The 72,089-nt window shown below is 38.9% G+C and overlaps 1 long non-coding RNA gene across 1 annotated transcript; it reads left to right on the top strand.

The window, feature by feature from the left end:
* The first annotated feature begins 18,120 nt into the window (after positions 1–18,120).
* LOC104095409 (uncharacterized) lies at positions 18,121–22,003 on the top strand. The gene is made up of 4 exons (XR_686123.4): positions 18,121–18,307; positions 18,385–20,058; positions 20,158–20,652; positions 21,754–22,003. It is a non-coding gene; the product is annotated as an uncharacterized lncRNA (long non-coding RNA).
* The last annotated feature ends 50,086 nt before the right edge of the window (positions 22,004–72,089 follow it).

Here is a 72,089-nt window from a genome sequence, read left to right as displayed (position 1 = left end):
ACAGTTTCATAAATCCAGCAAGTACAGAACATTAATATGATCAAGTATAATGCACAGAAAGAACCATCTATGTGTGTGTACAATTACTCAAATACTCTGCTCAGTCAATGTTTCAGCATATAAAGATGATATGCAATTAAATCAGGTAATTAACCACAGAAATTGCAAGTAAAGATGAAGTGCAAAATCCAAAACAAACACTGGCCAAATTTTCCTCAATCTTTCCATATCCTTACCAAACCACTAATCAGTTTTCCTCAATATCGGCGTGGACGCCATCAATGGAGAAACATGAGAGGGTGTCCATAGTGGGTGGATCCATATCCACACACTGCACGGACAACTCACGTGTTGCATGGACAACTCACATTCTAATAATATCAAATGCACAGATAACTCATGTGCTGCACGGACAACTCATGTGCTAATAATATCAATATCTGGATCCGCACGAACAACCCACATGCCCATAATATCAACCACATGGACAACTCACGTGCCAATAATAACAATCCACCCGATGTGATCACTTGCTACCAGTCCAGCTCATAACAAACAAAAAGCAAATATACGAGATTACATGCACATGATCAAATATTATTAAGTTTCATACTCCTCGACTCATATAAATAACATGCTATAGTGTAGGCATGTGCAATGTGTGCTATCACAAATAGAACAGACACTTTCATCATGAAATAGCAGTTTATCAGGTTCAGTCGGAATAATAACCTCAACAAAATCTCAAATCTGGTACAATTACCTCACCGAGGGGTAGAAATAGGAGAAACATCACAGCTTGAAGCTTAATAATCAATCAAGGCATGTCATAGCCTAAGAACTACCATGAGCATGAAAATAGTACCCCTCTGTACGCATATGGGCTCAACCCCCCACATATGCACCACTCATAGCCTCTAGCTATCACAAATAATTGAGGCAACTAGTGCCTCAACAAAGTTTAGGGAAGATACTTACCTCAAAAAAGTCAAATCACTCCTATGACAAGCCCTTCCCGCACGTACCAATCTCTGGAAGGCTCGAATCTAGCCGAAATAACTTAATACCATCAATAATAGCCATAGGAAATAATTCCAAATGATAAAGCCAAAATCATTAATCAAATATGCAAAGTCAACCCGAAAAGGAAACCCTGGTACTGCACCCCAGACCCTGACAAAATTAATAAATTGTGAATACCCATTCAATTACGAGTCCAACCATACTAATTTCATCCAATTCCATCCACTAATCAACCTATCAAACCAATAAATCTCACTCTCCAATACCATGGTCTAAAATCCTCAAATTTCAGTTTAAATGCACATAATCTAGGTGTAATAATCAATGGGTAATCAATATTTATCAACAAAAGTGATTAAACTTCACATACCCTTCAATTGTAGCAAAAACCCTCTCAAAAATCGCCCTTAACCGAGTCTAAAAACTCTCTAAATGAGAAAAAACTTGAAACCCTTCGAATATAAGGTCTGTCAGTGAATCCGCACATGCGGTCCTGCTTCTGCAGAATAGTGGCCGCATCTGTGGCCCCCTCCAAAATCCAGCTTTCCGTATTTGCAGACTAAAACTCAAATCTGCGCACATTCATATTCTTCTGCGGACACCTTTGCCCAGTTCTATTTTCGCACCTGCACAGGCCTTGCCGTACCGGGGCTCCGTACCTGCGGTGCAAGGTCCACATCTGCGGACATTCCCCTAGAGCTCCCCTCTTAACTTCTACGACCCTTTAGCCGCACCAGCGGCTCTGCATTTGCGGCCAAACCCACAACAGTTGCGATTACACCAGAAACCATTAGCCTTCAGCAATAATCATCAAGTTCAAAATGATCCGTTAGCCATTCGAAACACCCCTGGGGCCCCCGGAACCCAGTCCAAACATACCAACAAGTCCTAAAATACAATACGAACTCGCTATAAGCCTCAAAGTACATCAAAACAACACTAAAACCATGAACTGCACGTCAATTCACACCTAATGAACTAATGAACTTCTAACTTCTAAAACTGATGCCGAATCATATCAAACAAATCCCGAATGAGCTCAAATTTTGCACACAAGTCATAAATGACTCGACGGACCTACTCCAACTCTCAGAATCGAAATATGAACTTGATATCGACAAAGTCAACTATCGATCAAGCCTCTCAACCTTCCAAACATTCAACTTTTCAACTTTCGCCAAAAAGCCTCAAACCAACTACGGACTTCCAAATCATTGTCAGGACATACACCTAGGTTTAAAATCACCATACGAAGCTATCAGAACCATCAAAACTCCATTCTGGAGTCGTCTACACAAATGTCAAACTCTGGTAAAGTCTTACAACTTAAGCCTCCAACCTTGGGACTAAGTGTCCCAATTCACTCTGAGACCTTCCCGAAACCAATCCCAAACACCCTGACAAGTCACATAACTACAAATGAACACAATAGAAGCAATAAATATTTGAATAGGGCTACAATACACAAAATGATCGGTCGGGTCATTACAGGATTATAGAGGTGAAAAGATATATCGAGGCAATAGACGAGATCAAGGCCATGGCGATTATGATAGAGGAAGTAGTAATGGTAACAACTTTTACAATGAACTTAAAACATACCAAATATTCAGAGGTTATGGCCGTGGAGAAAGAGGAGGAAGAGGATGTTGCTACTATCAAGAAAATAAAGGTATGACGAGTAAAAAATTGAGTGTTATAGTTGTCATTAATTTGGCCATTATTCTTGGGAATATCAAAGTAATATTGAAGAGAAAGCTAACCTTGTTGACGACAAGAAAGAAGAAGATGAGTCGACATGTTGTTGGCACTCAAGAAAGAAGATAGAGATAATTGTAGCTCGTAGTATTTAGACGATAGAATAAGCAATCATATGTGTGGATGCAAAGAAAAGTTTGTGAAAATAAATAAAAGTAAGCGATAATGTGTCCTTCGTAGATACTTCAAAGAATCAAATCAAACGGATAGGTTCGATTCTGATCTCATGTAAAGATGGTGGCCACAAGTTAATTCAAGATGTTTATTATCTTCAAAAACTGAAAAGTAATATTTAGAGTTTGGGGCAACTTTTTGAAAGGGGATATGATATTCACATGAGAAATATGCATCTTTGGCTTAGAGATTAAATCAGAATTCTAATTGCTAAAGTGCATATTTAAAGAATAGATTATTTCTCTGAATCTTAAGACAATTGATGCAACATATTTGAAGGCTAATGTACAAGATGAATCATGGTGTTGGCACATACAATTTGGGCACTTGAATTTTGAAGCACTCAAATTAATGAGAGAAAAGAATATGGTACATGGAATGCCATCAAACAACCATTCCAATCAATTGTTTGAAGCTTGTCTTCTTCAAAAACATACAAGGAGGAATTTTTCAAAGGGGGCCACGTCAAGAGCAACCAAACCACTCCAACTTGTTCATACTTATGTGTGTGGACCAATCAATATATCTTCCTTTGGAAAAAGTAAATATTTTTTGCTCTTCATTGATCACTTTGGCAGAAACACTTGAGTTTATTTCTTGAACCAAAAATCTGAAGCATTTGTTGCTTTTAAAATTTTTAAAGCGCTTGTGAATAAAGAAAATGGTTGTAAAATAAAAGTTTGAATGTCTGATAGAGGAAGCGAATTCACTTCAAAAGAATTTAATGACTTTTGGCAGTCTTAAGAAATTTGCTACCCTCTAACGAAACCTTATTCACCTCAACAAAATGGAGTTACAGGGAGAAGGCAATCGAATGATTCTGTCACGACCCCAAATTTTCACCTTAGGAATTATGATAGCACCTAGTCAGTAGGACTAGGTAAACCTAACGCATGCTGAGAATTAATGGAATTTAACCAACTTAACTGCAAAACATTAGTTAATAACTTAAATAACATGTCTGAACCAATATCAGTCATACAACCCCAAAATCAGTAGTACAAATCATAAGCTTTTCTAAGAGTAACTAAGAATATCAAGTACATCATTGACCCGAATTATAGTAAATAGTGGGAATGAAAGACAACAGAAGGTGACTCCAGGGCCTGCGAATGTCAAGCAGGTTTACCCAGTATGTATAGCATGAGTAAACCACATTGGTACCCAGTATGTATCAAGACTAATCTCAGTGGAGTAGTGACGAGGTAAGTCAATACAATCACTAGTAATCAAACTTGTGCATGATATTAACATAAAGCTAGCAATGGAAAGAACATCACTATAAGGTTAACAACAAAAAAATTATTAATGTAAGACCAACAAAGGAATAATCGAACCACAATTGGCAACAAGAAGTAAACGGGTAATAAAGCACCAAGACAATCAGAACACAGATGAGATATGAAAGAACTTAAAGAGAGAAAATAGATGACAATTCAAGTAATCAACTCGTTCCCACTACATGAATTACAACAAGAGTTTCCCTGAGGCACCATTTCTCGTAACCACAAATCATAAGCCACAATTTTGAATCTTACATGCATGGCATCTCGTGCCCACATTATCAATCACCTCCGCACGGCAAAGTCCATGTGCTACCATGTACATTGTATCTGTTTCAAATGCCAAATAAAATATTCGAGAGATTTATTTAAATACAATATGGCATAATAACAAATCTTGAATAAGGTAAGGCATCAAATGAGATAATGACTTTATTTTAGAAATCAAATAAAGTAAAATAAAGTACAATTTATATAAAAATAGGGTATCAAATGAGTTTAGTTAGTAATCAATAAGGTATGTGAAAATAACGTTTTTAAACAAAGTAAAACATCAAATAAATTAATGAATTAAATATATATTTTGTTAAAGTAAAACATGGTAACAATTTTAAGTAAAGTAAAACATCAAATGGGTAATGAGTTTAATTTGAGAACCATTTAAAGTAGGCATGATAACAATAAAATGTAGTAAAGTACCGAGTGAGATGACGAGTTTTATCTTAAGAGTCACATAAAGTAAAGCATGTTGATAATTTCTTTATTTAAAACCATTATGTTACCAATATTAAAATAACAACAGTCAACCTAGTACGATAAAAAAAATACAAGTGAAATGATTAAAGGAAAAACAATAAATATTCAACCGACAAACCGTTCCAACATAGAATGTACCATGATAATCACAACCGAGGATAACTTTACTGTCACAACCAATTACATCATATCAATTCGTTGCGGCGTACAACCCGATCCTATGCAATAAAAACTATATTCGTTGCGGCGTGTAACCCGATCCGACCTATATCATATCATCTGTCATTATCGCTCCATATCATATCTTTCCATATTTCGTTGCGGCGTGCAACCCGATCCCAATAATATCAAATTATTAACATAAACACTCAACACCAATATTTACTAAGTATCAACATAAAAGAAGACGAAACATACGGAATATTAAAGAACATTAAAGGATCACCAATACAACGGAGAATATCCAACACCTCGATCCCAAACAATATGAATTAAATGAACAAATTACAACCACCTACGGCGTATCAAGAAAATTAAATGCAATAAAGAAGCTAAACAAATAAAGTTACAAGCGAATAAAATATTTACATGATAATTCAAAAAATCAAATAGCAAGTAATGACAGTTCGTAAATAAAGGCACGGTTACAAAGAATCATCTAACAATTAAGGCACATAAAGGATAAGGCATGAATTCAACAAATAATTTCAATTAACAATTAAAGCATATAAGAGTAAACTTGATAATAAAAGATAGATTATGTACTAACAACTTCAAGTAAAGCACGTAAGGGCAAGCTTAAAAATGAGAGATATGACATGAAATGACAACTTCAATTAAATGCATGAAAGAAGCCTAATAGCCTAAACCGGTCAAATACCATATATAAGATCGTGTACACACTCGTCACCTCGTGTACACGTCTTTCACATAAGTCATATAGTACAATCAACCCAAAACTTAAAGGGTATATTTTCCCCACACAAATTAGGCAATATACATACCTCAATTAGGCCAAATCAATACTCAAAATAGCTTTTTCCTTTAAAATTCGCCTCCACTCGGCTTAAATCTAGCCAAAATGACTTAGTAATATCAAACAATGCAAGAGAAACCAATCTCAATTAATAAATTTATGATCTTTATAAAATTTCTCAAAAGTCAACCCCGGGCCCGCCCGATCAAACCCTTAGTCGAAGGGTAGGTCTCGACTACTCATAGCCCCAAGAGATCGTATATGTATTTTATTTTCAAATTCGAGTCCAATTCGACTCTCAAATCTCAAATTTTTATTTTTTAAAACATAGACAAAAATCACTAAATTTCCCTTCAAATCTCATAAATAATCATGTAATGTAATTGAAAATTGGATCAAAATTATTTTTCCAATAGTTTGGTATGAAAATCTCTACACAAAATCGCTTCCTACCGAGTCTAGGGTTAAAAATATGATAGAATAAAGCTAAGTTCCGAAATGCTCAGCTATAAACAAGCTGCAAGTGTCACATTTGCGACCTGGGGTCACATATACGACCCTCACAATTGTGGAAAAAGGATCACAAAAGCGACTCCAGCCAAGCCTGCTATTGTCGCATTTGTGACACCAAACTTTGCAAATGGGAAGTTTGTCCCCCCAACATCTCGTGGCAAAAGCGACCATAATCTCGCAAAAGAGAGTCCCCAATATTAGCAAATGTGAAACAATCCTCACAAATGCGAGATCCCTTCCCCACCAGCGCAGATTCGCAAAAGCGAGAATGATCGCGCAAATGCGGGGGTCACATTTGTTACCTACACATCGCAAATGTGATGGAACCAGCACCAACTCTCACAATTTATCAAAAACAATCCGAAACCAATTCGAAACTCACGCGAGTGATCCACGTCCAATCTGCACTCAATAGTGAGTGGAAATGGTCGTTGGAAGAATAGTACCCAACAAGAGTCGGGGTCGATTTTCACAGGGAATTACGATGGGTGTTAAGAGTATACACTTAAAGAAAGTGAATGGAATAACTAAATTGCACTTCCAAATAAAAGGTTTTGATTTCTAATTCTACTTTTACTCTAGCAATTATAAGCTAAGAGAGGAGACTAAAAAGCGAATGATTGCTTTTGGTGTTTTTCCAAATAGTTAAAGAGCCTAGGGATGTGACCTTAACCTTGGTGTTCGCCTAAGGTTAAATACGTTAACACTTATTTTGCTGATTGGGGTATATTATAGCTCTCAACTCTACGTTACCCACTAAATACCTCTCGGTTATGGAGTGATTTTGCCCAATTTGGCGTTCTCAAGCCCAAATTGGCATCAAACTAAATAGTTGATATGAGCTCAAGTCAGGTTTTCATTATCTCTAGTTTGAACCCTTTAATTAATCTAATCAAACCCTTAATTATCCCAATTCTTTGTTAGCCAAGTTATCCTAGACTAGGTCCCTATTTCTCTAGTAAAGACCAAGACAAAAAGGCATGAATCAATGTTTGCAACCATCAATTCTAAAATTAAAGCATAAACTAGGCTAAATAATCAACACCTAATCATAAACAAACATTAAAGTAAATACCCATAAGGTTTACACACTAGGGTTGGGTCACAACCCTAGTAAAAATCTAGCAACTCATAGTGAAAAATGAAGAAAAACAAGAAGAAATGCTAATTAAACTCATAATCTAAGATTAAAATGATAAAATATGATGTTTAAATCCTAAACTAGTCACAAACTTCCTAAAATGGCAAAATATAACGGCTACAGCAGCTCAAACTTCGAAACTTGACCTAAAAATGTGAATCTCGTCAATTTATAGTGGCCCAAAATTCTCTGATACAAATGCCCCTTGGAAGGTTCTGCGGCCGCACAATTCCATGTGCGGTTCCCAGATGTCTTCAGCTAGCAGGGTCTTGAATTCTGCAGCCACACAATTCTGGTCTGCGGCTGCACATTTCTTGTGCAGTCGACACTTCAGGCAAGGCTCGGGTCTTGGTCATTTGCACACTCTCTGAACTTTGATTCATTTATCAGTACAAACCTTGTTATACGGTCCGCACATTAGCTAGAACTCTGTTGTGCCCTTTCAATTGTCCTGCGGCCGAAGATGGAATTCTGCGATCTGCACTTTTTTCTACGGGCGCAGAAATCCTTCTGCGGACCACACTTCTTAATTTCTGCTCTCGTTCTTGCCTTGTATTTCAGAACACTCCTTTTTGAGTCGGATTTCATCATGGGAGCCCAAACTTCCAACATTCTTGCAATTTGCACACTTTCATTAGTTTCGGGAACATAAATCAATACTTTCGGACAAAAACAAAAGAAAAAAGGTGCTAATAAGTTGTCAAAATCCACACTTATCAACTCCCCCAAACTTAAGTCTTTGCTTGTCCTCAAGCGAATGAATTAGTTCCCACCTCCTCAGAGTTAAGGGTCATTTCAGTGAGTCAAAGGTGAGCCATTCACACATCACTTGGGACCAACAATTACCCATACCACTCATGCATTATCAACAAGGTGACAAGTCAAATATTCATGCACATATAGTTCTAATGTGACATTTGAGCTTCAAGAATTGATTTTACTCATCATGGACTCTTGTTCTATTATATAGGTCATTGTGGACTCCATACTCTTCCTCCTCTACTTTCCATTTTCCAAGCTCAGTTAAGAAATTAGCACTCAATCATAAGATTCATGAAAGGTCCACTCATCTCTCATAAAAGAATGCAAAAAGTATTGCTTCAAGTACCATAGGCTTGCCCCTCTTGTAGATCGCCACTAATGTAAGCTCACTTGGATCGAAATCAAGTAGGACTTCTTTCGGGTTATAATGAAGGCTTTTGGATTAGGGTAGGATACCATATGGGTAAGTGGTTACACCTTTCCTTAAGCACTCCACATATTCATTTCTCGGCTCATAATTACCAATTCTTAGAGGCATTTTCTTTTCATTGGGGACTAGAGAGACTTAACATCACTCTTTCTTGTTAATTTCATTCTTTTTCTCCCTTTTTGATTGCTCATGCTAGGGATCATTACCTCTTTTTGATTCCATCAACCCTTCCACTTATTCACGTTATGCATTTTTCTTTTTGTTCTTTTCTTTTCTTGCCTTCTCTTTTCATAGAGTTCATTTCTTTTCTCTTTTTGTGCCTTGATACCTTTTTTAAATTCCCCATATCTCCCCTAAACTTATGTTTTAAGCCACTTATTTCACAAGAGTGTTAAGGAAATTTCGGGTGCCAAGAGAGGGTCACGACAAAATTAAAGGCTTATAAGATGGTTATAAAATGAGAAAGGATAGAGGCTCAAAGGGGTTGACTAGGGATAACAACATTGGTTGGCAATAGAAAGCTCAAACATGCCAAGGAAAGCCTACAATCACCTATCAAATCAAGCAAAACTTAGGATTTCGCCTTGAAACATATTCGTGGTAAGTTGTAGACCCTTCGCATGGATACTTGGACTAGCAACAATTCATCTCACCCCTCACGCAACTAGATTGTAAAAGAGGATAGAGTCGAGAGCCTACAACGACCACATTCAAGTTTAAAGATCACTATGGTCCAATTAAACAACTCGATGATTACCAAAGTCAACTCAAGAGTCACAAAGTCACCAACTACAGCTATTTCTTTCAAAAACCTTGTCTCTAACCATAAGCACGCAGGTAAGTATGTTGGTACCAATTGAAGCATGATTAAATCTTCAAGAATGACTTGATTAGGTCTCTTTATTCATTACTACTACTATTATTACCTAAACACAAAAACAGACTCATTCTCTTAAGAAGGTTGTCACGCCATCCATCGTTGGGATGAGTCACCCGGTTCACACAACAACTACCCTTGGAAAGAACCGTGGCGTTAAGAAAATCAAAGGCTTATTATCTACTAAAGCATAAAAAAAAGCTACTTAACAAAACAAGAACTAATATGGAAAATAAATAAAGAAGCTAATAAGCAAAAACTACTAAAGAGAGATAAATATACATAAGAGAAGAGAGAGAAGCTAGATAAATACAAATAAGAAAAGAAAGAGTATCATCAAATTATTACAGACCAAATGTATCAAAGTGTACCAATGTGTCAAATAAACTCTACCCCCCGAAGAAAAGTAAGCATTGTCCCCAATACTTAGCAAAATAAGAGTAAAAGAAGAGAGGGTAAAGAAAACTCCCTAAGGATCCTTGGACATCTCAGTGTCCCCAGCAATGTCATCTCCCTCAGGGTCAGCCAACTGAATCTCACCATTATCAAATCTAGGCATGGCTGGGTTGTCGAACATCGCACGAACTGCCTCAGCAGTGTCGACAGCAACGTCTGGCTCGTCAGACTGGCCAGCTGGTGCTAGCGGTGTTGATGGTGCTGAAGGATCTGGGGCAGACTAGTGCGGGTCAAGAAGCATATCAAAACGAAGATCTCCAACTGTAGCAAGTCTAGTCACCTCCCGCCGGAGATTGTCCACTGATTTCATGCTTACCTGGGACATCCTCATCTTCTTTACTTCCTTTCCCAGCTCATCAATAACTGACTCGTGCTGTACCAAGGTGTCCATTATCGTCTTCTGGTTCTCCAAAATCTTCTTCAGCGTCTCATCAATGTCAGAAAGAGCCTGTGGTGCCTAAGGTGTAGACTGTGATGCAACAATACTATAGAAGTCAGACAGCTTAGATGTAGCTGTCTGCATCCAGTTGTTGAGACTCGCCAATGTCTGGGAGACTCACAGAGCAATTAGCGGAACTGTGGTCACGAACACTGGCTTTAGAGCAACTCTAAGGGCTATGGTAGGAGCTGAGGCTGATGGCGGAGGCATAGCAGAGACACTGGTAGAAGGCCCAGCAGAGGTGGATGGAAGATCAGCTGCCTCAGAAGTTACCACTATTGGCTTATCAGACTAGCCTGTGGTGGTAGAAGGCTGGACTTTCTTCTTTGGGTTGCTGGCATCCATCAGTGAATACCAATCGAATGGCTTCTTTGGCTTCACCTTAGTGTCAAAATCACTCGGCTCTACCTTTGCATCAGTAAGGTACTCTATGATAGTGTTTGGATAAGGATATTCCTAGCTGTCCTGCCGTGCAATCACTGAAATGCTGGCCCACATCACGGCACCCACATTGATTGAGTACCCGGCCATAATGAAAGCCACAAGAACTGCCCGAGGAATAGGAAGGCGAGTCTCATTCTGACTCGGATCCAGTCTGCTGCAGGCAAAGGTTTTGCCACCCCTTAGCCTCAAAACTTAGAGTGTTCCTATAGATGGGAACCCCAACAGCGATCCATGGTGGTGGTGGGCCTGGTGGTGCTAGAATCTCAGCCAACCTAGGTCGAACTTCCTCCTTCAGTGCTCACTTCTCTAGATACCCTTTCGGCTCAACATCCTCGAAGCCCAAGTACGCATTTAGCATATGCTGATCAAACCTCACCTTGAGGTTGCATACTTTGTTCACCTTCATCCCTTTCTTGATATGAGCAACATTGGCATAAAAGATGAGGTAATCTTTGGCATCCTCTACTCTCTCGGTGAACCACATCCAACCCTTGCGTTCTCTGAAATGCCTCAAAATTGCCGGCTTGTATATCTCCAAATTCTTCAACAGAAACTATCGCTCAAGAGTTAGCGACCTCATTGGCCACCATATACAAAAACTGGTGAAGGTGGCCAAGCTGACAAAATGATCCTGCCAAACCTCTTTCTTGTTTTATTTCACAAGCCGAATAGCTGTAGTATCTCCTCTTCTCCCATCATCGGGGATGTCATGTATAACCTGTGCCTCAGGGACTGGGGTGGCTGATGGCTCAGAAGCTTGGCTAGCACTCTCCAACCCCTCGGAGGTGTTGTGAGATGAAGACGGCTCGTCCTTGAGCTGGTATCTCCCCTGTGACCTCGACTGTGTGGCCGTCTGCACCTCATAAACAGAGGCTGAGTTGCCCTCTGGTACCACCCTTGAAGGGACATAAGAGCTACACTCTGAGAGGTTTGCACCTCTCCATCTACCGACTATTGTTTTCTTTATGATCATCTTGGACTGACCAAGGGGGAAGGCACTTTTACCTCGACCCTGAGAGGATTCACCTCTCCCCTTTGAAGTGTCATCTCGGTCTCTTGATCGAACCATTGACTGTATCAAGAAGAGGAGATTATTAGTTGCAAATCATTGTTCAAACACATACATGAGTCATGTAGGTAAGGGAGAAACAATTGGATACAGTGTAGTTATGAAGTTGATTCATGCCTGCGGGATAAGGGATCTGTGGTCCGCACAATTTGTCCTGCGGCCGCAGATGGGAACTTGCGGTTCGCACATTTCTGTTGTGCGGCCGCAGAAGAGAAGTGCGGTCCGCACATTTGCTATTGCGGCCGCACTTCTGAGTCCCAGAATTGTGAACTCTTCGATGACATAGAAATGGCCAATATATGGCCGCAAGAGGAAATCTGCGGTCCGCACAATTTAACTTGCGGCTGCAGATTCCTGCCTCACCTAAGTTTCAAAAACTCAAAATATGCGGACCGCACAATTCAAGTGCGGCCGTAGAATTCAAACAGTTATGAGCAGACAACTTTTTGTTCTAAGATTTTTCAATTTCTTGCACAAATAGGCATGGCAACATTGTAAAAACATGAAATTTCATTAACCCAATCCAGTAGAGCATATATCAATTTTACCCAATTCAGGTCTACCCCACATGGACACACAATAGAACTCTAAAAACAGATGGCCTATAAGAACTAAAACAAATCTACAAATTAAACTAACTAGAAAAATCAACATGAAATTAAAGCATACCAGATAGAGTGAGTGCACTGAGTGATTAATCCAGGTGGCTATATGTGTGGACAGTTAAAATCTCCAAGAAATATTGACAGAGTAACAATTTTTTGTTGAAAGTGGGAAAAGGGTAAAATGAGGTCTATTGTTCTATTTATACCAACAATTTTTGAGAAGGGAGAATAGACGAGTGCGGTCCTACATTTTCATGTGCGGTCCGCATCCTACCACCTGGGTGAACATTCTCATAACCCAATCTGCGGTCCATATATTTTCAGGTGCGGCCGCAGATTTCACGTGCGGTCACAGATCGACCTCCACACTGACAAGCTTAAACTTCAGAGAGTTGGTATTTTTTATGTTTTAAATGTGCGGTCTGTAAGAGAACTATGTGGCCGCAATGCTCATCTGCTATGGCACATAAAAATATGCGGCCCGCACAAATAAAGTGCGGTACGCACTCTTTTGAACACTTAGCCATATTATCGTTCACAATTCTTGTAAGTCACACTCATCCTTGTAGCACACTTCAAATCAAGTTAGAACACAAATAACACCTAACTACAAAAGAAAAAGAAAAAGAAACATGGATTGCCTCGCAAGAAGCGCCTGATTTAGCGTTGCGGCACGACGTAGAAAACTCTCAAATGAAGTGAAGGGCTGCCACCACGTGGCTATCTACAAACTTGCCCAAGTAGTGCTTCACCCGGTGGCCATTGACTCAGAATACTTCATTGTTTTTGTTCTTCAAGTCTAATGCTCCAAAAGGTATCACACCCACAATTTCAAAAGGACCACTCCACTTGGATTATAGCTTCCCGGGAAACATCCTCAACCTTGAGTTAAACAACAATACAAGATCACCCACCTTGAACTCTTTTTTCAAAATGTATTTGTCATGAAGATATTTCATCTTTTCTTTGTACAAGGACGAACTCACATAAGTATGGTACCTGAATTAATCCAATTCATTCAAATGTGCAACCCTCAGGTTAGCGGTTATATCCCAATCAAGATTCAACTTCTTTAGAGCCCACATTGCCTTGTGCTCTAGTTCCACCGGAATATGAAAAGCTTTTCCGAACATCAACCGGTATGGTAACATTCCAATAGGTGTTTTGCAAGTCGCCCGATAAGCCCATAATGCATCATCAAGCTTCTTGGACCAATCCATCTGATTAGCATTCACTGTTTTGGACAAGATACTCTTTATCTCACGGTTGGATACTTCTACATGCCCACTAGCTTCTGGGTGATAGGGATTCGTGACTTTGTGAGTAATAACCTACTTGCTAAATAAAGTGTCAAAAGCCTTATTATAAAATTATGACCCCCCATTGCTTATAAATGCATGCGGAGTATCAAACCTTGTGAAAATATTCTTCTTCAAGAAAGCCACCACACTTCTCGCCTCATTGTTGGGTAAAGAAACGGCCTCAACCCATTTGGACACATAATCCACCGCGACCAATATGTAGGTGTTTCCACAAGAGTTCACAAAAGGGCCCATGAAGTCAATACCCCACACATCAAAAATAACAATCTCCAAAATGGTTGTAAGAGGCATTCATTTTTCTTTGAGATTCCATCAAACCGTTGACATTCATCACATCTTCTCACTAACTCACTTGCATCCTTGTAAAGAGTGGGCTAATACAAACCACAACTAAGCACTTTTGTTGTCGTTATCGCTCCACCATGATGATCACCATATGGCGAAGAATGACAAGCCCCAACAATTTCACCTTGCTCTACTTCCGGTACATATCTTCTAATCACTCCATCCATAAAAATCTGGAAAAGGTATGGTTCATCCCAATAATAATCTTGACAATCCCATTTTAGCTTCTTCCTTTGGCTTGAAGAGAACTAATCCGGAATGATTCCACACACAAGAAAATTTGCTAAATCCACGAACCATGGCACCTCTTTCATTGAAATTGCCAAGAGCTGCTCATCGGGAAAAGAGTCATTGATCTCAAGGCCATCATGCGGCCTCCCCTCCTCCTCCAAATGAGACAAGTGGTCCGTCACTTTGTTTTCACTGCCTTTTCTATCTTGTATGTCAATATCAAATTCTTGCAACAAAAGTACACATCTCATTAACCGAGCTTTGGAGTCCTTTTTTCTCATAAGATAATGAAGCGCCGCATAATCCGTGTGGACAATAACTTTTGCACCAATGAAGTACGGGTAAAACTTCTCAATTACAAACACAATAGCAAGGAGATCTTTCTCCGTAACGGTATAGTTGACTTGGGTACTATTCATGGTCTTACTAGCATAGTAGACCGGATGGAAAATCTTGTTGATGCGTAGCCCCAAAATAGCCCCAACCGCTACGTCACTTGCATCACACATGAGTTCAAAAGGCACTCTCCAATTTGGAGCGGTGATAATGGGAGTAGTTGTCAACTTGAGCTTCAACAATTCAAAGGCTCTCATGCAATCATCATTGAAATTAAACTTAGCATCCTTCTCAAGAAGCTTGCACAATGGGTTTACCACCTTAGAGAAGTCTTTGATGAAGCGCCGGTAAAAACCCGCATGGCCTAAGAAACTCCGCACACCCTATACCGAAGTAGGGGGTGGAAGTTTAGAAATCACCTCAATCTTTTCCTTGTCAACTTCAATAATATTCCTTAAGATTTTGTTGCCAAGGACAATACCTTCCTCGATCATGAAATGACATTTCTACCAATTGAGCACTAAATTTGACTCTTCACATCTAGCCAACACTTTGTCCAAATTTGCAAGACAATCGTCAAAAGAATCTCAAACCACCGAGAAGTCATCCGTGAAAACTTCAAGGTAGTCCTCCACCATGCCCGTGAAAAATAGTCATCATACACCTTTGAAAAGTCGCCAGTGCATTGCACAAACCAAATGGCATCCGCTTGAAAGCAAAAGTACCATATGGACATGTAAAAGTTATTTTCTCTTGATCTTCCGGATCAATGAGAATTTGGTTGTAGCTCGAGTACCCATCAAGAAAGCAATAGAAAGCACGATCGGCCAATCTATCGAGCATTTGATATAAGAAAGGAAGTGGAAAGTGATCCTTCCTTGTGACTTTGTTGAGCTTGCAATAGTCCATGCACACCCTCCAACCGGTCACCATTCTAGTAGAAATGAATGCATTCTTTCCATTGGTGACCACCGTCATGCCCCCCTTCTTTGGGACACATTGAACCGGAGAAGTCCATGAACTATCAGAGATGGGGTAGATAACCCCGACATCCAACCAATTGATAATCTCCTTCTCGACAACTTCTTGCATAGCCTCATTGAGTCTCCTTTGATGTTCAATAGATGGTTTGGCGCCATCGTCCAACTTGATCTTAATCATGCAAAAGACGGGGCTTATCCCCCGAATATTCGCCAAGGTCCACCCAATAGCCTTCTTCCTCTTTTGTAGCACCGCTAATGTGAAATCTACCTGCACGTTAGTCAAACAAGAGGAAAGAATAACCGGTAAAGTAGAACAAGGACCAAGAAATTTATACCGAAGATATGGAGGCAATGACTTTAACTCCGAGGTGGGAGGCTCTTCAATAGAAGGCTTTGTAGGAGGAGTTGTCCTATTTTCAGAATCCAAGGACAATTTTTGGGGTGCATAGTTGTACGACTCCATTCCTTGCAAAAAGTTTACACATTCCATGAAGCCATCCATCTCGTCATCATCAAAGTTGAGCAAGACAACCTACAACATATCACCAATATTGTGTTCTACAATAATTTCCTTGAATCGAGTTACAACCTTAGGTTAATACTTTTAACTTGCTTAGTCAAATCCTGAACAAAAGACTTTATTTGACAAGTTTCTTATAGGACCTTCTGTTTTAAATAAATAGCATATGTTGGCTTGCGCACACACCCTCGTAACATTAACCCTTAGTACTTTTCCAGACTACGCATGTCTTCATTACGATATTCAAACATCATAGCTACATTATCTCAATCTTATTTGGTTGAACTTAAGTCGCTTTACTGTGGCCCTTCCTTCCCCACTTTGGGTGAATGTTTCGAATTTTGACACAGGTCTTGAACTTATAAAATTGAGGGGCATATCTTACACATCTCTAGTCCTCTTTTACAGGATCGACTATTAAGGAGGATTAAGTTGCCATGGTATAACCTCATAAGCGATCAACTGTAAGGCCCCGTAAAGCTCACCAAGGATTTAAGGCTTTGTGGTGCCGAGGTACGGATTTTTAGACTTGAAATGCATCATGGGATTGGTAGAAAGAAATTTGCAAAAAAAGTATTTTTGCGGTCCATTTCACCACCGCGGATCGGTTTCGTTCACCGCAGAACCATCGTGGATGTGATCAGGAGTAACTTAATATTGAGTGTCATTTCGCGGTCCAATGTGCGACCGCAGATTCATTTTGCGGATCACGTATACGTCGCATAATTAGCATGAAAATTTTTGAAAGGAGATTTTGCGGTCCAGTATCCGACCGCAAAATCATCCTTTGGATCCGCCGCAGATCGTACCAGACCCAACCCAAATATTTGGAGACCATTTCGCGGTCTAGTTCGTGTACCGTACAACCTGTCTGTGATGTATTGGATTTTACTCGGAGGGTCATTTTAGCAAATTTTCTAACCTGAATCTATTTTAATATAAGGACTTAAGGGGTTATTTTTAGAGGGGAATCAGATTACTTTAGAGAGAGAGAGAGCACTCTAGAGGGAGGGGGATGAGATCTAATCTTTCTAACTATCAATTGTTTCTCAAATCTTGGGATTTAAGAGGGAAATTCACAGGGTCTTCAACCAGTCGGGTAAGTGTCCGCCCAAAGCTTCCATGCAAAATTTGTAATGGGTTTAAGTAAAGGTTTTATTATTTTGGGGCTTATGGGATTGCGATCGTAAGCCATAATCCTTATATTTTCAAATTTGATGTGTGTGAAGAGTGGAGGATGTGATTCTTGGTGGTTGGAAGCAATTGGTTGGGCATGCATGTGCCAATGAAGGTTGTTGGCTGTCGTAGGGATATTGTAGACTGATTGGTTGCTTGAAAATTCATTGCGGGGTAGAGGAATTTTTATTATGGAACCTTGTAGTCGACTTAGCATATTTGATGTTTGATGAAATTCCTAAAAGGGCTAAACCTATGAGAACCTTCCTAATTATGGTTCAATTTGACTATGTTTTTATAGATTGAAGGTTCTAAGAGTAGTGGAACATTGTAATAATCATAAGGAAGCTTAATTAATATATGTTGGCTAAACTCCCTCCGTAGAATCAGATTCCACGAATTCCTTGTAAATCAATTATGGTTTGTTCAAGTTCTTGTTTTTACTTTCCCTCCCTATTTTTCCTCTTCCAACTTTTTCGCGCCTTGTTTTCACAAAAGAGAGACTAAGCGTCTCAAGGAAAAACAAAAACAAAAAGTAAAAGTCCTAATACAGATACAAAACAGAAAAAGCCTAAATTTGACACAAGCCCTAAACGACCTATCGTCCACACTCAAGCTACCACCGAGAAAGGCTTACGGGAAAATCCAAGAGATTTGTTCAGCCCTAAAAGACCTGCCGTCCCTAGAGGTTCTGATCTCTATCCAACTCTCTTTTTCTTCAAAACAGATTTGTTTTCTTAAATTTTTGCTCGCATTCATCAACAGAGAGCTTGTTGAGGCCTCTCCAGTTTGAAACTAACTTAAGTCTCATCTCCTTTACACTAGGTAAGATTCATGTTATATACTTGTTTATTAATTTATTTATTTGTCAAGTAAAAGAGAAATTGGGAATAAATTATTGGGGTAGCTAATTCTACCAATTTATATGTTTCTTTACTCTTTGTGAAGGTAATCAGACAAAGTAAAGCAAAGACCTCGAATCGAGTTTTTGTCGGCCTTCCTAAACATGTTATTAATTTCAATTAAGATAATTCTCTATCATTAGTTTACAAATCGTTCTGGTCTGTGATTACGACTTTAGACTTTTGTTGATTAGTAGATTGTTGTTTTCTTTGTTTTGTGTTTTGTTTTGTTGCCGTTTCTTTGCCGATTAGTGTATCTTTAGGCTTCAGGCGTTAGAGTGTTGTTAATTGTTTATGAGAAGTACAGTGCTGGAGTATTCATATTAAGAAATTCTTTTATTTTCTGTCAAAACAATATTGAACTTTTCAACTAAATAACTATGGAAACTTAAGGAGGCACGAGGACCTTCACATTCTAGCAATAAGTCTAGAGTCTGAGTTATATTAGGAGATTTATGTCTTTATCTTCAAGCACGTCAAGTTACATACAATTTTCGTTCCTTTTTCTAAATATTATTGAATAACAATGTTTTAACAAGTATATTCCCATGCCTTTGTTGCTTTCACTAAATCATGAATGAGATTTGAGTTGTCCATCTTTTGCTTAAATCTGTGAATTCTACATGCTTAATTGTCGGACTAGTTTGGACTCTTTCCTCTTTGATTTCTGATTCTGTTAGCATGTTTCAATGTAAAGTTTAAGTGTGATTTGGTTTCAGTGATGAATTTAGCACCTATTTGTTGAAACTACTTACGTGAAATGATCAAGTTAATATGGAAGATGACAGAACCAGGAATCTGACCACCAGTAGGTCAGAGTCATTTCTGGCGAAGTCAGTGCAACATTTTTAATCACAGTGTTGCAAAGTGTATTTGTTTAAAATGTTGGATATCTAGAAATCAAAAGCAGTAGAGTTGATACCTCTCTTTTCAGCAGATGCTTAGTTACTATGTAAATGGAAATATCAATATGATTCTCTTTTTTATGATGATTTTATCATTGTGAACAAGTCAGCTGCTTACTATATCATATTTAGGCAATGTCAAGATAAGTGAATAAGCATGATATGAGAAGTTCCTCTCTTATAATGTATTTAACTTTTCAGTATTATCACATATATGCTACTTTAGCACATTAGTTGGTCTCGCCATTACTATCATTGTCAAAGTTTGCATCTCTTTCTTTTTGTGCAGTAGAGAAAGCTTTAGATTAAGTGATATAATTATGTATCTCCAGTAATTCCTGAAATTTGTTATTTAGATCTTAATTTTTTTGATTTGCATTTGTGACCCATATGGGATTTAATATTCAATGGATAATGGAGATAAAAGTTGGATGGGTCTCCGAAGATCCACCGATGAGTATATTCGCGGAGTGAATGATTTTCTTGATAAGGCATTTGAACGGGCTTCCAAAGGCAATGAAATATTATGTCCTTCCGAACCTTTATCACTTCGAGAATTCTTTGTGGCTACAAGAGCAAGAAAACTTGGAAGGTCATACAAGGAATCTGATGAAGATACAACTACTAAAATTGTGCGAATTCTATCTTATTACTTTTTTATTGAGATGAATTATTTGTTCTTACTGACTTTTTATTTACCAGAATTTTTATTTTAAAAATTTGTATTATAGGCTGAAATGGAAAAAATTGAAACACAACAAAGTGAAGATGGTAGCAGTTCTGTTAATGCATTTGCAGCCGTTATGGGACCTGAACATCCGGGACGTCTTAGATTGTATGGATGAGGGGTTACAAGAACTTCTTTGAAAGGAAAAATGGGACATTTTGAATCCTCTTCAAATGCTACAAATGATCTGGTGCAACAAATAGAAGAAAGGATGACAAGAATGTTCGAGGAACAGAAGGAATAATTTGAGAAACAGAAGGAACAATTTGAGAAACAGAAGGAACAATTTGAGAAACAGAAGGAATAATATGAGGAACAAAAAGAATGATGCGACAAGAAATTTTAGGAGATATGTTTGTACAGCTTCAGCGTTCAGGATTGCAAATTGATCCTAATATTTTAGCAAACTTGTGTGCTCGTTCACCGGGAGAAGCTTTGTCCTCACACCAAGTAGCTATTCAACCAATCAACATGCCATCTTTTGGCAACAACAATCAAGGTTCGAATTCTTTTCGAGATTAGTTATAGATTGGTTGTGTGCACAATCTGTATCTCTCAAAAACAGAGACTGATTTCTCAGAAATAGAGACTGATCTCTCTTTTCCTCTTTGTTGTGTGCGCAATATGCATCTCTTAAAAACAGAGACTGATCTCTCTTTTTCTCTTTGTTGTGTGCGCAATCCGTGTCTCTCAAAAATAAAGACTAATATCTGTTGCATACTCTTTTGTTGTGTGCGCCATCTGTGTCTCTCAAACTACTATCCTTTGCTACTTCTAATTAATTGATCTACTAGCATCTAGTATAAAAGTGTTTCATTGTGCTACTGAAATTTTGGTGCTGTGGTGCGTACTTTTGTAGCTGTTATTGCTACCCTGGTGTATGAAATCATGATGCTGGTAATGTGGTGCACATTTCCTTCAGTTTCTGCTGGTGCACATTATACTCTCTTTCATATTTATAAGTAAAAAGCTAAGTACCTATGCTCCAATAGATAATGTAGAGTAGTAGTGGCAGGCATGATTTTGAAACCAGTGTGATGGATTGGTGGCCCAAACACACCAGTTTGAGGGTGAGGAGCCCAGTACTTGTCGTCTGATTGTTCCTTGATCACTTCATCTGCGTATTCCTTTGGATTCTTGTCGTACACTGATGCGTGCAGTGCCCTCCTACACAACACAATACTCACTATAAATAAGTCTCAAGATCCAACAACAGGAGGCGAAATAGAAAAATGGAGATTTGTGAATACATATAACACTTGTGTGTAGAGTATAGACATAAAAACTGACCTGCCACTTGCGCAGCTGAATTGGTTCAGAAATCGCTTCCCCAAGCTCAAGAGTCCCCTCTTCTGTAAGAGTCACTATCTTACATAAGATAGTGATTTTTTTGGTGTAACGTTTTGCATACTTGGACTTCTGGTTCTTTTTTGTAGCTTGATTTTCTGAAGTGGCAATGCCAATTTCATCTTTTATTTTGTATTCTAAGTATATATTATTTTATTGGTGTTAATATATAGTGCAATAATAATGATATTGAGAAGGCAATATTTTTCTTTTTCCTACCCTCTAACTATTTTTGTTCTTGTTGGATTTACAGGTAAACCAAATGATCAAGGGGGAGATGAAAGCAGTGAAGACCTTACCTAAAAGTATTGGTTGAAGAATCTTCAGACAATCTAGGAATGTTTTTATTTTTGAACTTTTTTGCAAACTTATAAATTCCAACTCTTGGATTATTAAACACTTTTATTGTATATTTTACTTTTATAAATGGATAATCGTAGTTGTATATTTTGAATTATGATTCTGTTGATGAATATATTTTCATTTCATCAGTTATATATTAATTTCAGTGTATTATACATTTATCTTGTTGTGACAGCTGACAACAACCGTTAATAGCTTCCAACAGCAGTCACACAGTAACTGAGTATAACCGTTGCAGTAGCTCATTATAACCATTGCAGCAGCTTGTAATAACCGTTCCAACAGGTAAAAAAATCAATATAAAAATGTTGTAATGTCTATAGCAACGGTTCTCAGTCGTCGCAATACACAAATAGCGGCGGTTCAAAATCGTTGCCATAACTCACTATTAATCGTTAGATTTGATCATGATAAAATCGTCGCAGTAGATGTGCCTATGGCAGCGGTTATGAAACCGTTGCTTGAAGCCATTGCAATAGACCAATAGCGATGCAAGATCCCGCAATAGATGCTAAATCGTGGCACTAGCTTTATCGCAACGGTGTTATTTCCTATGCCAACGGAACGTGTGGCGTTGCCTTAGGCTTGTTTTCTAGTAGTGTGGGTCCCTCCTAATATCCTCTGGAGCAGACGGAGTAGATGAGTTATGAGACGGCATCTCGCTCTCAGCCTCACTTTGGCTAGCTCTGGCTAGAGGCACTTGACCGGTACCTTCTCCCGCAGCTGTATCAAGCCGTCTACTAATCGCTCGCTTCCTAATCGAAGGCATCGCTGAAAGAAAACAAGGTGAATATTAGAGATGAACACTTATGACTCAACTCTACGCACGATCTAGATTCAGGAAGAAGGTAACAACCTTAGATGTCATGTAGCCTCCTAATTATAAATGTGGCGTGCTACACATCCATAATCAAGACTCTAATAGACACGGCTTATAGACAACCCCTAGGACATACTTGCTCTGATATAAAGTTTGTCACGACCCAAACTTGAGAGCCATGACTAGCACTCGGGCCATACCTGCCGAGCACCAATGTACATTTTATCTAACCTTTCTTATTATCTATAAGGGCCGACGAGATCAACATAAATGGTAGACATGAATCATAATCAACCAACAATGACAGATAATGGCATGAACATACATAACATGGGTCGACAAGGCTGTCATGAAGCTATATATAAGGTACGAGCTGCCAAGCTGTCACGAGAGACTATACAACAAAAATTAGCTGACAAGGCAATCCAAACTATACATGAGTCGACACCTGTATATGAGCCTCTAAAGGAACATAAGTGCTGCAACATTGCCGGAATAGGTCCCCGACATACCCATAATGTCTATAACAAAAGTGCATACCAAGACCGCGACAAGTCCGAAGAAGGTGGATCTCGCCAATAACCGCTGAACTGGGTAGCCTATTGTGGTGGGGGAGCTGCGTCTACCTGTCTATCATGACCTGTAGCGTCCACAAATAAAAGGGATGTCAGTATGAATAAAGTACTGAGCATGTAAGGCAGGAAAGCATAAATAAGAACAAAAATGTAAGCAGGGATAGAGAATATACAACCTGTAACATCTGAGTGCCTCTGAGGGCGATTGACATGAAATACATGATACATACATACATACATATACATACATACATACATACATACATATATATATATATATATATATATATATATATATATTTGAAATTGCACATACTTTTAAAAACATATGCCTCTATGGGCATCATCATCATCATATCGTACCCGGCCGTAATAGGCACGGTAATAATGTACCCGGCCATGTGGAGCTCGGTAAAACCCAACTGATTTGTGGTTGCACAATAGTGCCGTACCCAGCCGACTATAGCGCAACTGGTAGAGTAAAATAGGTACATATATATAATGCATGTTGGACTCATTGGAATCACATTCTAAACCTTTCAGAGTGACGTAAGGTCGGTAACCTCCATACACGTTATTAGGACTAGCTCTTCGTCATGGATCTTATAAGAATCAAGAAGTATCAACAACATTGATAACATAAGAATAAGAGAAGTAAAATCAACATCAATCGTTTCATAAGAAGGGAAACAATGTAAGTTCTTCTAGCTTCTAAGGGTAGAGTATATTTGGAAGGTCGTTCATTACATTATGTACAATCGGAGTCATGCAAAAGAAGTTATAGCCTCACATAACTTGTATATACTTCCCAACCTCAAGCCATGCAAATGTCACGACTCCTTAGTCTACAATAAGAGAAATGATACTATCGTTATCGTTTAAACGTCGTAACTATTATATATCGACCGCAACCTATTTTATGATAAAACAGAGAGCACCTCCCCTATTTATATGACTTTACACAAGTTAAAACAATCCCCAAACATCCCAAACAACATCAATAATAATCATATTAAGCCTCCCAAAATAGTCCACCAACCAACAACATTACTAACAAGCCTTTCGATAGATATCTCACATGTTCTAGCTTCAACAGCTTAGCCGCAACTTGGATAATCTTAAATATATGTAGAGTAAGAGGTTCCTTACCTTTAAATATATATAACAACTCCAATTTGATCATACCTCACCACGAAATATCCTTCCAATGCTGCCACAAGAACAAGGAAGCGAAACTAGCAATCAATTCGGGTTTTTCGGCACTAGAATCACTTTGGAAGTCTTGAAATCAACTAGGGTTGATATTAAATACTTGAGAGAGTATTTTACAGAACTTAAACCACTTAAAACAACATCCCATACGAGCTGGAACAACACAAAAATCAGAAACAACAAGAAGAACAAGAAACTTACTAGCGCTACGGGATTCCCGACCTTGATTTGTGTTGTTTGCCCTTTTTTTGGGTCTTGGATTATGATATAACCTTGAGAGAGAGTTTTTAGGTGCATAGGGTCTCAAGAAAGTGAAAACCAATGGGTTAAAACGGGCTTAAGGCGCCTCATATATATCAATATATCTCAACCGCTTATGTGGGTCCCATAGAGAGCTGCTTGCGCAGTCTTGCGAAAATGAGAATATCTCTCTATGCCTATGTCGAATCAACAAACGGTTTAATGCGTTGGAAACCAGACTCATAGATATTCAATTTGGTGGGTATATCACCCCGTAATTCTTAGTAAATTGGGAGAAAATCTTATTAATATTTGACCTAAAGTTTAAGTAAAATTATGAACGTAAGTTGCGACAACTTTTGTCGACTTTTGTTTCATAATTTGTTTGACTTAAAGACTTATGATACAGATATTATATGATTCAAATACCTTAATACACGACCTCCAGAGAATATTAAGTACCTTTAGTTTTCCCCAAAAATACGGGTTACAACATACTTGATTCGTTTAACTTCTAATACTTGTTAACCACTCTTATACACCCTTGTATCATTTAAGACCAATAGGATTAACTTCTTATCATCTCAAAGATAATGTCTTCTTGGATTTATGTCGACTAACTTATGGCATGATCTAACGTACGCGAATATGGGATGTAATAATGACGAAGTCGGTTTACTCAATGTAGACGTAAGAAGATCATATTGAGCATGGTTGACGATTGGGGAGAAGATTGCAAAAGTATGTTAAGTCTATCCCTTCTTTTCTTTTGACATGATCCATATGATACAAACGAAACGAGCAAATGCATAACTTTCAAAAATGACTATATTCTTAGAAGTACTGGGGTGCCTATGTTCTTGATTCCCCATGTGTCCTATTATTATATCGTCTGTTCATGGGTCTCAGAAAATACATAAGTTGATAAAGTTTATTTCATGATATTAACTGAAGGCATATTGATCTTATGACATCCCGAGAGATCTTATTGACTTACTTCTTATGAATTACATCCATCTATATATATATATATATATATATATATATATATATATATATATATATACACATTGACCCATGATCAAATGGCATTATATACGTGTATATTATATGTACATGAGGTACGGGGAAAGGTTATGGCTTTATATACGCACCACCACCTGATCAGTTGGTATACATTGCTGATTTCGCCCACAGAGGCTGAGATGTTATGATGGGATGCCCTCAGAGGCTTGATGATGTTATGTGTGCATATACCTATGCATGATATGACATTTATACGTATATGCATGACATTATAAGTTTTTCATGATTCACAGAGCTATTCAGACTTACAGGTTGAGTTCTTTACTCCATGTTTCTTTCATGTCATTTATATACTTCTTTTATGCCTTACATACTCGGTACTTTATTTGTATTGATGTCCCTTTTTTCTTGGGATGTTGTGTTTCATGCCTGTAGGGCCCGATAGATAGGGTGACAGTCCTCCTAGTAGGCTTTCAGCTCAACGGAAGGTGTTGGTTCACTCCACTTGCTCCGGAATTACCTATTTAGTCAGTATGATTTGGACATATATTGATTGGTATGACGGGGCCATGTCTCGAAATTTATGACGTTTATGTATTCTTAGAGTCTTGTAGACATATATCATTTATATAGATACTTGTACGGCCTTATAGACCTTTGTTGTGATTGTACAAATGATCATGTTAGCCTTATAGGCCCGTATGTCACGTGTATAAGTTTGTATATCATGTCGGGTCATCTTATATCGAGTATCCCCTTATGTTTTATTCTGGTTATCACATGACGGCCTTTTCGATTCATTTAGCCATGATAGTACGATAAGAAAGATATGTTACGTTAATACTCGATTGAGTAAGGCACTGGGTGCCCGTCGCGCCCCTTCGGTTTGGGTTGTGACAAATATGGTATAAGAGCAGTTCTGTCCTAGGGATTCTACAAGACATGTCTAGTAGAGTCTTATTTATGGGTGTGTTGTGCACCACACTTGGGAGATCAAACCTCAAATTAGGATCAAGACGGTGTTTAAATTAATTTCTATATCTTAAGTTGGGAGATCTTTTATACCAATAAGCCACCGTTCAAGATACCAATATTCACAATACCAATACCACTGTACTTTTAGCATGGAGTCCGATCACGACCCGATCGGCTAGGCCATCTTATTAGAGATATCAACCACAATCACAATTTCAATTTATAATTTTCAGCACAATCACTACCATGTGTGCGGCATGGCATACGATCACGACCCGAACGGCTAGGCCGTCTCATTCGAGACATCATCCTTTTTATAGCAATCATCTCATTTCATACTTCTTTCACATCTTTTCATTTCATTGGCACTAGTGGCCATAATTATAAAATCATTCTTGGCACGTCTGCCGTATTTAGTATTTCATGCTCACCTTTTTCACTTTTAAATATCATCATCATCAGCCACAACAAGGCATTTCAAATCAACATATTTAGTACACATGCGAGCACTTAAGAGTCTTAGGCACATAGAGATTTTTCACAAGATTTGGCATAATAGCCTTCGTTTGGACTTGGCTTGAAGTCGAAACATTTTTAATGCACAACTCATACTTTGAACACATTCTCAAATGATAACATAACATGATAAAAAGCAAAGTGTACATATTGAACATATATCTTTCAACACAACTCATTCGGAATAGCCAATTTTTATAGTGAACCACTTGGGACTTATATAAATTATATGAATACCGTGGGATTCAATTCTAAGAGAGGAGTTTAGGCAACATATCTCAAATTCGTCTCTTAATGATACTACAACGATCCGCTACACTAAGCAACTTCAATCTACAATAACAACATTAAATGGGACCAATATTAGTAACAAATTCCATAATTTAGACCATTTAGGCACTTTATCAAACACCTAGTAGGCATGAATCTCTACATCTCTTAACCATAGAATTAGTTCATCCAACTACAACCATTTACCAATAATTTATCCAATCATCATTCTTAAATAATTCTTAACTTCCAACATCACATACATGACCATCCATCCATACCCAACCAATAAAATTCCATCAAATACCCACCTTTCAATCCCTACAAGGGTTATGTATTTAAATTGGTAACTTATGGCTTCCAATAACCATACCAAAAGGTCCAATACATAATTCATACTCATATTCCCATAATATATCCATACATGTAAGTTTAAGGGTGTAGGATTACCTTTTGGAAGAAATCTTGCAAAACCCTCCTTTGAGTTCTTGAAGAAATTTCTTGAAGATCTAAGTATTTTATGTGTAGATTTCATCAATACTAGTGTAGAAATGATGGACTTTCACACCAAGATTATAGTTTGGTATAAGCATGCGTTTGAAGTAGGATATTGTGCGAATTGAGACATCCTTTCCACTTAATGTATTCAACTTTTTTCACACAAATTCTTGCCATTCACAAAACTACTTAGTATGTTCCAACACACCTTAAACATATATTTTCATTTCAAAATGATGTAGTCATATCCCATAGGTCTCCTTTAGTACTCAAATACGTTATCCTCAAATACCGCTGGTGCACTTTAAAATCTTAAATCATTAGAAAATTTTTAACGGGGCCTTGCAGTATCATCCTCCCCTTCTTGAAAATAATTCGTCCTCGAATTCGAACATTGCAAAATATGGAAAGGAATGAGGACTGGTTTATACTCATCAAGATGCAAATATATTCATGGAAATGAAAAAATAAGAAAGTGCGCATGCATTCTTTTGACCCAATTCTTCCTAATAGGCACAAAGACCCTTCTAAAAATTATGTACAAAACATCATCACATGGAGTCATAAAATCTCCCAAGTAATAACAAAGTATGACTCTTATGAACTTCACAAACCAGGAAAATGGATTAGGTAGTCCAAACATAGAACCATACCAGAGCATATTTAGATCTACCTGCTCTCTTATCATTAAAAGTCACTTCATGCCAAAAGTCAAAATAATTAAGCTCAAGTTTCCATAAAGACTTCTTAGCACAAAGAAACAAAATGTCAAGCATTTCATGCCTATAAAGATCTCTACCGCATGCATCAAAGTGAGCACTCTTGAAGTATAACCAAGCATCCTTAAGATCAACAAAGAACACATTTCCCAACAAAATAATAGGCACTTGGTTCAAACGCTAACCACAATAATAGAGTGAATTATCATGATCAAACACAAATATTATTCCCAAATTATCCCTAAGTTGGCCACTTGGCAACTCACAACATGAATATAATAGCAACTTCAACAAATCATAGTCAAGAAGTATAAGCACTAACCAATCAAACATACCATTATTGCCTTGGATAATCATTAAAGTTTCAAAACCTTTCGTTGGACCAAATGGTAGCTTCAACCATCTATCTCTCTTATGGTTCCCCATTTGATTATCCTTCACAAAGAAGTTTAAGACATTAGTGAATTCACCACAAGAAGATTTATCACATTTAAAATCAAAGAACTTATTCCTTGCTTCAAAGTGATGATTCTTGCATTTTATCCTAGTAGCATTTACAAAGCTTGACCAAAATGTATCCTCAAAGCGTAAAGTAGAGAAAGTAGAGAAATTAACACTAAAGCTAGTATCAATTAGCTCACTCCCCTTTTTATAATAAACCTCTTCATCCTTGATAATAGCATTAGGACTTTCCTTCTCAAAGGAACAAGTTAACTCCTCATTGGAATTTTACTCTTTAAAGGAATAAGAAAACTCTCCATTTATATTCTTCACAATAAAGAAAGGAGTTATTTTGTTAAAGAAAGTAGCATTTTCATTAATATCATGGCTATTAAACAATAAAAGATTCTCATTTTTAAGGCAAAAAGCACCTTTCTCGACTTCATCTTTCAAAAATGCATCAATAACATACAAGCAAGACTCATTCACATCAAACGTGAAGGATACAATTTCACTCTTAATCACATAAGGTTCTTGACTTACTTGTAAACTAGAATAATTATCTAAGGATGGATCAATAAAGCTCATTAATTCACTAGCTTGACTATACAACGAATACATAACTTCACAAGATGAAGAATCCCATCAAATAAACTCACTAGCCAAGAGACATTCACCCTCTATCGAATTTCACTCTCAGAAGTATTCCTTGTAGGTAAAATAGAAATAAATTCATTTTCAAGGCAAACATTCAAGAAAACACCTTCAAAATCATGGTTCCAAACCAATGGCACAACACTAGTTTGAATATTTTTAAGTTCACAATCAATGAAAAGTTTAGCTCCAAAATCATATTCAACTAGAGTATGGTCACAACTTTCCTTTTGCATATCAACACAAAGTAAAGAATCATCAATATCACAAGTAGTTAGACTATCTCTCACAATCAAGACACTAACAATGTCATTTGAAGTAACTAGAGAGTTGGGATTAGCCATTTTACTTTGATAAGCAATTATAGAAACTTCTTTACCTTGGCATTCCAAAATTAAGCTCACTTGCTTACTTGATGAAGAAACTTCAACTTCTTTTGCATTGTCCAAGTCATGAAGTTCTTCCCGTGTTAACTCCTCAATTGACTCATCTTCACAATCACCTATAAAAGAATCTAAACAACTAAAGAAAGAAGAGTTAGAAAGATTAGAGTTAGAATAAGATATACTTTCACTCACATTCTCTTGTATTTATTGTGTTTTGAAGTTCCAACCTAAACTAGCTTCTTTCATATTTTATATATGGAATTGAATACTATACAAGGATACAATACATGCTGAAATTTCCCTTGAACAAATCTTAAAAGATCAAGAAGATAGGCTAGAACATAGCTAAACTAAATTATGCCGGAAACGAAATGAAAACCCTACTTACCTCTTATGTTCTTACTTCCAAACCTTGTTCCCTATGATATACACCCTTCCTTATTCTTGTATAGCTAAAATACAAAGGTGAAAAGCTTGATTAACCACGAATCTCTTTCCAAAACTCGATTTATAAGGAGAAACGAGGACAGGAAAGTCTTACCCATGTCTTAAGGATCACATTGATGTTTTTGCTTCTTGATTTTGAGTTGCGGATGATGGACTTGCTTCAAAACCCTTAGGAACTTCTTGTAGAGCTATGGAAGTTCTTATTGTGTGTGAATTTTCTACAAAATGAGGAAAAGGAAGACTAAGTCTTCTATTTATAGTAAGGTTGAAAAGTCAACCATATGTGGCCTTTACCGGCTGTTCTTATGACGTTCATATCTCTTTATATGCACGTCATATGAAATAATGGTCAAGAGCATTGAAAACTATATTTCCATACCTTTAATTTGGTATATAATATGTTCCCAAAAGACATCATATAACACACGAAATTAATTTCTCAAAATGCTTCGTTACAAGGCAAATTCTTAGTTGGTTTTTCCGTAACTTAAATCCGATTTTCCAAAATTTTATATTCTATATCTGTAACGATCCGATCGGTTATTTTGAGCTCTAGCATGTTGTTTGATAAATTTAGGCCTTGATCATCTTCATTTCATGTATTATGATTTGTACGTGTGGTCAATTTTGATTTTCGAAAAGTTCGGGGTTGATTAGAAGAATAATTCTCAATTCGAAAGTTTTAAGTTGGAAGAGTTGACCAAGATTTAAATTTTTAGTAAACGATCTTAAAATCATGAGTTGGAGGTTCCAATAGGTTCTTATGATGATTTCGTACTTGGGTGCAGGTTCGGATTGAGTATCAGGTGGTCCGGGAGCATTTCAGCGCTTATTGTGGAAAGTTGGCATTTAAAGGTTTGAAATTTTCCTAAGATTGAACATGGTTTGACTTTAAGGATATTGGGCTCGTATTTTGGTTTCGGGACTTGGAATAGATCCGTTTCGTCATTTGGAACTTATCTACAAAATTTGATTTTATTTGGAGTTGATTTGATGTGGTTCGGACGTTTGGTTGCAATTCTAGAAATTCTTGAAGTTCATTGCGATTTTCTTGCGTGTTGGCATCTTATTCGTGATTCTAGAGGTTATTTTGGTATTTTTATCATGCGAGTAAGTTTTTGTTATGTTTTTAGACTGGTTTGTGCGATTAGACAGGGTCTCGGGGGCCTCGGGTGTATTTCGGATGTGTTTGGGTTGTGTCGCGCTCTTATTTGATGTTTCAGCTTCGTTTTCTTGGGTATAAGAGATACTATATTGATAAAACGACCTGTTATTTGTGATTTGGTTGAACCATTAGATCCGTATTGTAATTACAGAGTCATAGCAACATGAATCATCGAATTCTGATGTCGTATAAGAGAGTTATGTCCATTTCTGTGTCGAGAAAGATTGTTGGTGCTCAGGTATCGCAATTGGAAAATTTCCTTCACAATTACGTAAACTGTAGATTTTGCCTTGGTTCGCAATTGAGAACATTTGTTCGCAATTGTGAAGACCATATATTTTTCCCTTGGTTAGCAATTGCAAAGTTTGTGGATTTTGCTTTGGTTCGCAATTGCGAACAACTGTCCGCAATTGCGAGGGTTCGCAAATGTGACATTTGTTCCTGGTAAAAGGGTTGGCAGACGGGATTTTGGAGACATTCTCTCATTTTTGAAACCCTAGGCTCGGTAGGGACGATTTTGACGAGGGATGTTCATCTACAATCTTTGGGTAAGTGATTTTATTCAATTTCCAACTATTTTACATGATTATACATGGGATTTAACATTTAAAATTAAGAGAATCAAAGTTAAATTTTAAGAAACTTTAACTATGTTTTGAGAAATGAGAATTTGAGTATTGGGAGTCGATTTGAACTCAGACTTTTAGACAAAATGCATGTATGGCCTCGTGAGGTTATAGGTAATATTTATTTACAAAAGAATTTGGAATCCGGGCACGTGGGCCCGAGGGTTGGCTTTGTTGACTTTTCGAGCAGAGATGGGAGTTTTTACAAATTGTTAAATTATAATTATTGGAGTATATTTTGATTGAGTTGCGTGTTGTTTGACTAGTTTTGGGTCGATGGGCATCAGTTTGAGGTGTTAGAGAGGAGTTGGAGCCGGTTGTGGAACTTCAGAGCAAGGTAAGTCTCTTGTCTAACCTTGTGAGGGGGAAATTACCTCGTAGGTGTTATTCCTGTTATATGCTACATGTTGTGGGAGCTATGCACGTATAAGGTGACGAGTGTCCGTGTGTATGCTAGAATTCCTGGTTATGTCCGGGTAGCCTTAGATTCACGCCATGCTTTAACTGTACTATTTGAGCTATCCTTGCCTGTTTAATTACTTTATTTCGCATTATGACTTGAGACTAGACTCGCGCAGAGTAATAGACTCGCTATTTTAATTATTCGACGAGCTACTTTATTAGCCGTGAAAAATTATGCTTCCCTTATGAATTTATCCCGCGTTGTGCATATTCATCGAAAAGTTTCCTTAAATTTCATAACTCACACGTATATTTGTGAGTGGGGGTCAAGGACCCGTTAAAGCTTCTTACTCTTATGAGATCGAGGCATTCACCTTGGCAGGATTGTGTATCACACTCTGATGAGATCGGGCCGTTTGCGTCGGTAGGATTATCTACCACGCTCTTATGCGATCGGGCCGTTCGCCTCGACAGGATATTATTGTAACACACTCTTATGGGATCGGGCCGTTCGCCTCGATAGTACCATGTAACACACTTTTATAGGATCTGGCCTTTCGCCTCAGTAGTATCATGTATCACACTCCGATAGGATTGGGTCGTTCACCTCAGCAACTTCATGAAATACTCTTGTGGGATCGGGCCATTCGCCTCGGCAGAATCATGTGTAATACTTTACAAAAAGATAGTATATCCGTGAGTTTTCCTGACTTGAGTTGTGATGACCTACTTGGTGGGGACCATATTATATACTCCATTTGAGGAGGTAACCAATATTGGATGACTTGTGTTTACTGTTTGGATGAGGATCGTATCATGTACCTATATTTGTATTCACTGTTTAATTACCATGCAAATACTTGTTTACTTTCAACTGTACTTGATTTATTCGACCACTAGTAAGTGTCGATGTTGACCCCTCTTTACTACTTCTCCAGTGTTAGGCTAGATACTTACTGGGTACGTGTTGATTTACATACTCATGCTACACTTATGCACTTATTGTGCAGGAATATATTTCTGGTGCTCTTTTGGGCGCAAAGGCATAGCTATTGCGGGGACTTCACGGTAGGCTGCATCCCATGTTATGATCCGCAGCATATGGAGACTCCATCATAACTATTTATATTATCCTATCTATCTTGTATCCCAGGTAGATATTGTATTGTTTTTGTACTTCCTAGTAGATGCTCATGCACTTGTGACACCGGGTTTTGGGGTGTTCTAGAATTTGTTTATGATTTTGCTTACCATTGAGACACTTTTATTTTATATTTTACTTAAATCATATGTATCTATGATTTTTGATGCATCAATCTCTCTATCTAATAAGATTCATGATTTCAAAAATAATAAAATGAACAATTAAGTTGGTAGTTCACCATTGGCTTGCCTAACGGCGACGTCGGGCGCCATCACAACCTATAGTATGTTTTGGGTCGTGACAGCTTGGTATCAGAGCAATAAGTTCACGTAGGTCTCACGAGTCTTGAGCGAGTCTAGTAGAGTCTTACGGATCGGTACAGAGATGTATGTACTTATCTTCGAGAGGCTATAAAGCTGTTAGGAGCACTTCCCTTCTTGATTTCTCGTCGTGCGATTTGATTCCATTGAAGCTTATTCTTTCATTTCCTTACTACTAATTCTTATACGATGTAGAGCGCTTGTTATCAATTGGGCATCGAGGAGTTGTAATGGTATTGCGGAGGTGGTGTAGGATGTCTCTCCCTGCGTATTTGAGTGGGCTATTATCGTCAACTTGTGGAGGGGTGTTCTATCATTTCAGCCCAGTGTTGGTGTTGGCTACGGTCGAGATTTGGTATATTCCAAATTTTGTGGAATTCTTATTAACATTGTGGTGTCACCGTCTTGATTGAACGCATTGAGGCTTGACATCATGTTGGTCTTCATTTGTTTATCTCTCGGCAGGGTGTTGTGAGATAGAACCTATGAGGAAGTTATCAGAGATGGCAGTGTGTTGTGACTTCGAGATCGAATCAACATTTTCAGTGTTAATGGTTCGAGGGAGATGATCCATGAGGTGGTATCTGTGCTTAGGAATTTTGGACGTGACATTGAGGGCTTGATTGGAATATAGGAAAATGTGAGTATTCAATTATTGTTTTGGATGCAATACAGCTTCGAGTTTCAACCATATTGTTGGACCTTCGGGTGATGTTGGTGAATAAAAGAGTTCTTACGGCCGGCAGATCAGTGTAGACCTTGGGAGATTAATTGATTTCATGATGGATGCAACTCTAGCAATAATGTTGGAGGAGGTTAATGTGAGGTTACACAAGGGGGCTATCTCATGTGAGAAGGTTAGGGATTACATGAATCCTGATGAAGTTCCTATAAAGAGTCATGCCTTCTATCCAATAGGATGCATGTATTGTGATGTCAGCTTAGGTCACTTAAAGAAGATGGTACGACTGTTAGGAGGTTGAGCGTGCGATGGTGGCTGATAATTCGTGATGTGTTATGGTTGGTGCAATAAGAGCTCGTGAGAAGTTGGCCGAGTAACGGTGTGGGATCATGGTAACTGGGAAGAAGAAGTCGTTGTGGGGTCTGGACTATGTGATTGTAGTGTAAAGCTAAGTGGGGGAGCCACCGTCTATGATTGGGTCATGTGGTTATGTGCATGTACAGTTTCTGGTTGTCAGTGCATTGGTAGATTAATTATGACTAAGAAAAGGAAACATCAGGGGTAATTCGGACCAAGGACTTGAGAATGTGTTCTATATCTCGCCTTATCGATTCATGTGCAGGTGTTGTGATGACTCAGTGTTTATGCTTCTAGTGGATGTGATGTACAAGAAAAAGAATTCATCCGGTTGCTTCTTTGGAAGTGTTATGTGCTAACGGAGCACCAGTGTTTGGTTATGTACTCGGCACTAGGTCAGAGTGGCTAACTCTTATCAATGGTTCTAGTGGGTTCAAGAAGTAAAGTGCGGTGCCTAAGGATTTTCGAGTTCATAGTGTGGCTAAGGAATTAGTTTTGTAGCGAAGTGTGAAAGAGACTTGGATTATTTCTATGAATGTCACCGGGTTTGCGGTGCGATGTTCGAGAGATGGAGGAAATAGCTTCGGATTCACAGAAGATCTAATCAGTGCAGGTGTATCAGTTGGAGTTACTATATACTGCATGAGGAGGGTATGAAATGGATTATGGGTATTGAGACGACGTGGTGTCGCGATTTGTGTCATTCGGGATGAGTGTTGATTGGGATCCGTTATGTGATTGAATAAAGGTATTGATTCTGAAGCCAAGTCAAGAAGAAATTGGGAGAAGGTGAGTCAGCCTAGTAGTGGATTGTATTGGCATGGTTAAGGGAATGACCGGTTCTTTCCGTGTGGTAAGGAAATACAAGTGTTTCATGGATGTACGTGCGGGCTTGAAAACCTCCGTAATTTGATTGAATTAGAGGTATTTGATTATGATGGTATTGATTATGTGTAAATATGTCTCGAAAGTGTTATGGAGGATTAGGGCACGACTTGACTTCTATGTTTTCCGCGGTTATAGGAATTCGGTTGCGTGTTGCAATTGTCCTTCTGAAATAAGCGAAGTGAGAGGGTTCTAGCTGATGAAGTGCTTATTCTACTAGTGGTTTAGGGTTTATGATGAAATTCTTGTACTCTCACTTAGCGGCATGATAGGTGCAGTGAGCGGTATGGAAATTGGAAGTTGATGATCAAGGTTGTGGTTTGATTTTGATAAGAATTTCATGAGCTCGGAGGAGCGGGGGAGGATTTCAGATGTTCAGAGTATTCTCGCACTATTTTCAAATAACTTGAGGATGGTCTTTTATGTGGAAGAAGCGTTGGGTATTGAAATACGGGTGCTTGACTAGCATTATGGAAATAGCATAGTCGATGGCCACTAATGTTCAGATTTTACTATCGGCTGCAGAAGGTTGTGGGAGTATATCCCACAGGAAGACGGTACAGGTGTAACGTATTACCATTCGATTGTTAGAGATTGAAATCAGGTATGGAGATTTTGGTGATGTCACCAATAGGAAAGGTTATGACAGAGAGGCGTTCTATTCCTTTGGTGGTGGACTGTGGAAGTTGTTCCCGATTTGATGATTGATCATATGTGTCATGAAAAGGTCATTGTGGATCTTTGGATGGTTATTGACCTATTTTGGGATGATCAGAATCAGCTTGAGGTTCGCTAAGTCGATCTACATTAGGTAAGGTGTGTTCTTTCAGCATAACATTGCTTATGGAGGAGTCTTTAGGTGTTGGATGTTATTCCTGTCGTCAGCTATTCTCTGTAATACTCTATTATTCCATGTGGGTTGTGAGACGGCTTGATTATTCGCACATGTGTAGTGGTCGTGTGTAGCTTGTTGTTTATTGCACCTTAGTCGAGCTCGAGCTTTGTAGCGCATGGCGCTATCCATGTCCCTAGGGTTGTATTTTTGCACTTGAAGTACTTATGGTCAATATTTGGGCATTTCATAGGTTTGGGCATTATGTCTTGATGGGTATTATCCCTATTGATTGTTATCCATAGATCGGGTGGAACGCCACCACGGGTATCATGTTTGGATCGGGTTGCACGCCACAACGGTATCATGTGTGGATTCCTTATACTTATTTTGTGTGCCTCGTTTCTCATCTCTGAGATATGTTCATATCATCTGTTCGGCCATTTTACTCGCTACACGGGCTGGGTAGTTCTTTGCTAGAGTTCGTTCTTCCTTATGTGTCATATTCGAGTTGTAGCTCGTTGGCATATTGATGGCGTCATATGAGATTTATTCAATGTTTGAGGTGGCTTATTGCCTGAGCAGCTTGTATTGGGTGAGACAAGGTTATTTCACCTGAAATCTATACGATCAGATTGATGTAAGATATATTGAAGAGAAAACGTCACTAATTCGTTCAGAATGAGGTGACAATTCTTGCAAGCGGAGAAACTCTACTAGTTATTGATTTGATGGGTGGTTATGAGTTCCTGCACTGCTCTTTTATCATTGCAGTATTGTGAGGGTTGAGACCGGGCTTATATGTGTTATGAGGTATACTACGGGTCATGAAAGTACGAGGTGTATTAATCTCCCCCTAAGAACATTCATCCTCGAATGTTAACTAAGGTATACGAAAACATTAAGCAATGATCCGTTACATACCTGGAGTAGTGAAGAGATGCAGATATCTAGCTCTCATATCCTTCTCATCTTTTCAAGTCATCTCTTCCACATTATTGCTCCGCCATAACACTTTCACTGAATCATCTTTCTTCCTTAACCGACAAACCTGCAGATCTAAAATGGCAACATATACCTCCTCAAAAGTCAACTGCTCGATGATTTGTACATCATCAACTGGTACAACTCTGGAAGGATCTCAAACACACTTCCGAAGCATGGAGATATAAAACACTGTATGTACCTATAGAAGGTCTTCTGAAAGGTCCAACTCGTATGCTACACGGCCAACTCGTTTGTTGATCTACTATGGACCTATATACCTAGGGCTATGCTTGCCCTTCTTTCCGAATCTCATAACGCCTTTCATAGGTGACACCTTCAAGAACACCCAACTGCCAACATGGAAATCTAGATCTCGGCATCGGTTGTCTGCATATGACTTTTGTCGACTCCGGGCTGCTAACAATCTCTCCCTGATTAGCTTAACCTTATCCACTGCTTATTGCATCAAATCTAGATCTATTAACTGAGACTCACTAACTTCCAACCATCTGATTGCAACCATGGAAGCTCAATGACATTAAAGGACAATGATGAAGTTTTAGAAGCTCCAAGAGGCCTATGACAAGATCTCAAACGAAGAAGTTTCAAGAAAGCAAAGATCGACTATTGTGGGTCCCAATAGTACCAACATATAGCCTAAATATGTTTTCTAGCATGAATCACAACTCAAGTGCTCTAACATTTAGAGTACAGAAATAATGTTCAGATAAGATAGCTATACAGTTCCATGGAATCGACTAAATCAAAATTACTATGGTGCACGCCCACACACCCGTCACCTAGCATGCGCGTTACCTCAACACCAATCACATAGCATGAAATTCGGGGTTTCATACCCTCAAAACTAAGTTTAGAAGTGTTAATTACCTCAAGCCGTGCAAAACTCTACTCCAAGAAGACCTTGCCTCGCGAATCAACCACCAAATGTCACGAATCTAACCATAAATAATTTGATACAATCAACACGAGCTAAAGCAATCAATCCCATATAAAAATTCTAAGTTCTTAATCAAAAGTCAAAAAGTCAACTCAAAAGTCAATCCCCGGGACCACGTCTCGGAATTCGATGAAAGTCACAAAATCCGAAAACCCATTCGACCACGAGTCCAACCATACAAAAAATTAGAGATTGAAATTAGGTATGGAGATTTTGGTAATGTCGCCAATTGGAGAGGTTATGACTGAGAGGGGCTCCATTCCTTTGGTGGTGGACTGTGGAAGTTTTTCCCGATTTGCTGATTGATCGTATATGTCATGAAATGGTCATTGTGGATCTTTGGATGGTTATTGACCTATTTTGGGATTATCAGAATCCACTTGAGGTCCACTAGTAGATCTACATCAGGTCGGATGTGCTCTGTCAGCAAAGCATTGCTTATGGAAGAGTCTTCGGGTGTGGATGTTATTCCTGTCATAAGCTATTCTCTGTAATACTCTATTATGCAATGTAGGTTATGAGACGGCTTGATTATTCGCACGTGTGTTGTGGTCCTATGTAGCTTGTCGTTTATTGCACTTTAGTCGAGCTCGAGATTTGTAGTGCATGGCACTATCCGTCTCCCCAGGGTTGTATTTTTGCACTTGACATACTTGTGGTCGATATTTGGGCATTTCGTAGGTTTGGGCATTATGGCTTGATGGGTATTTTCCCTATTAATTATTATCCATGGATCGGGTGGCACGCCGTCACGGGTATCATGTTTGGATCGAGTTGCATGCCGCAACGGTATCATGTGTGGATTCCTTATACTTATTTTGTGTGCCTTATTTCTCATCTCTGACATAGGTTCATATCATCTGTTCGGCCATTTTACTCGCTACACATGCTGGGTAGTTCTTTGCTAGAGTTCGTTATTCCTTATGTGTCATATTCGAGTTTTAGCTTGTTGGCACATTGATGGCGTCATATGAGATTTTAGTCAATGTTTGAGGTGGCTTATTGCCTGAGCAGCTTGTACTGGGTGAGACAAGGTTATTGGACTTGAAATCGGTACGATTGGATTTATGTAAGGTATAGTGAAGAGAAAACGTCACTATTCTGTTCATAATGAGGTGACGGTTCTTGCAAGCGGATAAACTCCACGAGTTATTGATTTGACGGGTGATTATGAGTTCCTACACCGCTCTTTCATCATTGCAGTATTGTGAGGGTTGAGACTGGGCTTATATGTGTTATGAGGTATACTACGAGTCATGAAAGTACGAGGTGTAACAATCTCCCCTTAAGAACATTCGTCTTCAAATGTTAACTAAGGTATACGAAAGCATTAAGCAATGATCCGTTACATACCTGGAGTAGTGAATAGATGCGCATATCTAGCTCTCATATCCTTCTCATCTTTTCAAGTCATCTCTTCCACATTATTGCTCCACCATAACACTTTCACTGAATCATCTTTCGTCCTCAATCGAAAAACCTGCCAATCTAAAATGGCAACATGTACCTCCTCAAAAGTCAACTGCTCGGTGATTTGTACGTCATCAACTGGTACAACTCTGGAAGGATCTCAAACACACTGCCAAAGCATGGAGACATGAAACACTGGACGTACCTGCAGAAGGTCTTCTGGAAGGTCAAATTTAAATGCTACACGACCAACTCGTTTGTTGATCTAGTATGGACCTATATACCTAGGTCTATGCTTGCCCTTCTTTCCGAACCTCATAACGCCTTTCATAGGTGACACCTTCAAGAACACCCAATCGCCAACCTGTAAATCTAGATCTCGGCGTCGGTTGTCTGCATATGATTTTTGTCTACTCTAGGCTGCTAGCAATCTCTCCCTGATCAGCTTAACCTTATCCATTGCTTGTTGGATCAAATTTGGGTCTATTAATTGAGACTCACCAACTTCGAACCATCTGATTGCAACCATGGAAGCTCAACGCCATTAAAGGACAAGGATGAAGTTTTAGAAGCTCCAAGGTGGCCCATGACAATATCTCAAATGAAGATGTTTCAAGACAAGCTCATTAAACCTCACTTAGCAATTGAAAGGTATTATGATGGGATATTTTGGGCAATTCTTACAACTATTTGGAGTCCCAAATTGAAATCCAAAGGGAGGTGAAATGGGCCCCAAATCAGCCACAATAAGGAACAACTTCAACAGCCCAAACTAGTGTTTATTTCGCCTAGTTTCAAGAATCTTTCATTAATGCTTTCCTAATTAATGTTGACTACATTGAACAAAGTATTTGTAGTCTTCAATGATGACTACAATGAATAAAGTGTGGGTAGTCTTCTATGCACCTAAGAAACTTCAACTTATTTGATTTAGTTTCACCACCATTAAAGCCTAGAATGTTCTTTTAGTGTTTTTTTCTTTATTGTGGCAGCCACCTGTTACTCCTATATAAAGGAGTATTTTCTTCATCATTGTAACTAAGTGTGATGAATATTAATATTATTAGTCTTGTGGCTTGTGGAGAGCTTTGAGGTTCTCTTTAGGGTTCGCCCTTTTGTCCTACTTTGAATCGTAACTTGGATCATTCAATGGTAAGATTCCTCGTTTGAGTTCCCTCCCTCTATTCTCGTTCTTCTTAATTGATTCACTACTTCTTTTACTATTAAATAATGTCTTAAGTATCAAATACTTGAACATATTTTCTTCCACCATTTTTCTTTCTTCAAGAACTTCTTCCCTGCTTGTTTTAATGTAAAAAAGGATTCAAGCTTCATTAACTTGGCTTTTTCTTCATCTATTTCAAGATCCCCTATTTTTATATTCTTAACTCTTTACTTAAAAGTCTTACACTAGCTGTGCTGTTATCACCATCCTACGCGTGATCTGCATTTTCACCCGTACAAAGATTCAAAAGGCGCCATCAGTATGCTGGAATGATAACTGTTATTGTATGCAAACTCTATCAATGGTAAGTGTTCATCCTACTATCCTTTGAAATCCAACACGCACACCCTTAACATGTCCTCGAGCGTCTGTATGGTTTGCTCCACCTGTCCCTCTGTCTGAGGATGAAAAGTTATACTCAAATTCACATACATCCCCAAACCTTTCTGGAACGTTCGCCAGAAGTTAGCTGTAAGTTGTGCACCTATGTCTGAAATGATAGATACTAAAACACCAGAGAGGCATAAAATCTCCCTAATATACAATATGGCATAATCTTCTGTTGTATAGGTAGTTCTAACAGGCAAATAATGAGCTGATTTAGTAAGCATGTCAACTATAACCCAAATAGAATCATACATGCTCCGCGTATAAGATAAAATCCATATTCACTACTTCCCACTTCCATGTTGCGATCTCTATCTCCTGTACAAAACCGCTAGGCTTTTGGTACTCAAACTTTACCTACTTGTAGTTAGGACACTGGGCCACGAACTCTGCTATGTCACATTTCATTCCGTCCTACCAGTAAATCTGCTTACGATCATGGTACATCTTAGTAGAGCCTGGATGAATGGCATACCTGGAGTGATGTGACTCAGCCATATTTTGCTTTCATAACCCTACAATATCTGGAACACAAAGCCTATCTTTATATCTGAGGACTCTGTCACTAGTAACTCTGTAAGGTGACTATTTATTTTTTCTGGATACCTGACTGTACTCAATTAAAACTGGATCTTCATATTGCCTCTATTTCACTTTAGTCACTAAACAAGTGGTAGTTGTATTCTGAACTGCAACTGCTGCAGCCTCTGAATCTATCAATCTAACTCCATTTTCTAAGGCTGCAAGTAAGCTAAACACCCCATGGACATACGATTGAGAGCATCAACTATAACATTAGGTTTGTATGGATGATAAAGAATGTCAACGTCGTAGACCTTTAGCAGCTCTAACCACTGCCTCTGCCGCAAGTTCAACTCCTTCTGCTTAAATATGTACTGGAGGCTCTTATGATATGTATAGATATCAACATGAACACCATAGAGATAGTGCCTCCAAATCTTCAGTGCATGAATAAATGCTGCTAGCTCCAAGTCATGTGTAGGATAATTCTGCGTGCTTTTTTAACTTTCTGGAAGCATAAGTAATTACCTTTCCGTGCTGCATCAGTACATAACCTAGGCCAATCCGAGAAACATCACAGTAAATAACATAACCCTCGGATCCCTCTAGAAGTGTAAGAATAAGAGTTGTAATCAACATGTTCTTCAACTCCTAAAAACTCCACTCACATTCATCTGAGCACTGAAATTTGGCTGCTTTGTGTGTTAATCTAGTCAGTGTCGCTGCAAGGGAAGAAAACCCTTATACGATCCTCCTATAATACCCTGTCAAACCCAAAAAACTACGTACCTCATTTGATGTTATAGGTATGGGCCAATTCTTCACTACCTCTATCTTCTGACCATCTACTTTGATGCCCTCTGTTGGTACTATAAGTCCAAGAAATACTACCGAACTCAACCAGAATCCGCACTTCGAGAATTTGGCATACAACTTCTAGTCCCGAAGGATACCCAACACTGTGCGTAGATGCTCTACATGTTCGTATTCAAACTTGAAATATACCAGAATATCATCAATAAACACTATCACAAATAGGTCCATATAGATAAGCACGTTGTTCATAAGATCCATAAACACAAATGAGGCATTAGTTAGCCCGAACGACATCAGTAGAAACTCGTAATGGCAATACCTAGTTCTGAATGTTGTCATAGGTATGTCACACTCTTTTACTTTAAATTGATGGTAGCTCGATCTCAAGTCTATCTTCGTGAAGCACTTGGCACCCTGAAGTTGGTCGAACAATTCATCAATTCTGTGAAGGGGATATTTGTTCTTAATTGTGACCTTGTTCTGATGTCTGTAATCTATGCACATACATAGGGAGCCATCTTTCTTTTTCACAAATAAGACTGGTGCTCCCCAAGTGTTGGGTCGAAATAAACCCTTATCTAACAGATCTTTCAAATGCTCCTTAAGTTTCTTTAATTCTACTGGTGTCTTCCTATAAGGAAGAATAGATATTGGTTGCATACCCGACACTATATCGATGGGAAAGTCAATTTCCCCCTCTGGAGGAAGACCTTGAAGCTCATCTGGAAATACGCCAGGGAACTCATTACCTACTAGAACTGATTCAAGAGTCTTCATTCCATTCTCCATGTCTCGAACATGTATGATATAAACATCCCTTGGCAATCATCTTCCTCACCTTAAGGTATGAAATACATCTACCTTTTGGCAATGCAGAAACACCTTTCCATTATATAGCTGACCCTTCTGGAAAATTGAACTGGATCGTATGTGCTCTACAGTCAACATTAGCATAGCAAGAAGACAACCAATCCATACTAAGTATAGCATCAAAGTCCACCATTTCTAACAAAATCAAGTCATATGTAGTACTATAATATTCAATCCCAACAGTGCAACCTCTAAAAATATGCCTAGCTATTACTGAATCACCAACTAGGGTGGCTACCACAAAAGGTTTAATGGCTCCTAGTTCTATTCCAAACTTAGTAGCAACAAAAAGAGTAACATATGATAGTGTAGAATTAGGATCTATCAACACAAACACATCATGAGAATTCACTAATAAAGTACATGTAACCATGTTTGGTGAAGCCTCCTGGTCTTGACGACCAACCAAAGCACATATGCGGTTCTGGGGACCGCTTGTAGTATGAGCTCTGCCTCGGCATCTACCATGACCCGCTGGTGTTTGAGGAACTTACCCTTGCGGGCATGCTGGTGCTGAAGAAGCGGCAACTGATGATAGCACAAAAGTTGGGGAGATCCCAAATTTATAATTAAAATATTGAGCGGAACCAAATATAGAAAAGAATATGAAAACTAGAAAATAAAAGATATGGAAAATTCGAGGGAACAATCCAAGAATTTCCAAGAACGTAAGTTCTAAAGTCTTGACAAGATCCAAGTAACAACGTATAGATTTATAGAAGAAATCTAACGAGTTTAGTTGAGATAACGAATCAAAAATAATAGACTCAGATCTTGACCGCTTTGTGAGTAACTTAACACAACAATTAGTATTTAGAACTAACCGCCTTCAATAGAATACAAAAAAGAAATCAAGGATATCAAAGAAGAACTTATCTTACTGCCTTGAACTATGAACTAGTAGGTTGAAAAATAAATCCCAAATAAATGTGACAAAGGTTCACAAAAACTCTCAATATAATATATTCTTCAAAATCTGAATGATAATGAAAGACAAGCATCCCTTTATATAGTAGTAAAGAAGGAGCTAATCAAGACTTCAATAAATAGAAATTATATTCCCTAGAAGCATAGAAGACCAACCACACTTAGACCAATGTAGTCAACATACATGTAGACCAATGCAAGTCAACATAGATTAAAATAACTATTAAATATATATTCTAGAAATTGTTTTTGGGTTGATTTGGGCTGACGACAATTACTCTTTTTTGGGCATATTTTGGGCCTCATTCCATCTCCTCTAGGACTTTTATTTGGGCTTCCAAATAGTTGTAAGACTTGGCCCAAAGATCCTCCTTGTGCTGGAGCTCTTCTTCTATCATAAGACACTTTTTTAATTGCCAATTAAAGCCCATTAAGCTTGTCTTCAAATTTCTTTGCTTCAATAGGCCTTCTTGGAGCTTCTTAAACTCCATCCTTGTTCTTTAATAACGTTGAGCTTCCATGGTTTCTATCATTCTCCCCTTCTCAAAGGAGATTCATCCTCAATTCTTCATATTTCCTCCAATGAAGCTGAGCTTCCATGGTTGTTATCAACTGATCTCTCTGGCCGAGCTGCACCACTACTACCCTAGATGGGCAATCTCTCATATAGCTTGACTTGCCACAAACATAATATGGATCTACACCCAACTAGCATAGACCCAAATGGCGTTTACCACAATCAGAACACCTAGGATAAAGTGAACCACCCTGACTAAAAACACCTCGATGTTGGGATCTTGAACCGCGTGATGCCAGACTAGCTCTAAACTATGGCGGTCGATCAGATCCCGGCCCTTGAAATCGTGAAAGAGTACTAGCTGCTGACAATCTACTATCTACTAGCACCAGATGTCTTACCAAACGAACCTAAAATTATGCCTCTCTTGCTTGAGCTTCTATCTCTGTCAGCCCTCTACTTATGTTTCCTTTTCCCAAATGTTAAGGAGAATGCCTTAATATGTGCAATGTTCACACCCAACTGCATAGATACAGCCATACACTCATTTACTAAGTGAGGACCAAGTCCCGCTACATACTTGTGTATCTTGTCCTCTATGTCTGATACAACTGCAGGAGCAAACCTCGCCAAGGAACTATAGCGGAGGTTATATTTGTAAGGCCACGTAAGATTTCACAAAGGAAAAATAATATTTCGTGGTACCGAACTGGGCTTATGTGAAAGCTTACGAGCCGCAACTCGGACTTTTTGGGTTGAATAATGCAGTGGAAAGTAAAGGAACAAAATAATTTGGGCAGAAGAAATGCACTTCTGCGGACGCAGAATCACTCTACGGACCGCATAATGGTCAGAAAAAATGCACTTCTATCGCCCACTAGTCTTTTAGGCCATTTTTGATGTCATTTTTGCGGCCCATTATTCGACCGCAAAACTATTTTGCGGGACGCACTCTCATCGTATATCCAACTTTGAGATTTTTCGCAGGGAGGTTCTGCGGCACATTAGGCAACCACAGAACAGGTCTGTGGGCCGCATAATGACCGCAAACTGAGTCATATTTGCCTGTTCTGGAGGGCAATTATGCGGCCTATTCTGTAGACCGCATAAGCATTATGTGGTCGCATATGAGACCGCATACCCTGTTCTGGAGCTTCTTTTTTTGAGTTTTTATAACCCGACCCTACTTCATTAAATAGATGATTTGTACCACTTTTGAGCTAAAATCTGATATTTTGAGGGTGAGAGAGTGCCCTAGAGTGGGAGATTAATCTTCAATAATTTGTTCCTCAATCGTTGCTCGAATCTTTGAAGATTAACAAGGAAAACTCACTAGGTCTTCATCCTCGAGTTAAGATTCTACACCAAGCCCTTAATTTCGAAATCTATTTAAGAATGAGTAATTAGCAAGACAATTCTTGGGTATGGGAGTTGTTATCTTGCATGCATGTGTTATCAAAGAATGTGGGAAGGTTGTGAGCTAAAAATGGTAGAGAATGGGTTGGGGAATGATGGAATCTTTCACAAAAGGGCCTTAAAAATATTAATGCACACCTAGTATTTGATAATGTGCTCGAATGAGCTAGAATCATGACCATCTTCCTAATTTTGGTCCAGCTTGTTATATTTCTAAAATAGATCGAAGTTGCTTAGAACTCCAGAATATTTTAGAGTTTAAAGGAAGCTCAATAAAGGTATTTTGGCTAAACCCCCTTCTTCTTAGAATCGAATCGAATCTCACGCTGTTCATGTAATTGGTGTAAGTCCCAAATTGATCATAATAGAATTGGCTATTCCGAATGTGCTTGTGTTGAAGGATACATGCTCAATATGTATTGTAAATGCTTCATCATATCACCTTATCATTGAGAATGTGTTCAAAACATGGAATATGTGTTAAAATGTTAAGACTTCAAGTCAAGATCGAAATAAAGGTTGTTATGCCAAAATGTATGAAAAGCCCCTATGTGCCTAGGATTCCCAAATTACTCATGTGTGAATTTAATGTCTTGAATGGGAAGACTTATTGTTGTTAATAATGATAATGATGTTTGAATGTGGAAAGGGGAACCGAAATTATGAAATACGGCCAAGTGCCAAGAATGACTTTATAATTGTGGCCACTAGTGCCTATGAATCGAAAGGATATGAAAGAAGTATGGTGTGAGATGATTGACTGAAAAAGGTAATGTCTCGGGTGAGACGTCCTAGCCGATCGGGCCGTGATCAGACGTCATGCCACACACATGGTGGTGACTGTGCTGGAAATTATAATGAAATTATGGTTATGGTTGATGTCTCAAATGAGATGACCTAGCCGATCGAGTCGTGATCAGACTCCGTATAAGAATACGGTGGTATTGTAAATTATGGTATATCGGCTCTAAAGATCACCCAACCTAATAACATGGAAATTGTCTTGAAAACTTATGTGATCCTTAACTTGATGTTTTAGTATTATTTGAAGCTCTTATTGAATTCTTGACTGTTCCCCCTTGTATTATTATTCATTCTATTAAGCTGGTCTTTAGTTTTACATACTAGTACTATTCGACAGTACTAATGTCCCTTTTGCCGGGGGCGCTGCATCTTTAAATGGATGCAGGTGGTTCCATAGCAGGCATTGTTGATCAATGATTGTGGTACATCCTCTTCCCAGTAGACTTGGTGAGCCCCACTTCATCCGGGGTCACGTATTGTATCTTTTGTTCATATTATCATCACGTCTCGAGGTATAGCCGGGGCCTTATTGCCGAAACTATCATAACACTCTTTTGTATCTTTAGAGGCTCCGTAGACACTATGTGGGTTGTACATGGGTGCTAGAAAAGTCAAACAAGTTATGTTGTGTTTTGATCACTTGTTCCACTCAAACCATAAGAATATGTGTATTTTGAGACTTAAACATGAAGTAACTAATGAAATGATTTAGTATTGTGTACATTATCTCCCTACTATCTAGTTAACAAAATTATGTCTTCTCTTGATCATGGGTGCGTTGGGTAGAAAGCGTCTAATAGGCTTGCTTGACCGGGTTCACTCGGCTAGGCAGCGGTCACGCTTTCCGAGTTTGGGGCGTGACAAACTTGGTATCAGAGCCTAAGGTTTTAAAGTATCCTCGGATATCTAAGAGCTGTGTCTAGTAGAGTCCTTCTTATCGGTGTGTCGTCGACCACATCTATAAGTTGGAGGCTACATGGACATTTTAGGAATGTTACCCTTCTTCAACACTCTAGATCGTGCGATAGAGTTTGACTATGAGATTGTCTTCTAACTCGTGCGTTGAGGTCCAAGGTAAGTTTAAACGCTCTTTTGTTTATTCCAAGTAATGTTGTCATATGACATGACAAATGGGTAAAGGCCTGAATATTAAATAGATGGCACATGTATCATGTTGAATGAATGGTATGGCCATATAAGATAAGTATATAGTACCATGAGTATACTTTATATGAGAGAGTTCTAGAAGTGATTACTCACCTCCAACAAGGCATTGACGTGATAAATGATACATAAGCTTAACAAGTATATGTGGATAGTATGGGAACCATGTATATGATTCTAAGATGTAAAAAAAAGGATTTGTTACATAGGCACTTGATATATGAAAGGCACGGCCTGGAGAGTAATGATAAATGTGTAGGTCTCTCACGGGAGACAAGAAGTTATGAAAGGAGAGTCAATTGAACCCACAATGAGAAGACCCTAGCAATATGAATGTTATAAAAATCACAGGAATGTGCAAAGTTGTGTTACACTCCAAAAAGATTATTGACGCGAGGGATTTGGATCCCAAGCCTGTGTGGCTGAATAAGAGTAGAAAACTTATGAGGTTAATACCATGGGGACTTAAATCTCCCTAATAGTCAATCATATACAAGAGGACTAGAGATGTGAAACATGTATCCCTCAAATTGCTAAATTCAAGATTTGTGTCGAAATGTGAAACATTCACCTCAAGTGGGGAGGGAAGGGCCATGGTGAGGCTACTTAAGTACAATAAAACGAGAGTAGGGCCATGTAGCCATAATGTTTGGATATTTTGTTGAAGACATGTGTAGTCTAGAAAAGTGGTAAGGGATAACATGATTCTCTGAAAGGATATGCAAATGATAAACCACTAGAACAAAAATAATGTGGAAGGTTAAGAAATGTAAATTATTTGTACGTGACAATATACATGACATGGTCAACGATACTAGAAACTAAGAGTAAGGTTTGCAAAAGGGTTTTATACTTGTTAGAGTGTCAGGGACAATGGAACCCAAGGAAGTACTACAGATCAAATGTGAAAGGCTTGCAAGTTCTTAGAATGAGTTAATCACGGATTTGTGATTTAGCTAAAGTTCCAAAGCTTTAAGAAAGACAGAACGAGTGGGAGATATAAATGTGATGTTATAATAACCCAAAAGTTCATCTGGACTTGATGGAGAGTCTCTTAAGAATCTAACAAGCAAGGAAGTGTTAAGTGATACATGGATGAACACGCTTTCCCACGGATATCCCAACAAGTGTCGATGTCACGCTCCGAACTTGGGTGGCGAGACCGACACCCGGTGCCTCACCTATCCTTGCGTACCAACTTGCGACTAAGGGATTTTGAACATTTAATGTCATACTTTGGCCATGGGCCACATTGCAAGATAATTGCAAATGCTGACTAAACATCAATATAATGCTGGGCCGACAAGGCCGTCATAACTACTACAACTGGCACACCAACAAAATATACATAAAAGGCCTACAAGCCCAAAATACTGCACTAACTGACAGGATATGTCTACAAGCCTCTACTGATGGATATATTATGATCGGAACAGGGCCCCGACCTACTCATAACATATATACATATATACAAAGATGTACGTAAAGCTCTAGACCCGGCAACTCCGAAGGGCATGGAGCTAACCCATCAAGCTGAACTCGGGCAACACCTAATAAGGAGGTCTACCCATCTATATGTCTGAACCTGCATGCATGAAATGCAACGCCCCCAGAAAATGGACGTCAGTATGAAATAATGTACCGAGTATGTAAGGCAATTTATTGAAAGTTGAAACTGAACTGATAATATAATAACTGAAAGTAACTGGGAGTCAATGATAATCTGAAGATATGCTCACCTGCTGATACTGACTCAACTCTCTCAATATATTAAGTAAAATAGTTGTCTGGTCTTACAAGGCTCGGTATATATATAATTGCTCTGCCATAGTAGGCTCGTTCATAGGCGCTCGGCCAGACTAGGCTTTATATCTCGACCAACTGGGCTCGCTCATAGGCGCTTGGCCATAGTAGGCTCGGTATATAACTTACCATCTGATTAGAGGTTGCCCAATAGGGGTCTTCCCATCGATTATAGCTTGATGGTAATAAAAATATTATAATACTGTATATATAGGCTCTTTGCTCTCTTGACTGGAAGAAGACAATACTCAATTAAATATGAAGTCCCGATAAGGAGAATACTGTAATTTATGAGACTAGGATAATGTATATAAATACGGGAGTATGAACTTCTCTTTATGCCTCGTTATAAATCACATGTAGTTATTGGATCATGCCAAAATGAAGAAAGGTTTATCCTTAACATACCTGAGCCGACTTTCTCGATAATCCTTCCAACACACATCAATAGCGACAATATGTAATGGCGGATCGGAGTAGGAAAAAAAATCCATTTGATGTTCTTGAGAAAGATTGTACCGTGCTCTCTTAGAATTGCAAATCTCGTTGCTATTACACAATATAATAAATCCTATGAAATTTTGAAGTTGTAATAACTGATCCGTATGAATTCATTCCTAGAAAATGAATGAATGAATCTTAGGAAAGTCCCTTTTTATAGTGGTGTGGGACCCACTTGGTAAGGCCTTCTTTAGCCACTCAAATACCTCTTGAAATGCCACCTTTTATGTGACTTTAAGAGTCACCATCTTCTAATACAAGGTCTGCCACGTTGATGGTTATCCTTATCCAATAATTAACCACCAATCACCTTAATGAAGTGATACTCTCCCACTAAAATTAATAATTACCTGATTATCCATATAATTAAGAATTATCTCAAATTACTTAAAATACTACTAACTTTTAACACACTTTGTACACCTTACTATTATGGTCATGTGGTACCTTGTATGGCACTAGTCCATAAATACTAGGTATTTTAGCTCGGGCCGTATTTTATCCCAAAATGTCAAACTTTGATGAAATTGCTTTTCTTCGATTTGCTTACCTCTCACCTTCACGAATTTACTGATCACTTGTTTGAAATAGCATTATGCTTATAATCTCAAAATAATCTCATTCCCGAACTTTAGGTCGATTAAGTCAAGAAAAAACTTTAACATACGAAAATGCATGATGTAACAGTCGAGAGGCGAGTAGGATGAATTCCCAACTAAGGGAAAAGACCACATAATGTATGGAAGAGCGCATAGCTATTCACTAACTAGGAAGAATGAGGCGAAAAGTGTTAATAGAAAATATAAAGGATCAACTATAATGCAACCGACTTGAGTGACACTGAATATCAACTAAAAGATTTAGAGGGAGTTCATGTCTACATATTACATTGGAAAGGGAGACTACTGGTAATGAAGTGGTGGTGTGATAAACTCAACAAACCAGGCACAATGATACTACGAGTTCATGGGAGGCAGATAAGTGTGTGGCACAATAAGGCTCTCAACTATGAATTAAGGGCAAAATGGGATGGGAATGAATGCTCCAGTCACAAAGAAAATATAGTGCCAGCCTATTGACTAGACCAAAGGGCGATCAAAGAGGGAGAAAATAACACAATCTACCCAAAGGAAAAAAAAGAAAATGTTTGAAACAGATTGAGAGAGGATGAACACTTGTTACGAACCAAACATGTTTAACATGATAGCTCTTAGGCTGCAATACCAGGAAACACTATTGCTGACTACAATACTGGAAATAAGGTGAGTTATTCATCGAGGATGGAATCAGGTGGACTAAGTCCTACACTTATAAGGAAAACAAGAAATCGTCGTTGAAGAATTTAGGAGGATCTCAAGATTCAGAAAAGGCCTTGTTCGGGCCAATAACTTTTGTTGAATTGAATATATACGAAGGGTGTTGATCTATGTTTTGGGAAGTGTTTAGCAGTAAAGAGGGACCATGAGAATGTTCACAAGGAAAGTAGAGTGGTTTCTTAAAATCCTATAAGACTTATAAGGAGGAAAGAGGGTGGCTAGGAAAGGTCTGAGCACGATGTTACTTCACATTTGAGGCAATGCCATGCAGGTTGATGTTATCAGGGTGTGGCGCAAGCTAGTAGATGTTATTCATTTGAAACATATGGTCCTATAAGAAAACTGACCTAGTAATGTCTTTTGTTGAGAAATTTGGAAAAACAAGTTGCAAGTACTAATAAGATTGTAACTGTATCAAGGAAATTTTTGTAGAACTCAATTCCTATGAGGTCATATGAAAGAGAAATGTGATATAGATGTTCCACTAATGATTCAATGTGGAAAGACGATCATTTATGCCTCTAGGAAACTTAAGAATCATGAAAAGAACAATCCAACACATGACTTAGAACTTGCGGCTGTGATTTTTGCATTAAACATTTGGCGTCATTATTTGTATGGGGTGCAGGTGGACATATTCATTTACTAAAAGATCCTTCTATATGCTTGCAAATAGAAGAAACGGAATCTAAGGTAGAGAAGATGGCTTGAGTTATGTAAGGATTATGATATCGATATTCTATATCATCCGGGGAAGGCTAATGTTGTGGCAGATGCTCTTAGCCAAATATATATGGGTAGTTTGGCCCACTTGGAGTCATAGCAAAGGTTGTTGGCCAAGGAGGTTCGTCGGTTGGCTAGTTTAGGAGTTCGTCTTGTGGACTCTAGTGAAGGTGGGGTAATTGTACAAAATAGGGCTGAATCATCGCTTGTTGTGGAAGTAAAGGAGAAGTAACACAACGACCATTGTTGGAACAGTTGAAAGAAGGGATTCATAAACATAAGACCATGACTTTTTCTCTTGTTGTGGATGATGGTACACTAAGGTACCAAGGGCGATTATGTGTTCCAAATGTAGATAGTCTCCGGGAAAGAATCATGACCGAGGCTCATCGTTCCAGGTATTCCGTGCACCCAAGCTATACAAAAATGTATCATGATCATAAGGAAGTCTATTGGTGGAATGATATGAAAAGAAATATAGCGGACTTTGTGGCGAGATGTCCAAATTGTCAGCAAGTGAAGGCCAAACACCAAAGCTCGGTGGGTTGGCACAAAACATAGAAATTCTAATGTGGAAGTGGGAAATGATTAATATGGACTTTTTGGTAGGACAACCGTGCACTCTGCGCAAGTTTGACTCAATTGGGGTGATTGTGGATCGACTCACGAAATCAGCACACTTTTTGCTGGTTAAGGCTACCGACACAGTGGAACAGTATGCTCAGTTGTATATCAAAGAAATAGTTAGGATGCATGGCACTCCAGTTTCCATCATATCTGATCGGGGAGCACAATTCACTGCTAATATTTGGAAGAAATTTCATCAAGGTTTGGGTACTCAGGTGAATCTTAGTACAGCCTTTCACCCGCAGACTGACGGGCAGGCAGAACAGACTATTCAGACGCTCGAGGATATGTTGTGTGCTTGTGTTCTTGACTTCAAGCATAGCTGGGATGGTCATCTTCCACTCATAGAATTTGCTTACAATAACAGATATCATGCTAGCATTCAGATGGCACTGTTCGAGGCTTTATATTGAAGGAGATGTACATCTCCCATTAGGTGGTTCGAGATTGGGGAAGCAGAGTTGATAGGGCCAGACCTCGTACATCATGCTATGGAAAAAGTTAAGATCATTAAGGAGCGGTTGAAGACTGCTCAGAGTAGTCAGAAGTCCTATTCGGATGTTCGTCATAGGGATTTGGAGTTCAAAGAAGATGATTGGGTATTCTTGAAAATTTCCCCCATGAAAGGTGTAATGTGATTTGGTAAGAAAGGTAAATTGAGTCCGAGGTATGTACAAAATCATTCAGAGGATCGATGAGGTGGCGTACAAGCTTGAGCTACCACCTGAGATATCATTAGTGCACCCGGTGTTTTATGTGTCTATGCTGAAGAAAGTAGTTGGAGATCCGACACTCATTGTTCCGGTTGAGACTATTGAGGTTAATGAGGAATTAACGTATGAAGAGATTCCAGTTTCTATTATTGATCGGCAAGTCCGAAAGTTGAGAAATAAAGAAATTGCCTCCGTAAAAGAGCTATGGCGAAACCAACAGGTTGAAGAGGCTACTTGGGAGGCCAAGGAAGAAATGAAGAAAAAGTATCCTTATTTGTTTGAATAGCCATGTATTTATAATGTTGTGTTCTATGAAAATTCTAAGGGTTAACTTCTATGAATTATGTATCATTTGTACAAATTAACGTTAAGGGTGTTCCTTTATGGTAATATATTGCTTGTGAGGCCACAGTTGGTGTTGCTTTGTGTTATGTTATGTCGTTGGATTATGTATATGTTGTTAGGATGTGTTTCTAGGATTCTCTGGTAGGTGGATAGGCCCAGTTACAAGGGAGACTCTAGCGAAACTTTTGGAAATTTAGGGAGTTAGCCAAATTTTGAAACTACTAGTGAGTGTGAATTAAAAGTTAGGCCACATTTGATGCTAATAATAGATTTTGACCCTCATTAGAGGACGAATGATCCTAAGTGGGGGAGAATGTAAGGCCTCATAAGATTTCGCAAAGGAAAAATAATGTTTCGTGGTGCTGAACTGGGCTTACATGTTTGAGGATTGTATAATTTGGTCTTTTTGGATTGAACAATGCACTAGAAAGTAAACCAAAAAAAAATAGGCAGAAGAAATGCACTTCTGCAGCACACTATGCGACCGCCGAATCACTTTGTGAACCGCATAATGGTCGCAGAATGAAATAGTCTTTTGGGCCATTTTTGATGTCATTTTCGCGGCCCATTATGAGACCGCAAAACCATTTCGCGGGCCACACTCTGATTGCATATCGAGCTTTGAGATTTTTTCGAGGGAGGTTTTATGGCGCATTATGCGACCGCAGAACAGGTCTGCGGGCCGCATAATGACCGCAAACTGTGTCAGATTTGCCCAGTTATGGAGGGCAATTATGCGGCCTATTCTGCGGACCTTATAAGCATTATGCGATCGCATATGCGACCGCGTACCCTGTTCTGGAGCTTCATTCTTGGGTTTTTATAGCCCGACCCTACTTCGTTAAATAGACTATTTGTACCATTTTTGAGCTAAAATCTGATATTTTGAGGGTGAGGGAGTGCCCTAGAATGGGAGAGTGATCTTCAATAATTTGTTCTTCAATTCTTGCTCGAATCTTTGAAGATTAACAAGGAAAACTCACTAGGTCTTCATCCTAGAGGCAAGAATCTACATCCTAGCCCTTAATTTCGAAATTTATCTAAGAATGGGTAATTAGCAAGACAATTCTTGGGTATGGGAGTTGTTATCTTGCATGCATGTGTTATCAAAGAATGTGGAAAGGTTGTGAGCTAAACATAGTAGAGAATGGGTTGGGGAATGATGAAATCTTTCACAAAAGGGCCTTAAAAATATGAATGCACACCTAATGTTTGATAATGTGCTCAAATGAACTAGAATCATGACTATCTTTCTAATTTTGGTCAACGTTGTTATATTTCTTAAACAGATCAAAGTTGCAAAGAATTCCGAAACGTTTTAGAGTTTAAAGGAAGCTTAATTGAGGTATGTTGGCTAAACCCCCTTCTTCTTAGAATCGAATCCCACGGTGTTCATGTAATTGGTGTAAGTCCCAAATTGATCATAATAGAATTGGCTATTCCGAATGTACTTGTGTTTAAAGATATATGCTCAATATGTATTGTAAATGCTTTATCATATCACCTTATCATTGAGAATGTGTTCAAAACATGGAATATGTGTTAAAAATGTTAAGACTTCAAGTCAAGATCGAAATAAAGGTTGTTATGCCAAATTGTATGAAAAGCCTCTATGTGCCTAACATTCCCAAGTTGTTCATATGTGAATTTAATGTCTTGAATGGGAAGCCTTATTGTTGTTGATAATGATAATGATGTTTGAATGTTGAAAGAGGAACTGGAATTATTAAATATGACCAAGTGCCAAGAATGACTTTATAATTAGTGCCACCAGTGCCAATGAATCAAAAGGATATGAAAGAAGTATGATGTGAGATGATTGTCTAAAAAAAGTTAATGTCTCTGGTGAGACGGCCTAGCCGATCGGCCCGTGATCAGACACCATGCCGCACACATGGTGGTGACTGTACTGTAAATTATAATAAAATTGTGGTTATGGTTGATGTCTCAAATGAGACGACCTAGCCGATAGGGTTGTAATCGGACTTCGTCTAAGAATACGGTGGTATTGTGAATTATGGTATATCTGCATTAAAGATTACCCAACCTAACAACATGGAAATTGACTTGAAAACTTATGTTATCCTTAACTTGATGTTCTAGTACTATTTGAAGCTCTTAATGAATTCTTGACTATTCCCCCTTGTATTATTATTCATTCTATTAAGATGGTGTTTAGTTCTACATACTAGTACTATTCGACAGTACTAACGTCCCTTTTATCGGGGCGCTGCATCTTTAAATGGATGCAGGTGGTTCCATATTAGGCAATGTTGATCAGGAATAGTGGTACATCCTTTTCCCAGTAGACTTGGTGAGCCCCACTTCATCCCGGGGTCACGTATTGTATTTTTTGTTCATATTATCATCACATCTCGAGGTATAGCTGGGGCCTTGTTGCCGGTACTATCATAACACTTTTTTTAATCTTTTAGAGGCTACGTAGACACTATATGGGTTGTACATGGGGGCTAGAAAAGTCAAACGAGTTATGTTGTGTTTTGATCACTTGTTCCACTCAAACTATAAGAATATGTGTATTTTGAGACTTAAAAGTGAAGTAACTAATGAAATGATTTAGTATTGTGTACATGATCTCCCTATTGTCTAGTTAACAAAATTATGTCTTCTCTTGATCATGGGTGCGTTGTGTAGAAAGCGTCTAACAGGCTTGCTTGACCGGGTTCACTCGGTTGGGCGCTTTTTGAGTTTGGGGCGTGACAGTATTTTGCAACACTCATACCGCTGTCTTAATGTCAAGAACTAATCTAATCGTGCTCTACGTGTCTTTTTAGGTAAGTAATGGCGGAGGACTGCCTCTGAGAACTCTCGCCATGTAGCTGGAGCAAGATTTGCTCCCCTAGACATCTCCCAAATTGTATACCAACCTGTTGCTAGATCCTGTAATCTATATGCTGCCAATTCAACTGACTCTCTATCTGTGGCATGCATAACTCTAAGGGCTCTGGCTACTCTATCTAGAAAATCCCTAAGATCCTCTGCTTTACTAGTTTCCATGAAAACTGGAGGCTCTAATCTGAGAAAATCACGAATTCTAGAACCCGTATCGTCACCCAAAGGACCTGTATGGTGTCGTCTGGCCTGAGTAGCCGAAGGTACAGTAGCTGGAGCACCCCTAACCTCTCCATGAACATACGGTGTTTGTGAAGCATCGGATGGAACCTCGTATCTGCACTCCTCATGCTCATCTAACTCAAGGGCTACTCTGCTAGTACCTTGGCGAGCAATGGCTTTGCCCTTCTAGGTAGTTGTGAGTCTATTCGATGGCATCACTATATTTAAAACGTTTCATTAGGAGGCTGAATTCTTATCACATAGATCTATTACACAATCTAGAGAAGAAGGAAGGACAACCATCTTATAATGCCCAGTAGCAACATGTTCATAAGTATGGCGCACAACATACTCCTGAACAAGACTCTACTAGACACGACATGTAGACACCCTAGGACTAAACTGCTCCGATACCATGTTTGTCATGACCTAGCCTAGCACCGCGACTGATAACCTATACTAAGTGTCGATCATCACTAAACCTGCTGTAAATCTACTAATCATGAATATAAACTGAACCAGCATAAGGATAGCTGATAAGAACTGTATAATCTGGAAAGCTGACAAGGCTAACACAAGCTGATATATGAAAACATACTAACTGCACAAGTGCATATCTGCAGGCCCCTAGGAGTGCTGAATTGAACAAGTACTGGACAGAACAGGGCCCTGCCATACCAAAACTAGTTGATTGTACACATACCAATAGATAGGCAACTGCGGGAGTAAGCGGAGTGACTCCAACAACTGGTGGATGGCCTACTAATATGTCTCAAGCACTGATCTATATGTACCGCGTGACATGAAACACAACGCACTGAAAGGGACGTGAGTACGATATGTACAAAGTATGTAGGCTGGAAAGCATATGTAAAGCGCACTAAAGTATGACCGTAAGCTGGAAATCTGAATATAAACTAAAAGCTAAACAAGAGTCTGTACTAGCAATTATGATACAGACTATGAATGAAAACACAGATGTAGCAAAACACACGGAATCAAAAATAAAAGCTAGACCTACAATTGATTGGAAGAACAAGAACCAATTAGGATATGAAGCCTAATTACCTCTATGAACTCAATCAATTATAACCCTAAGCTATAAAAATAAGAGTTAGAGCTACAATTGATTGGAAGAATAAGAACCAATTAGGATATGAAGCCTAATTACCTCTATAACTCAATCAATTGTAACCCTAAGCTATGAAATCCTCAAGAGATAGACAACTCTTGAAAACCCGGATAAAGTAATTAAGCAATTAAAGATTCACTACTAAATGCATTAATTAAAAGATAAGGATAAAGTGTGAGACTTTCATGTCTTCAAGTTTATCATTCATCAAGTCTACCTAAAATAAAAGCCTTAAGGGCTATTTATATTAGAGTGGGTGTTTGGCTACAAATGACCCAAATACCCCTAAGCTAATTCTAAAGAACCAAGTGTAGTCAATTATTACAAGTATAGCCTCCAATTACATGTAGTCTTCATTTGATGGCTGATTACACACATAGCCTCCCAATTACGATAGTATCTATCAATTGACATCCAAAGCATGTGTTGACTATCTTGGGCCGTACCATCCTCCCCCCTTGAAAGAAATTCTTCCTCGAATTTCGGCCATGCAAAACCAAGAAATGGGCAAGCATAAGTACTAATCCAATCACAATCAAAGCATTGTATGTCCAAGATAAAAGATCAAATATCACAATCTTGCACTCCAAAGTGACACTCTTATGATATAGCCAAGTCTCATAATCTATATAGAACACATCTCCAACACAAATGACACAAACATGACTATAATAAAAATAATACTCATGAGAAGAATCAAGAGAGTGTAAAGTTGCATGCTTCCAACAAAACCACAATCTTCTAAAATCCTCAACCAAGTACACACTTTTATGGTATAACCAAGTGCCATAAGAAGCAACAAAAATCATACTCTTCAATACAAAGTTAGACACTTCACCATGATAAGAAATAACTTCGGGGTCAAACACAAATTTTAATTCCCAAATATCTACACACTTTACAACAACTTCACATGACAACTTAAGAGATATGCCAAGCTCATCATGCATTATCATATAAAGAATATCATAATACTCAAAGTTAAGAGTATTTACCTCAATGGCACAAGAAAAGCATAAGCCATACATACATACCATTCTTGCTTTTGGGCAAAAGAAAAAGATCTTGACAAAAAGTATGCCAAAGTGTTAGTTCAAGGCCTTTCTTACCCTTAGCAACTTTCTCTTGTTGAACCTTCACAAAATAATCAATAAAATTAGGTTCTTTTTACTCAAAATTGTCACTCAAAATACCAAAAGAAACATTTTTACCTTTTCTCATAGAAGCATTAGCGAAATCCAACGAGAATGTTCATTCAAAAGAAGGAATAATGTAAGTAAAGCAATTAATACTAGTTCTAGCATCAAAAACTTTACTTTCCTTTTCACACTCAACAAATTTATCACATAAACATGCATACGAGTCATCAAGATCAAATACAAGAGAAGTCAACTCATTCGAATACAAATGGAAGTTTTCTTCTTCTATATTTATGTCATTAGAAGTAACTTGTTCACTCTCCAACAAGGCATATACACACTCACATTTGCTCATTTCACCATAAAAATTGAATCTTTTTGCCAAAGGAATGAAAATAGAAAATATGCCTTCAATGTTTTGTATTCTCCGTCTATGAGATTCTCCACCAAGTGATCAGCCAACGCTTGCCCTTTGATTGCCTTCTGAGTCACATAGATGATGTCGAATTTGCTTAGCAATATCTGCCACTTTTCTAACTTACCCGTAGACATGGGTTTCTAAAAGATATATTTTAGTGGATCCATCCTTGATATGAGATATGTAGTGTACGCACAGAAATAATGTCTCAACTTCTGGGCTATCCAAGTCAAAGTACAACTGGTGCGTTCCAACAGAGAATACCGGGCCTCGTAAGGTGTAAACTTCTTGCTCAGATAATATATCACTTGCTCTTTCCTTCCCGTTTTGTCATGTTGTCCCAGAACGCAGCCAAAGGCTCCATCCAACACGGACAGATAAAGCAACAGAGGTGTTCCTTGTTCTAGAGGGACCAACACGGGCAATTTAGATAGATACTCCTTGATTTTGTCGAAGACTTTCTGGAATTATTTAGTCCAACTTGTTGCAGCATCTTTCCTTAGCATTTGGAAGATCGGCTCACATATCACCGTTGATTGTGCTATAAAATGGCTGATATATTGAGGCATCCTAGAAAACTCATCACATCCTTCTTATTCTTTGGCGGTGGCAAGTCCTAGATAGCTTTGATTTTTGACGGGTCTAACTCAATACCACATCGGCTGACAATGAAACCTAACAACTTCCCAGCAGGGACTAGAAAGGCACATTTTGCGAGGTTCAACTTCAAATTATATTTTCGAAGTCGGTCGAAAAACTTCTTCAGGTATGCTATGTGATCTGAACTCCTTTTGGTTATGATGATGACATCATCGACGTACACCTCTATTTCCTTGTGTATCATATCGTGGAAGATAGTCGTCATGGCCCTCATATAGGTTGCTCCATCGTTCTCTAAACCAAACAGCATTATTTTGTAACAATATATTCCCTATGGTGTGATAAAGGCAGTATTTTCTGTATCTTCTTCGTCCATCCAAATCTAATAATATCTTGCGAAGCAATCCTCAAAGGAGTGGAGTTCATTATTGGCGCAGTTGTCAATCAGTATGTGTATGTTAGGCAATGGAAAATCATCCTTAGGACTTGCTCTGTTCAGATATCAGTAATGGACACATACTCTAACTTTCCTATCTTTCTTCAGAACTGACTCAATGTTGGCTAACCAGGTCGGGTATTCGAGCACTCGAAGAACCTTGGCTTTGATTTACTTGGTGACCTCCTCTTTTATCTTAAGACTCATATCTGGCTTAAATTTTCTGAGCTTCTACTTTACTATTGGACACATGGGATTGGTAGATAGCTTGTGAGCTACTATTGATGTGCTTAACCCAGTCATATCATCGTAGGACCATGCGAAAATATCCTCATATTCCTTTAGGAACCAGATATACTCTTCCTTCTCTGATGGTGATAGATGAATGCTTATGCGAGTTTCTTTGACTATTTTAGCATCCCCTAGGTTAACGGCCTCAGTTTCCTCCAAATTAGACTTCGGTTTGTTTTCAAAATTTTCTACTTCTTTGACAATTTCCTCAGGTATTATATCATCTTCCAAATCTTCTGAATAACTGTCCTTATGTTGCATTGTCTAATTATATTTCAAAATCGTAGATTCATCGGGATATGTAATAATTACACTGAAAAGAATGTAGAAAGATAATAATAAATAAAAAAAGCAATAATGCATTAGTAAAGCTTAAAACTGTCAACAAGTACGACTCGATGGCTCGAGTAATTATTCCAAAACAAAATTCGAAAAATGTCTTAAATGCTCAAAACAATTTAAAACAAGTCATGTTAATTTTGCCACTACCTAGGTACTCGGCGAGCCCGGGATAGTGTAGCGGTCCAGTTATTGGTAAGGTCTTCCTCCTCCTCCTCTACAATTACACTGCAGCCCATGTCTTCCTCATCTAGAAACAACTTCCTCGTACCAGCCAAAATCTCATCTAACTCGGATCCCCACATCATGTCAGCTTGACGAAATGTCTGGTGCAAAGGTGGTATGGGTTATTCCAGCGGGTAGTAATTGGTGCGCCATGGTGGTATCCAATCCTGATACTCCTGCATGGTGTATTCATACCCGGGTCCAAAGGTCGTGCCATGATACTGTGGTTGTACGGGTTTTGAGATCCCTTGAAGCTTTCGGCCAAGACCCTTGCCTGGTTCATATCCCATCCATAACAATATGCTTTCTATCTTGTTTCTCCACCATCGATCCTTTTTAGTTGCGTTAACCCGCTCAATGCAGTGATATGTTTCTCCGCCCAACTTCCTCCTATTTTCGATGACTGGAACGTTCTGGTTGGTGTAGATAGGGTTGCTTTCGCCTCCATTAAAACAAGTCATGTTAATTTTGCCACTACCTAGGTACTCGGCGAGCCCGGGATAGTGTAGCGGTCCAGTTATTGGTAAGGTCTTCCTCCTCCTCCTCTACAATTACACTGCAGCCCATGTCTTCCTCATCTAGAAACAACTTCCTCGTACCAGCCAAAATCTCATCTAACTCGGATCCCCACATCATGTCAGCTTGACGAAATGTCTGGTGCAAAGGTGGTATGGGTTATTCCAGCGGGTAGTAATTGGTGCGCCATGGTGGTATCCAATCCTGATACTCCTGCATGGTGTATTCATACCCGGGTCCAAAGGTCGTGCCATGATACTGTGGTTGTACGGGTTTTGAGATCCCTTGAAGCTTTCGGCCAAGACCCTTGCCTGGTTCATATCCCATCCATAACAATATGCTTTCTATCTTGTTTCTCCACCATCGATCCTTTTTAGTTGCGTTAACCCGCTCAATGCAGTGATATGTTTCTCCGCCCAACTTCCTCCTATTTTCGATGACTGGAACGTTCTGGTTGGTGTAGATAGGGTTGCTTTCGCCTCCATGAATGATCACCTCCTGATAATTCCATTCAAACTTCACAGCCTGGTGCAAAGTAGAAGCCACTGCTCGAGCTGCATGTATCCATAGTCATCCCAATAATAGGTTGTATGTAGAAGATATATCTAGCACTTGGAACTCAACATTAAACCAAGTCGGACCCATCTGTAGATCAAGGTTGATTTCTCCGATATTGGCTCTCTGAGATCCGTCAAATGCCTTCACATTCATGCTTCCCATCCATATCTCATGCAGGCATTTACCTAATCATTTCAGAATGGTCAGGGAGCATATGTTCAGGCTCGAACCTCCATCTATCAGGACCCTGGCAATGAACTTGTCCTCAAATTGCACTATGATGTGCAATGCCTTGTTGTGGCCCAACCCTTCTGGCAGTAACTCATCTTCATGGAAAGTAATTTTGTGACTCTCTAGTACCTGTCTGACCATGCTAGCCATCTCTCCATTAGTGATGCTGGCGGGTACATAAGCTTCACTTAACACTTTCATCAAGGCATTCTTGTGTGTGTCTGAATTTTGCAACAATGATAAAATGGATATCTGAACGGGAGTCTTTTTCAAGTGGTCAACAACAGAGTATTCCCTTGCTTTTATATTCCTCCAAAGATTGTCAGTACCTGTCTCAACAACATGCGGCTTAGGTGAAGCTTTTTTGCTCGTTCCTCCCAGATTCTCAGGTGTTTAAACTCTGCCAGTTTTAGTCATACCTTGTGCGGCACCTGTTTCTTCCATCTTGGATTTTCCCTTTCTTCTTGATTCCGCAACATAATCCCATGGGACGGCATCAGACTTGTAAGATGGTGTGGGAGCTACCATTACAGTGAAGGGTGTAGCTACCTCTACCTCAAATGGTGCATGGGTTTGTACCACAACTTGCGTGAGGGTTACCGGAGATGTTTTAGGAGTGTCTCCCTCTCGAATGAGTCCGATGGACCATTCTTGATCCCATTCCTCATCAGTTTCTATCACGTTCACCCCGTCCCCCCATGATCCGGGAGAGGTTTATTGTGAACATTCGGTGCGGCTTCCTTTGCTTGTATAACCTTAGTGTCGATCAGTATCTGAATCTTGTCTTTTAAAATGCGACACTCTTCATGCCTAGATAATAGGCACAAGTTTTGTTGGGATTGACCCACTATTAAGGATTCTCAACAGCAACAACGGAAATAGGGTGTATTGTCTAGGAGTTCTGCAGTTGAAATTTGGACGTGGCTTTGGGTAGTTTTGGCGGGCAGGTGGAGGTGAATAGTAATATGTAGGTTGAGTGTTATAGGTATGGTAGGTGGTGGTAGGGTATTGGTATTTTGGGGGTGAGGGTTGATATGCGGGTGGAGGTGTTTGGTATGTGAGGGGAGACTTAGGGTCGTGGGCTACCATCACAACACCCGCTTCTTTCTTCTTTGAGATACCTCCTGATTACAAGGCTTTATTTGTGGCTTGCAGCGCCTGGAAATTAGTCACCATCCCACTCTTGATTCCTTCTTCTATCCTTTCTCCTAACTTGATGATGTCTGAGAACTTGTGATTCTCGATGACCATCAACCTTTCATAAACTCTAACAAAGAACTTGTTCATTTGTTCTTTTTCAAGTGTTGGACTTACCTTTGCTGCCTCCGATCTCCAACGAGTAGCATACTCGTGGAAGGTTTTTGTCGGCTTCTTCTTGAGGTTTTGGATATAGAAAACATCTGGCTCATTTTCTGTGTTGAACCTGAATATGTCCATGAAATCTGAGGCCATACTTACCCAATTTGCCCACTTCTTCGGGTTTTGACTAATATACCAAGATAGGGCATCTCCTAAAAGACTTCGCATGAACAGTTTCATGCGGATTTGTTCATTCTTACCCACTCATACAAGCTTGTCACAATAGGTTCTTAGATGCACCTTCAGATTACTAGTGCCATCGAACATTTCTGTAAGGCCCCGTAAAATTTTACCTAAAACCCGGGGTTTCGTGATGCCGAGGTACACTTATGCGTTGATGATTGAACAATGCATTGGGGAGTTGTAGAAACTTTATAGAAGTGTAGGGCAATTTTGTGGTCTATTCTACGGTCGCAGAACTGATCTGTGGATTGTAGATCTGCCGCAGACTGAATCAGAAATCTGGGCAAATTTTTGGATCATTATGTTATGCAGCCGCATAATCATTTCGTGGGCTACACAAACCATCACAGACTCATCATGAAAATTTCCGTAGGGAAGTTTTGCTGCGCATTATGCAATTGCAGACCGGTTGCAGAGTGATGCAGAAATGCCCAGTTCCGTAGGGCCATTATGCGGCCCACTTTGCGGACCGCAGAAGCTTTATACGGTCGCATATGCGACCGTAGATCTGCATCGGGGCTTCATTTTTCTAGTTTTATAAACCCGACTCCATTCTTATAAAACAACCTTAAGGATCATTTTAGAAGGTTCAAACTTATATTTTAGAGAGAGGAAGGTGGTTTAAAGTGAGAAAAAGTACTTCTAAGTCATTTGTTCATCAATCTTTTCTCAAACCTTGAGGATTTCACAAGGGTAACTCACAAGGTCTTCTACCAAAAAGGTAATATTCTAGCCCTAGCCTTTAATTTTGATATTTAACTGAAAATAGGTAATAAGTCAAGCAATTCTTGGGTGTGGGAGTTGTTCATTATGCATGCATGTACTATCTAGGGTTGTGGGAAGATTGTTGAGCTCAATTGGGTAGACTTTGGGTAGTGAAATAGAGGAATCCACCACAGGAGGACCTTTAACTCATAATACACAACTAGTGTTTGATAAAATGCTCGAATGAGCTGGAACCATGAACTCCCTCCTAATTTGTGTTCAATTTTGCTATGTCACTAAATAGATCGAAGTAGCTAGGATTTTCGGAACTGTGTAGTGAATTAAGGAAAAAAGCAAGGTATGAAGGCTAAACTCTTTTTCTGGTATTGGAATTCCCGTGTTCTTACAAAACTCCATCGTGTGAAGTTCGAATATGGAACGATATTGATGTGGGATATTCAAACTAGTAAAATTGATTTCCGATTGACATAACGTGTTAGAACCCTCGCGTGTTAATGATTCTCTATTTTTGTCTTAATTATGTTATACCCCTTTTGGGAAGAAGATCTTGTATGAAATCAATGTGATTAAAAACTTATTTCTCATTTGATGAACCTTATAATTTTACACTTGCCAAGACCAAGGTGCCAAATGGTTGATCTGAAAGGGAATTCTTTTGTACAAACTATTATCATTTTGGGAATCCGAAATGTGGCATTGTGAATACACCTCCACACGTATACATTGGGGTGAGCCGGCAGGGCCGCTTTGTGTAGAGTTGTGCTATTGTGAATGCACCACCAACCTCATACATTGGGGTGAGACAGCAGGGCCGCTTTGTGTAGAGTTGTGGTATTGTGAATACACCTCCACCCGTATATATTGGGGTGAGGCAGCAGGGCCGCTTTGTGTAGAGTTTCTGGTATTGTGAATACACCTCCTCCCGCATATATTGGGGTGAGGCGGCAGGGCCGCTTTATGTAAAGGTAGTTTTAGAGGATCCCTGACTTAAAAGTTTATAAATGTTATTGAAAGCTCTTAATAAATTTGCTATGGCTTTAACGGATAACTAAACCTTTTATTGTTACCATTGTTCGTCATATTCATGTTGTATTTCCAAGTCCTTGCATAGGTGTTTGGTTTTCATACTAGTACTATTCGGCATGCACTAACGTCCCTGTTTCTGGGGCACTGCATCTTTAATGGATGTAGGTGGTTCCACAGCCGAGGGAATTGACCAGTGATAGCGGTACACTCTCTTCAAAGTTGGCTTGGTGAGCCCTACTTCATTTCGGGGTCATGCATCTTTTGTTCTCTGTGTATTATATTTTGAGGTATAGCCGGAGCCTTATTGCCGGCACGATCATTGTACTCTTTTGTATCTATTAGAGGCTCCGTAGATATGGTTTGAGTTGTGTATTGGTAATGGGAAGGTCAAGATAGTAATGTCGTATGTGTATTACATATTCCACTTCAACAATGAAAGTGTATGTATTTTTGAGACTTTATAAATGGAGTAATTAATGATGATGGAATTAGTGTTGTTCATGAACCCTCTTAGTGTTAATAAATGAAGTTTACCTTTTCTTTATTTATGGGTGAGTTGGGTAGAAGGAAATTTAGCACGCTTGCTCGGCGGAGTTATCTCAGTTGAGCGCCTGTTGCTCTCCCTGAGGTCGGGGCATGACAATTTCGAACTTGGGAGGTTTGTAACCCTTTGCTAGTTCTACATCTGGATAAATGCACAAATCTTCATAGTTTAAACCTTCAACGCCTTTCCCACCTTTAACACTCTAGGCTTTCCCTGTAAATTTTTTCAGTTCCTCTGCCATGTTACGAATGAGCAGTTCCTTCTCAGTCGGCTCAGGTATGTATAGGGTTTGTTGTGGGGTATGGGGTAAGGTTTCCACATATATCGAGTTTGTTTTATGAGTTCCTAGAACTTGGGTATATGGATGATCGTTGGTTTAGTATTGGGGATCGGGAGTAGGTTGTGGTGCATTTTGGGGAGTGTGATAAGTAGTGGTTTGTGGGTATTGAATTGGGTGATGGTGGTGTTGCTGAGGGGTTTGCACTGGTGGTGAGTTAATATTTTAGAGAGGCGTGGTATTATGATACTGGTGCGGTGCGAGAGGATTCAGAGCTATGGGTGGTGGATTATGGTTTTGTGTGTTTTGTGGTGGTGTTTGGTTTTGAGTGGTTGGGTTTTGTTGGATGATGTCGGGAACATTGAGAGTAAGGGAAAGGTTTGCCAGATTTCGGACCTGCTCAAGCTCGCCCTTTAGCTCCACGATTTTCTGCTCCAAACGTAAGACCAACTCATTATGTCCTAGCATACTTCTCCCATCTGAGGTTTTAACATTCTCTACCGCGGTAGCGTTATCTTTCTGAATACCACTTATGTCATCCATCTTCGCTTTTCCCTTGCCTTTGCTTTTCGGGTTGCTAGGTTGAGGAGGAGGTAGAGGACCTCTAGATCTAGTATGGTATGCTGATTATGCCAGTATGCACGAACCAAAAGAGTGTTTGCAATACTTAAACATGTCCTAATTTTAAAGTCATGCAATAATTCGTGTCCTAATTTGGGGGACCTCATTGTGCCTGAGGTAGGCCTAAGAGACACATAGACTTGGAGAAAATCGATGCAAACATTTGCTTCATTTCATTAGTGTGAAAATAAGCCAAAACAAATCTTTCACTAATCGACAATAATAATAATAAAGTCACTAATGGCACTAAGCCTTATTACATGGCAATCTAATCTAAACTAAAAAGCAGTTAAGAACATCTCCTCTTAATCGATTTGGTCCCTGAAGGACCTTCTCCATGCTTGGCTCTCTTGGCCCCATCAATCATGTTTCCTAAATCGCGCATGTCCAGCAATAAGTAAGCCTTTGCCAGCTTTCCTCCTTAATTGTTGTCCATGCCTTGACAATCCCAAAGTCATTTTCTCATCTTCCCCTCCAGCTCCATCAGTCCTTGCTCCAAGTATTCTAATCTCTCCATCGACTTAGTGGCAATCTCTTTCCATTCCCTTATCGCCTCCATGTTTACTTTATGTTGCTCCAGATGCTTAGCTTCAAATTCAAACACCCTTTTGCGTAGCCTCTTGTACTTCACATGTGCCTCCGCTACTTCGTCTATGATCTTATCCTTCAGATTGATTCCTGATTTGATGTCCCCAGCTATATTATCTTCAAACCATGATAGATAGTAGTACATATGGCCGGCGTGATACCTCTCTGGCTTAATAGTTTCTCCTTCCACGATAATCTTTTGGTTCCACATGTGTTGAGCTTCGAACTTAAATGGGATGACATCTCCCTTGAAATCTGGCTTGTACCGAACCATGTTGGAAATCCGAGGTATGACTTGTTTTCTTCCAGCTTTCCTCATTACCCTTATAGGAGCATAAGGGTAGATGCCTCGTAGCCCGATCAGTACCAAGTGAGTAGTTCCTTTTGATCTGATGATGAACTCACTACTAAGATACCATACAAATATCCAATGCGCTTGCTCGTTTGTCAGATTCCTGAAGAAACGTACCCAACCTAAAGCATTTCCAGGCTTTGCAAATCTGTCCAGAATGAATGTCATTTTCTTTGGGTGATGGTTTGCTATGTAGTCGTTCAGTGGCCTTCGCAGAAGCTCTTGACGATACTCTCCTCTCTGAAAGTGTTCCAGCAGCCAAACTTGTAGCAATAGATTACAACCCTCAATGTGTCCAAACCCTTGCTTGCATCGATCCAGAGCACGGTACATTTCAGCTAAGATCATGGGGATGATAGTGTAAGTTTGTCCTTCGATTCCATCCATTAAGGTCCTGGAAACCATGGCTAAGCGGGTATGAATCCTTCCTCCCTGGAAGTTGAAAATGATTAATATGGATTTTGTGCTAGGATTACCACGCACTTCACGCAAGTTTGACTTAATTTGTGTGATTGTGGATCGGCTCAGGAAATCAGCACACTTCTTGCTGGTTAAATCTACCGACATAGCGAAACAGTATGCTCAGTTGTATATCAAGGAAATAGTCAGGCTACATGGCACTCCAATTTTTATCATTTTCGATCGAGGGACTTAGTTCACGGCAAATATTTGGAAGAAATTTCAGCAAGGTTTGGGTACTCAGGTGAATCTTAGTACAACCTTCCATCCACAGACCGACGAGCAGGCAGAGCGGGCTATTCAGATACTTGAGGACATGTTGCGTGCTTGTGTTCTTGACTTCAAGGGCAGCTAGGATGATCATTTGCCACTCATAGAGTTTGCTTATAACAACAACTTTTATGCTAGTATTTAGATGGCACCATTTGAGGCATTATATGGTAGGAGATGTAGATCTCCTATTGGGTGGTTCGAGATTGGGGAAGCTGAGTTGATAGGACCAGTCCTCGTGCATCAGGCTATGAAAAAGTTTAAAATCATTAAGGAGTGGTTGAAAAGTGCTCAGAGTCATCAAAAATCCTATTCAGATGTTCGTCGCAAAATTTAGAGTTCAAGGAAGATGTTTGGGTATTCTTGAAGGTTTCCCCCATGAAAGGTATAATGCGGTTTGGAAGGAAAGGAAAATTGAGTCCGAGGTATGTCGAGCCGTACAAAATAATTCAGAGAATTGGGCAGGTGGCGTACAAGATTGAGCTACCACCCCAGATGTCATTAGTGCACCTGGTATTCCATGTGTCTATGTTGAAGAAGGTAGTTAGAGATCCATCATCTATTGTGCCAGTTGAGACCATTGAGGTTAATGAAGAACTGTCATATGAGAAATTCCAGTTGCCATTCTTGATAGGCAAGTCCAAAAGTTAAGAAATAAAGAAATTGCCTCCGTGAAGGTGTTGTGGCGAAACCAGCAGGTGGAAGAGGCTACTTGGGTGGCCGAAGAAGATATGAAAAAGAAGTATCCTTACTTGTTTGTATGAGCTATGTAACCTTTCTATAAAACGGTCGCCTATAGATTCTTGTATCACTTGTTCAATTAATGTAAAGGTGCTTATTTCTAAATATATTGTATGTGAGGCCACAGTTGGTGTTGTTATGAGTTATGTTACGTCATTGGATTATATATATGTTTTGAGGATGTGTTTCTGGGGATCCTATATCCTAAACGCAGATAATGTGGTCGAAACCATAGTACCAAGAACCAAATTCAGCAGTCCAGGCCCAACAACAAAACAATTCTCTTGCCCAACCATTACATGTTAGATAATTAAAGCACGAATGGCAACTCATACAAATCCCAAATCATTAAGATAACTCAAATTCTAAGGTGGAGCACATGCTCATTTGGACTCTAATACCACAACTAACAAAAGCAAGAATTCTACGCGACCCAGGGGTAAGACACACACTTGAACATCACATAAGCACACATAAGATGTAGAGACTATGCAGAACACATAGATTGGACATATACATGGGTTTTAAAATTAACAAATAAGTTCAAGGTAACAGGTTTCTTGGGATACACATAATTTGATTGCAGTAATCTAGTATACACGAATCCACAAGCAAAGGATTTAAGCATGAGAGTTCAAAGCAAGTAGGGTCGAATTAATTTTCAGAAGGTTAACAAGTAGCAATGACATGCTCGAGAGACAAAGACAAACGGTGAACTTCACAAGAAAATCTTAACATAAGCATGTAGGGCAAAACATAACTTAGATTTGTAAATCAGTTTGTGACAAGCAGAAAGTATTTATAAGAAAACCTATTAAGAAATTAAAGGTCAACAATATTGAAAACTCTGAACAACAGCTAATTAGCGGGCAGTTATCTAATTCTGAGAATGCAAGT

This window comes from Nicotiana tomentosiformis, chromosome 5 (assembly GCF_000390325.3).
Source record: "Nicotiana tomentosiformis chromosome 5, ASM39032v3, whole genome shotgun sequence".
NCBI lineage: Eukaryota > Viridiplantae > Streptophyta > Magnoliopsida > Solanales > Solanaceae > Nicotiana > Nicotiana tomentosiformis.
This window is presented reverse-complemented; position numbering and strand designations above follow the sequence as displayed.